At 44.4% G+C, this 69,889-nt stretch overlaps 5 protein-coding genes across 6 annotated transcripts; 4 read left to right on the forward strand and 1 right to left on the reverse strand.

The window, feature by feature from the left end:
• Positions 1-619: 619 nt before the first annotated feature.
• SULT4A1 (sulfotransferase family 4A member 1) lies at positions 620-6,499 on the reverse strand. Its single transcript, XM_053462230.1, has 7 exons — positions 6,212-6,499; positions 4,424-4,554; positions 3,531-3,611; positions 3,311-3,437; positions 3,136-3,230; positions 2,263-2,401; positions 620-1,215 (listed from the first exon to the last, which is right to left on the reverse strand). Exons 1-7 carry the CDS (start codon positions 6,378-6,380, stop codon positions 1,103-1,105), a joined length of 855 nt encoding a protein of 284 aa, XP_053318205.1. The 5' UTR covers positions 6,381-6,499; the 3' UTR covers positions 620-1,102.
• Positions 6,500-12,309: 5,810 nt separating this feature from the next.
• LOC128491070 (patatin-like phospholipase domain-containing protein 2) lies at positions 12,310-20,756 on the forward strand. The gene is made up of 9 exons (XM_053463240.1): positions 12,310-12,607; positions 16,811-17,043; positions 17,392-17,457; positions 17,639-17,848; positions 18,300-18,360; positions 19,179-19,385; positions 19,587-19,719; positions 19,976-20,089; positions 20,457-20,756. The coding sequence occupies exons 1-9, from the start codon at positions 12,421-12,423 to the stop codon at positions 20,737-20,739; spliced, it is 1,494 nt and encodes a 497-aa protein (XP_053319215.1). The 5' UTR covers positions 12,310-12,420; the 3' UTR covers positions 20,740-20,756.
• A 2,709-nt stretch (positions 20,757-23,465) lies between these two features.
• Positions 23,466-29,722, forward strand: SAMM50 (SAMM50 sorting and assembly machinery component). The gene is made up of 15 exons (XM_053462254.1): positions 23,466-23,631; positions 24,211-24,321; positions 24,632-24,733; positions 25,723-25,810; positions 25,930-26,036; positions 26,166-26,296; positions 26,753-26,840; positions 26,946-27,074; positions 27,213-27,284; positions 27,467-27,553; positions 27,796-27,866; positions 28,110-28,177; positions 28,503-28,649; positions 29,043-29,184; positions 29,434-29,722. Exons 1-15 carry the CDS (start codon positions 23,611-23,613, stop codon positions 29,477-29,479), a joined length of 1,410 nt encoding a protein of 469 aa, XP_053318229.1. The 5' UTR covers positions 23,466-23,610; the 3' UTR covers positions 29,480-29,722.
• A 1,045-nt stretch (positions 29,723-30,767) lies between these two features.
• On the forward strand, positions 30,768-43,850 carry PARVB (parvin beta). 2 transcript variants are annotated; one of them, XM_053462951.1, is made up of 13 exons: positions 30,768-30,952; positions 37,740-37,829; positions 38,619-38,689; positions 39,041-39,143; positions 39,448-39,588; positions 39,977-40,092; positions 40,924-40,982; positions 41,367-41,386; positions 41,763-41,824; positions 42,023-42,091; positions 42,349-42,450; positions 43,229-43,301; positions 43,736-43,850. In XM_053462951.1, the coding sequence occupies exons 1-13, from the start codon at positions 30,835-30,837 to the stop codon at positions 43,810-43,812; spliced, it is 1,101 nt and encodes a 366-aa protein (XP_053318926.1). In that variant the 5' UTR covers positions 30,768-30,834; the 3' UTR covers positions 43,813-43,850. The 2 variants fall into 2 exon arrangements, with proteins under 2 accessions (XP_053318926.1, XP_053318927.1); XM_053462952.1 differs by lacking the exon at positions 30,768-30,952 and adding an exon at positions 36,911-37,011.
• A 1,906-nt stretch (positions 43,851-45,756) lies between these two features.
• Positions 45,757-54,851, forward strand: LOC128490275 (gamma-parvin-like). The gene is made up of 12 exons (XM_053462097.1): positions 45,757-45,817; positions 46,174-46,238; positions 46,724-46,826; positions 47,191-47,331; positions 48,150-48,265; positions 50,067-50,122; positions 50,370-50,389; positions 51,418-51,479; positions 51,664-51,732; positions 52,436-52,537; positions 53,530-53,602; positions 54,528-54,851. The coding sequence occupies exons 1-12, from the start codon at positions 45,757-45,759 to the stop codon at positions 54,599-54,601; spliced, it is 942 nt and encodes a 313-aa protein (XP_053318072.1). The 3' UTR covers positions 54,602-54,851.
• Positions 54,852-69,889: the final 15,038 nt, after the last annotated feature.

Below are 69,889 nucleotides of genomic sequence, written 5' to 3' on the forward strand. Positions count from 1 at the left end.
TCCCACTCGCTTTACCAATGTCCCATCCACACTCAGGTCTGATCTCCAGCTGGGCTTCGCGAAAATCCGCCGATGTCCTTCAAATGCGACCCTTGCCAGGCTGGCCCCTCACTGTATTCGCCTCTACCACTTCTGCTGGGAGGCTGTTCCACTTATCTACCCTCCTCTCAGTAAAGTAAAACTGCCCTTCATTCCATCTCAGTCTCTGACTCTCTAGTGTTAGATTCCGGTCTCTTCTCCTCCTTTGAAATAAATTCCCTCCTGTCCTTTGTGAAATGTTTCTCTCCCATCCCCTCTCTCTCACTCTCTTCTCTCCTACGTCTCTCTCTCCCATCACCTATCTCTCTTCTTTCCCCCTTTTCCTCTCTCCCCGTCTCCCTCTTCCTACCACCCCCCCTCTCTTCTCTCCCATCCGTCTCTCTCTTCCCCCCCCCCTCTCCTCTCCCTGAAGCCGGACATATTGAATTATTTCTGTGGCAGAATGCGCTCCGATACGAAGTAGATTTTGGATCACTATTGAGATATTTTTCTGCTCCGTCACTTTAAGGCCGCAGTGAGGGCTGTAAACGTGCGGAATTCACCGCAGGAGGAACACAGACAGGTCGCGGCCGGGTTTTGACGTATAGAAGATTTTATTTATATTCATTTATAACACAAACCATACGGCCGACGTTACGACAAAGCCCTGAGATTCACACACACATAGTGCCCGGCGCGGGCCGGCCTCCTGCCCCCCGAACGCAGCGCCCGGCGCTCGCCAAACATTCATTCCGCCTCCAGTAATAAGCGCTAAAAAATACACAGAACGTTACCCCGGAAGAGACCGCGTCACACGTACCACATACAGCAGAATTCTTACGCTCCAACAGCTATTTCCCCCAAAAAGTTTTAACCCTTTTTGTGATGGAGCGGCGGGGTGCATTAAGTGCTCCGGCACTGCAGGAGTTAACTGCCATTAAATAAGGTGAATACAGAGAGAGGCGAGCAGCGGTCTGGGGTTCGGTGAGAATATTACGCGGGGTGATTACAGGATATCACGCGGCGGGTATGAGGCCGGAAGCTTCTCTACGTAGTACACGGCTGTCGCGCATGCATTGTCTTTTTATAAGCTGAAGTCGAACGTCAGATCGCATTTCCCCATCCGCTGCTTGTAAATCAGGTCGAATTTGTCGTTCATCGACACGGTGAATATATCCTTCCACAGTCCCACCCGGCCTGCGAAAAAGACAAATAGAGCGCGTTGGTGAGAAGGACCACAGGGGACGCAGAGCGAAAGGTGTGGAGGTTACATGCGCGGCGGGGTCTGCGGGATACAAATGATCAGGAAAGACGGAGGGATCTCAATGTGACCGGCTTGGGGTAGAGAAGAGAGAGGGGATGGGAAAGAGAGAGAGAGAGCGAGACAGACCGGAGAAGACAAAGAGAGGGGATGGGGAGAGACATTTCAATCCATAAAGCGGTTTAACAAAGGACAGGAGGGAATTTATTTCAAAGGAGGAGAAAAGTTACAACAAGAGACCGGAATCTAACACTAGAGGGTCAGAGACTGAGATGGAATGGAAGGAAGATTTACTTTAGTGAGAGGGTGGTGGATAAGTGGAACAGCCTCCCAGCAGAGGTGGTAGAGGGTAATACAGCGAGGGTATTAAACACGCATGGGATAGACATACGGCTCCTGAATCTAAGACGAGACCAACGACTGATTAAGGTTTGAGTCTTTACAGCGGGAGAAACCGGCGACTAGACGGGGGCCGCCGGGGGCCGATCTGCCGGCGGGTTCTATGATCCTCCTGAAGCTTTTCCGTGGTATATTTATATTTCTCTGCAGACGGGGTAAACGCGCTGCACTCCGCCGTCTGCACAGATATTATCGATCGGGTTACGATGCGCTTTTACTGGACGTTATGAACCTTCCCAGCACGGGAATCTTCTCATTAATAATAAATACCCCCCCTCCACCCCCCGCTTATATTTTATCCCCGAATTGGTGAAAGTGAATCACGAAACGCACGCCCGGATCAGTCCAAACACTCAATGAAAATGTAACTTTTATGGCGAGTCTCAGACAGCGACAAACCGGATTTTATGTCAAAATTAGAGATCTATAAAGGTTAAAGGTCAACTGGGGCCAAATCTGTTTTCTTCAGCCGTCTGGCAGTCAAAGAGTTAAAGTTAAATCTTTTTTAAATATATATATATGCAGGACCCCTGGTTCCCGAAGGCGAGTCAGATAGTCAGGAGGTGACAGTATTTGCCCCTTACCCCGGCCCACCGGTAGCGCCTCGGCGTTGCAGCACTGGTCAATGAGCTGGTGGCAGTGCTCCACCGTGGACTCCAGCTGTGCTTTGTCATAGGAGACCCCCAGAAACCTCACCAGCTGCTCCACCATCGTCCCCAGATCCTGCAAAGACACCAAGACGAGCTCAACGTGGGGGCCGAGGACGGCCGGACGCGGCGGGGGTAACATTACAACCAGTGACAGAGAGGGGATGGGAGAGATAGAGAGATGGGGAGAGAAGGGATGGTAGAGAGAGAGAGAGATATGGAGAGAAGAGAGGGGATGGCAGCGAGAGAGAGAGATGGGGAGAGAAGGGATGGTAGAGAGAGAGGTGGGGAGAGAAGAGAGAGGGGGATGGGAGAGATGGGGAGAGAAGAGTGAGAAGTGATGGCAGAGAGAGAAGGGGGAGAGAGTGAGAGAGAGAGAGAGAGGGGGAGAGAAGAGAGAGAGGGGATGGCAAAGAGAGAGAGAGATAATTGAGAAAGGGGATGGGAGAGAGATGAGGGGAGAAGAGAGGGGATGGGAAGTAGAGAGACGGAGAGAGAAAAAGAGAGAGGGGATGGGAGAAAGAAAGAGATGGGGAGAGAAAAGAGGGGATGGGAGAGAGTTATATGGGGAGAGACAAGAGAGAGAGGGGATGGGAGAGAGAGAGGGGTTGTGTGGGGTTAGGTTACACGCAGTATACAGTTTTTATTTATTTATATTTTTTATTTATTACAGAGTTTTTTGCGCATAAACTGTTGTTTTTCGAATTAGAAAAGTAAAGCTAAGAATTCCTGACTTGTGAGAAGACAAACGTTCTCCGCGTCTCTCGGAACCGCGTTTCCGTTTCTATGCGGTTCCCGAGCGTTCCTCACCTTATGCATATCTTCATACTTCAGGAAAAGGACGTTGGAGTCCATGTGATGGTCCCAGAACTCCAGCACGTGTTCAAACCACGAACCGTAGCCTACTGCGGGCAAAATTATTTCATTATTAGTATTTTGTTTTACATTTTTTTACATGGCAGGGAGACCAAAGTGGTTTTCTTACGCTTGTCGTTCATGAACCTCCGGCAGAACTCCTGGAAAGTTCCTCTGTAACTCATAGTCCTCAAGGAGCGATGGAACTGATAGTAAGAAACAACTAAATCTTTGGGGTTCCGGGCCATATATATCACCTAAAAACATAAAGAAAAAAATAAACATAAATAAAAAACCAGATTTACCACTTATAAGGGCTATTTCTGTCAAAACAACAAACAAAAGGTTACCTTGGACTTCCCGTTGTGTAAATCCGACGGCAGGAATCGGTACGGGAGGTGACTCTTTATAAGTCGGGGAGAGGTCAGCTCCTAAATTATAATAATAATCAGAAATATTGGTATAAATGTTCTGTAAATGATTTAGTTCTGCGCATGCTGAGAACATCAGTGATGATCGAGCTACCGGAACCATTTATATTAGGAAGTTATATCCAGATATCGAGATTTGAAAGTATATCCAGAAGAAGCAGCAAGTTATAACCTCAGGAGGCATCTCCTCCTTCCAGAGACACGGGTGAACCACAACCTTCTCCAAAGGTATCAGAAATATTTTTATATAATGCCCCCCCGAGAGCAGATCAGAAGATGGAGCTCTACCAGGAGCCACCAAGAGCAGATCTACTCCAGAAGATGGAGCTCTCCCAGGAGCCACCAAAGTGCATATGTGCTCCAGAAGATGGAGATCTACCAGGAGTCTCCACAGTGCAGATGTCATCAAGAAGATGAAGGTCTACCGACAGCCCCAAAGGGCAGGTGTACTCTAGTACACGGAGGTCTACCAGGAGCCCCCAATGTGCAGATGTTCTCTAGAAGATGGAGATCTACCAGGAGCCTGCAAAGTGTGCATGTGATCCAGAAGATGGCGGCCCAACCAGAAGCCTCCACAATGCAGATGTGCTCCAGAAGATGGAGGTCTACAAAGAGCTCCAGAGAGCAGATGTGCTCCAGAACAGGGATGTCTACCAGGAACCCAAAAAAGCAGATGTGCTACAGTAGGTGGATGTTTACCAGGGGCCCTCAAAGAGCAGATGTCCTCCAGAAGATGGAAGTTTACCAGAAAGCCCCATCCTATGGCTGAATAGACAAATCCATCCCTGCCATTCCATTAGCTATTCACTTACCTTAATAATATCGAGACCGGGCTGTGGATATTCTAGTACCGGGAGCTGCTCGTCAATGTTCATGAGACCAATCTCGTCTGGGTCTGCTCCCTGGCTGACTAGATACACCACCTCCTGCAGCAAACTCGTGCCTGTCGAGACATGGACCCCCATTACACTTCATGCCTGTTTCTAGCTACATATAACGCTTTCTTTGTAAATTGCATTTTTTATAAGAATGTTGCATTTTTGGGGGGGGGGTACAGCGCTACGGAATATGATGGCACCATACAAAACAACGATAAATAATAATAAGCTTATGCAACGCTGCAGCTCTTTCTAGGCTAGTCCAGTAAAAGGCACCAACTCCGGTGCGATTGAGTTTACAGAACTTGAAATTGAGGGACGGAGAGACCGATTGGCAGGAAATGATTAGAGCATTAATCCAATAAACGGATGGAATTTCATGGACATTATTGATTTACTGAAAGGATTGCTGGGAACATCTAAAAAAAAGCACAAACATTTTCTGTATTGTCCTAAAATTGTTTATTTTTATTTTTTTTTACAAAAATAGAAAAAAGAACTTTAGAAAAGAAATACTATTCTCTGTTTTACTTTTAGCAGAAAATGTAAAACTGATTTACTTAAAAATACAATATGAAGCCAATTTCAGAGGCCAGGTGCATCCTGGGAAGCATTTTCCTTTTAGACATAAAGAAAAATAATAAAAAAAATGAAACAGAGTAACCACGGAACATGGACAGAATTTTAAGTTCTATTGTTTAATGCCAGGTCCAAACCATCATAACCCAACACCTAACCAATAACCAATATCCCCTAAATCCACATACTAAACGATATAGCAGACTAAATGAATGCTATATTTATCCACTTAAATAAATAAATAATATAAAATAATAATAATAATAATAAATTAATAATGTAACAGTTTTATAGAAACGCAAAGATTCTAAACAAAGGAACCACATCACGTAAAAACATTCATTAATCATATACTATCTTAAATTAACTTTAACAGGGAAATCAGATTTTTTTTTATACTGAGAACTCCAAATTCTAATTCCATTAATGTGAGATTCTGGGGGCCAATAATACCCCTGTTTGTAATAATTTAGGGTTAGCAAATATTTTTCTGGCCAAAAACATTTTTGTGCCAATTTTTAGCATTTTTTTTAAATTCACCTTGGCTTTGTGGTAACGATAATGCTTTCAGAAAACATAAAAAATGTGAAATAATAGAAACAATTGTCATTATTTCTGTGTGCCCAGGTCTGCATTATTATTTACATACATTATTATTATTATTATTATTATTTTATTATTGTTATTATTATTATTATTATTATTATTTTTATTGTTGTTATTGTTTAGAATAATAATATACCATATGCTTGGATTCCATTCCAGCAGCACAGTGGTTAACACAAAATGCCCTGCTTGTTATTCACATGACGTCACTGTCTGGGGAGCCTGGTTGGTGGGTGATTACGTAATCCATATACCTCCACACCCAATCACCCCCCCCATGTTTTCATTCTGCTACATTTCATCTCTTTCTAAATCCAGATCAAATCACAGCTAATTCACCCCAAATAAAGGCCAGACAATTCTTAACAATCGGTGCATGATGCGCACATTCTAAATATCTACATCCATCACATATGATGCCAACATACATGCACATGTATATGAAGGGCACATATGCTGCAGATATGTACAGCACAGACATGTATACATCACACACACATGTATATACACACACATGATAAACAGGGGCAGATTTACCTGATTTGGGGTAGGTGACAATCCAGACATCACTGTTCCTGACTGAGAAATTAGAGATCTCCTCCATTTTGCCCCTGCAGAAGGGGGGCAGTCTGAGACCATTAAACTCAAAGTATTTGCTCTCAAACTCCCCCGGGGTGCTGGGGGTCTCTGCTTCACTCTCTGCCATACTCAGGGTCCCTGGGGGGCGGGAGGCAGAAGGATAGGGCTACAGGCGAGGGCCAGTGTGTGTGCTGGGAGTAGGGGTGATTGGGGGCAGATAAGGAGGCTGAAGGTATTTTAGGAGTCTGGGTGCCGGTTAGGAGTCTCCGGGCAGGTTAGGAGGCTGAGTGCAGGAGGTGAGGCAGCATGAGTCTGAGTGCGAGTGCAGGGATCTGGCTGTCACTGATGCTGAGTGCAGGGATCTGGCTGTCACTGATGCTGAGTGCGGGGATCTGGCTGTCACTGATGCTGAGTGCAGGGATCTGGCTGTCACTGATGCTGAGTGCAGGGATCTGGCTGTCACTGATGCTGAGTGCAGGGATCTGGCTGTTACTGATGCTGAGTGCGGGGATCTGACTGTCACTGATGCTGAGTGCAGGGATCTGGCTGTCACTGATGCTGAGTGCGGGGATCTGACTGTCACTGATGCTGAGTGCAGGGATCTGGCTGTCACTGATGCTGAGTGCAGGGATCTGGCTGTCACTGATGCTGAGTGCAGGGATCTGGCTGTCACTGATGCTGAGTGCAGGGATCTGGCTGTCACCGATGCTGAGTGCAGGGATCTGGCTGTCACTGATGCTGAGTGCAGGGATCTGGCTGTCACTGATGCTGAGTGCAGGGATCTGGCTGTCACTGATGCTGAGTGCAGGGATCTGGCTGTCACTGATGCTGAGTGCGGGGATCTGGCTGGCACTGATGCTGAGTGCAGGGATCTGGCTGTCACTGATGCTGAGTGCGGGGATCTGGCTGTCACTGATGCTGAGTGCGGGGATCTGGCTGTCACTGATGCTGAGTGCAGGGATCTGGCTGTCACTGATGCTGAGTGCGGGGATCTGGCTGTCACTGATGCTGAGTGCGGGGATCTGGCTGTCACTGATGCTGAGTGCAGGGATCTGGCTGTCACTGATGCTGAGTGCGGGGATCTGGCTGTCACTGATGCTGAGTGCGGGGATCTGGCTCGGTCCTCCGGCTGAGTCCTGATGCTGAGAGCAGGGAGCTGGGTGATGTAATGTGGTCCTGAGGATGCAGCAGAGGCGTCATCGCGCACCTAGCATCAGGGATGCACCACGCATGCGCACTCCCTCCCTCTCTCCATATTGTCCATCATTAACAGTCTGCCCTGAAGGAGGCAAATCGCTGTAGATCACACACAGGACTCCATGGCCACATCGACTGCTGGTTGGTGGGCTATATTATCAACAATGTTGTGGTTGTTTACATAACATATGGATTGTTTACCCAAAATGTATATATTTTTTACATTGTTATTTCATATTAAACATTTTTTTAAATTTTCAGTTCCGTTAGCAGAAAACTTTGGAATGTTAGAAAAAATAAGCAGAGTTTGTGTTGAGGGGGTTTGTAAAAAAAAACCAACAAAAAACAGGGTCAGTCCCAGCCAAAAATCATCCCAAAACACCTCCATCTAATGCCCCTGTATGTAAATTAGGCAGCCCATATGAACACTGAATTCCCTCTGGTGCCCTCCTCAGGGCAAAAGGACAGAGGGCAAAAAGAGAGATGTGGCTTTCTGTCTCCCCACAATCACCCCTTCTTTATTTCACCCAATTATATCACTATTCACTTTACCCTCCACACAATTACCCCAGAATGATTCTTACATTGGCTGTCATTGGAATAAATTACAGGGGGTAAATACCAAGTGCCCCCTGCTTGCCTAATGAGATGTTTTCTGTTACCCCAGGTCTGGCCCCTTTGTTTACTCAGTGAGCCCCACTTTGTTCCTAGGGACTTTTTAGGGACTGTGAAATGCAACTCCCATCATGCTTATTGATTTGCCTTACAAGGGAGGGCTGGGGGGGGCAATTTCCCTAAAGGCTGCAGTGATTGAAAAAAGTAAGTCCCACTATGTTTTATTCCTAGTTCATACTGCCTGTAGGGAGACAAAAGAATAGCTCAGTTTCAATCACCCAGCTGGACTCTCTGACTAATGAAAGTCTATGGAGGAACGGACTTCATTAGCATTGCCATAAAGCATCAGCTCAGTGTGGTGTTTGAGCCGGGAAAGTCACCCAAAATATAACATGGCCGCCAGCAACGGCGGCTCCAGGTCTGCAGATAAAGGGGGTTTATTGGGACAAACAGTAAATTAAAGATTGGGGTCACGTCCTGAAGCTTGTTTGCTTGTTTTATCTGCAATTGTCTGTATAACCCCCAGTGGAACACGGGATTTACATGACAACTGAATCCTTTCTGTGCTCCCTTACGTCTCTTTAAAACATGTAAGCTGCACATGAATGGATTTGCACTTTGACCCTGTTGTCGGTTAATTAGAAATTAAGAGGCTTTATTATTTGTGGCCGCTTGGCTGGATTTGCCCCCGGGCCTGAATTTTGCCAGCCCTCCCACAACTGCTGTTACCCTCCATGACAGCTAAAAGGGTTAACCTGCTGTGAAACACAACTCCTATCATGCCAATGAAACCAAATCCTCCCATTGCCTGCCTCTGACTGCCCATCTGGCACTGAAGGAGTGGAATGCATGGATAGGCATCCCCAAAAACCTAGTTACTGGGGAATACAACTCCCATGATGCCCAGCCACACAAACTTTTGTATTAGATAACCTCCAAAGAAACACTTTCTGGGAGATACTCCAATCATGCTAATCCAGCCATCATGCTGTGTGTTCAGGTGGCTCAGCACTTGCTGAAGTCATTAATTAATGCTGAATGTGATGGGAGTTGTGGTTCACCGCAGCAGGTGTGCCAAAGGCTTTGGATAAACAGTGGTGTGTTTCAGGAATGCCTCCTGGTTTCTAATAATAATATATATTATAAATATATATATATAAAATATGTAATATATAATATGTAATATATTACATATTATATATATAATATAATATATACGGTAATATGTAATATATATAATATGTAATATATAACATTTATAATATAATGATTTATAAACCAAGAAACATAACACTTCTGATCTCATGTCCTTAGATTCATTAAGGAGGAACTTGTGCCCCACTCCCCCACATTCTCTGAAGGTGCCCTTAGTATACCTCCCAAGTGTCCCGTTTCTCAGGACTGTCTCGATTTTCAGGCACTGTCCCCGGTAGCTGCCTCGCTTTCCCGCTTTTGATAAAATAATTACAATTGTATGACGCGCAAATAGCCGATTTGGGTTCTAATAATTTTATTGAAGTCATTACGTAATAGAAGGAGTCCGGCCAAAGCTCGGAATTACCCGATACTAATCTTTCTTAGTAAAAGTAATCCAGAGTCAGGCCACATGACGGTCCGGATTCATGGGAGTGGGCATTCCAGATGCAGATTACCTGAACTGGGACGGGGGAAAAAACTCTTTTCTTAGCAGATCCAGGGCCGGGCCGGTGACGGCTGATCTAGAATTAAAGAATGTTTCCTAAACAAAGGAACAAACACAATGTTACAAGAAATAGAATCACCGGCGAGGTCTTCATCCTCCAAACCGCGAGGCGCAGGAAGAACGCGACGCCATCGAACATTTTACTGAATCGGCCACACGTTCTAAAGAGCCGGCCAACCCCAACCATAAAGATTCTCCTGCCAGAAGCACACGCCCGGCAGACCAGGTCAGGGTGAAGACCAAGATACTCCTGCGCTGGGGGCCACCTCTCCATCCCAGGTCATATGAGGGAGGTCACCTGTCCATCCCAGGTCATATGAGGGAGGTCACCTGTCAGTCCCAGGTCATATGAGGGAGGTCACCTGTACATCCCAGGTCATATGAGGGAGGTCACCTGTCCATCCCAGGTCATATGAGGGAGGTCACCTGTCCATCCCAGGTCATATGTTAGAGCTCCTGTTTTTTGGGCCGTAACCCTCCCACTGTCTGGTTTAAGGGTCAGAGAGGAACTGGTCAGACTAAGCAGGGACAGTTAGCAGGTATGTTTGTGTGTACAGCACGTGTAGCGCCTGTGTAGCGTGTGTAAGGTATGTGTGTACAGCATGTGTAGCGTGTGTATAGCACGTGTAGCGTGTGTAAGGTATGTGTGTACAGCATGTGTAGCGTGTGTAACGTATGTGTGTACAGCATGTGTAGCATGTATAAGGTATGTGTGTGTAGCGTGTGTAGCGTGTGTAGCGTGTGTAAGGTATGTGCGTGTAGCATGTGTAGCGTGTGTAAGGTATATGCGTATAGCATGTGTAGCGTGTGTAAGGTATGTGTGTATAGCATGTGTAGCATGTGTAAGGTATGTGTGTACAGCATGTGTAGCGTGTGTAAGGTATGTGTGTGTAGCACGTGTAGCGTGTGTAAGGTATGTGTGTGTAGCACGTGTAGCGTGTGTAAGGTATGTGTGCATCGTGTTACGCTGAGGGTTGAGACAGCTGTTTCTGGATTTGGAACTTTGTCCCAGACCTCCCGATATTTCTTATAATTCACGATACGCAGCGGTTAAAAAAACAAGAGTAAAGTTCATCACGCCAGAAAACGCTGGTTATTGCCCCATTCTGATAACATAACATTATCGCGGTGATACCCGGGAGTAACACCCAACACGCAAAGATCCCGAGAAAAACACAAGTTACTGGGAGACATAGCAGGAAGAACAGAGCCGAGACTTCTGTGACCTGTCAGCGACCAAGAAGCTGCAGACCTCATATGTGATGCAACAAACATCACAATTACCTCATCGGGGGCTTCAACGGAACTGAACCCCAAGATTGTTTAATGTGATGAACTGACTAATGATGGCTCTAATATCAGTCGTTATGGAAACTGACTGGTTAGTAGTCTATAGGTGGCTGATGGGTTTGGGGTATAGTCTATAGGTGGCTGATGGGTTCGGGGTATAGTCTATAGGTGGCTGATGGGTTCAGTGTATAGTCTATAGGTGGCAAATGGGTTTGGGGTATAGTCTATAGGTGGCCGATGGGTTCAGTGTATAGTCTATAGGTGGCTGATGGGTTCAGTGTATAGTCTATAGGTGGCCGATGGGTTCAGTGTATAGTCTACAGGTGGCTGATGGGTTCAGTGTATAGTCTATAGGTGGCTGATGGGTTCAGTGTATAGTCTACAGGTGGCTGATGGGTTCAGTGTATAGTCTATAGGTGGCTGATGGGTTCAGTGTATAGTCTATAGGTGGCTGATGGGTTCAGGGTATAGTCTATAGGTGGCTGATGGGTTCAGGGTATAGTCTATAGGTGGCTGATGGGTTCAGGGTATAGTCTATAGGTGGCCGATGGGTTCAGTGTATAGTCTATAGGTGGCTGATGGGTTCAGTGTATAGTCTATAGGTGGCCGATGGGTTCAGTGTATAGTCTACAGGTGGCTGATGGGTTCACTGTATAGTCTATAGGTGGCTGATGGGTTCAGTGTACAGTCTATAGGTGGCTGATGGGTTCAGTGTATAGTCTATAGGTGGCTGATGGGTTCAGTGTATAGTCTATAGGTGGCTGATGGGTTCAGTGTATAGTCTACAGGTGGCTGATGGGTTCAGTGTATAGTCTATAGGTGGCTGATGGGTTCACTGTATAGTCTATAGGTGGCTGATGGGTTCAGGGTATAGTCTATAGGTGGCTGATGGGTTCAGGGTATACTCTATAGGTGGCTGATGGGTTCAGTGTATAGTCTATAGGTGGCTGATGGGTTCAGGGTATAGTCTATAGGTGACTGATGGGTTCAGGGTATAGTCTATAGGTGACTGATGGGTTCAGGGTATATAATAAGGGCGGCTGATGGGTTCAGTGCTCTATCTCGTATTATTTGCCCCAGCAGGGATCTGTCTGCCCCCCAGGGTGCAGTATGAATGATGCTTTGCACTGTTTTGGTGACAGGAGGCAGTGACGTCACTGCAAGATGCCCTGGCAGGCAGAGTTGGGGGCTGGTCTCTGCTCCCGCTCTGTGATTGGCTCCCCGGAGTCACACGTTACATGCCGGTTGGGCGGGTCCTGACAGTCCAGTTGCCGGCCCTTTAAATCCCCGGAGAGCTCTGTCTGCCGGGACTCCGCAGTCTGACCGCCCGGGCTCTCCGTCTCTCCGCCTCTCCGCCGCCGGGATGTTTGATCTGGATCGGACCTGGAACCTGTCCTTCGCCGGCTGCGGCTTCCTGGGGGTTTATCATGTCGGGGTGTCCAGCTGCCTGCAGGAGAAGGCCCCTCACCTCATCACAGGGGCCACCAGGATCTATGGGGCATCCGCAGGGGCCCTCAACGCTGCTGCCCTGGTGTGTGGCTGCTGCCTGGGTAAGTTACCTCCTATGCCCCAACCTGGGCACGATTACCCCTCTGTGCAGGAGCCCCCGCCTCTCCCCGTTAATGATTTATAGGGACCCCCATGCTATGTATCTCAAGAGACCCCCAGTGACTCAATGTGACTCCCACCCCAGGCAGAGATCATTTCATTGCCACAGACTCAGTGACTCTGATCAGCACCCTTTCACTGCCATAGACTGATCAATGCAAGTGCAAGAGCCGGGAGATTCCTGGAAAGCCCTAAAACTCACCCATAAAATAACCGACGGGGTTAAAGAAGGAGTTAAACCCAAATCCAAGGAAGAACCATTGTGCAGCGCTGCGGAATACGATGGCGCTATAGAAAGCGACAAATAATAACGCACAGATCCGGCACTGTGCCCATTTAATCGGATTTTAGGAATGATGCATAAAGTGTAATAAATAAATAATAACGCTCTGATATCCCGATGAATCGCAGACAACGATAATAATAATAATCTTCCCGATTCCCCGTCCGTGAATCATTCATAATTACCAGAATTTCAATGCCAGTGACAAGGATTACCCATCGAGAAAGGGTTAAGCCCTATATATATGTTTGTGGCCGTATACGCTTGCTATATCTCTCGTTTCACTTTAAACCCATACGACATTTTTAGCTTTTTTTCTCTCCTAAAATCCTCTATTTCCTGTTCTGAAGATATCAGGAATTTGGGCAAAGATCTCAAGTTCTTGGATATCGAATAAAAGGTCGTCCGAGTTCAACAAACTCCGCTAACAGCGCGTTCAAAGTCAACTTCCAACCAGTTGACCGTCGGCTTTTTGGGGACAGATGATGAGGAAACAGTAAATATGGTCTAGGTTGTTAATGTGGGACTTTCATACCTGGGAAAAATCAGGGTTTTGCCCCAATCTCAGGGTGAAGGGGCAGATTCTGGGGGTCACACAGTCTGACTCCTTCAACCCCCCCCCCTGCTGTGATCATATATTAGACCCCCAGTCGGTGTTTTTGCTCCCAGTATGTTATGGCTGATATCCCTGCTTGAATGCAGGTGACTCAATTAAGTGTAACTTTAAATAATGTCAAGGTTTCCATGACAACCGGTATTCGACCCATTTGGGTAACACATTTGGTGAGTCACTACATAGAATCTTCTTAAAGGGTTATAATTTAAAGAGTTTCGGGGGCAGCGCGTTTGGAAACTCCCCGGTTTTGGTGATTTTTGGCTAATTGTGTCGAAAATCTAAAAATAAATATTTGCAGGGTAATTCCTGTAATGCGCTAGATCTGTGAACAAAAAAGCATAAAACTGCACAATAAGAAAGCGGCACGTTGCATACATTAATACTTAATTTAAATAAATAATATTTAATAAAGTTTACCGCCCTGTCCGAAGCCACGGCAACGCATGCGCGACAGAAAATGTTGTTTTTTTTCGTTTTTAGACATTTTAGGAATTTATTCTAAATATTAATTAGATATTCTCTGCGAGTGCGATTTCACAATAATTTGTATAAATCGCTTGGATTTGATTATTATTTATTTGTTTTTGTTTGAGACAAAGTGTTCCAAAAATAAATAAATAAATAAATCTCAAAAATGACTTAAAAATATATAAAACGGCGTAAACGTCCCAGCTGTGATTCCAGATCGCGTCCCCAAATTATTATAAACGTATATTTTTAAATTTGGGATATTTTAAGATTTATAATATATTGTGGACGGAATCCCGCGGGATCCTTACTCGGGGATCGATATATATTTTTTTCATTTTATATATTAATGTTTTTTTTTTATTTTTTATTTAAATGGAGATTTATTGAAACGGACAGGGCTGCTAATTCTTCTGAAATCCTTTTGAATGGCGGGTCTTAGGAATGTGGCAAACATCTGATTCAGCAGCGATCTGATTGGACGAGAGCCGTGAGCTGACTTGTGGGCGGAGATTCTACCCCCCCAGGCTGGGGGTTATTGCCGGTTAATGCCCTAACCCCTGATGTCACCTTCCCTGCGCTGAAAACACTGTCCCCAGTTACAAAATAAGTGTACGTGTCCTGCTTTAACCCTTTGGTGTCTGCAGGCGCTATATATTTACGCAAAATGTTTAACCCTCCTTTCCAAATTCTACCTCTTTTTTGATGGGTTTTATTTCAGCGAATTTCCCTTTAAAATTAAATAAATAAATAATAATAAAAAAATATATAAAAAATACATTTGAAAAAATGTCGCCGTAGTGACTTGCTAATGGTGGCAGTCAAAAAGTTCCAATATAAGTGGAACAGCCTCCCAGCAGAAGTGGTAGAGGGTAATACAGTGAGGGTATTAAACATGCATGGGATAGACATACGGCTCCTGAATCTAAGACGAGACCAACGACTGATTAAGGTTTGAGTCTTTACAGCAGGAGAAACGGGCGACTAGACGGGGGCCGGATGGGGCCGATCTGGGTCTTTAGAGTTCCAATAAAAGAGAAGTTTAGTTAGAGGGTGGTAGATATATGGTACAGCCTCCCGGCAGAAGTGGTAGAGGCGTATGACTGTAATAAGGATCCTTCTATGTTGTAGCTTAAATCTCTTTAAAGCTGCTGTTCCACCTGCTCTGCTGAATTGAGATAGGCCGTCGCCGTAAAAAGTGAAAAGTTTTTTTTAAAAGTTAGTTTTTTCTGTGATCGAACCTCCAGAGGAAGGAATGGGGGGACAGATCTGCCCCCCGAGAGGGCAGTTAATGTTTGGTGGCTGTTTTAAGGATGTGTGTTGATGCTGATAACGTTTGGTTCCTTTAAGGACAGTAAACGAAGGCCATAAATCTAACCTTTATGTCGCGTTATCAGCTGCTGATTGTCTGCTTATCCCAAGAGGTAAATAAGACCATAAGCATATCGGACCCGCCCGGGGTAAAGGTGGGATTCATACCCCCCCCCGTATTCCCCGTCTGGTCACGCCGTCCGAATCCACCTCCTTCATATTCTCTTCTGATTTAATGATATATTGGTGCTTTTCTCCCTGCTTTACCACAGCAGGAATCCCTGCTTGAATACAGGTGCCTGCATTCAGAATATATTTACCATAGTTTCCATAACGACCGTTGTTAGAGCCGTTCGGCTGTGGCCATTGGTGATCTAGGTGATGGGTTATTCCAGGGTAACGCCCCCCCTCCATGGTAATACTGATGTGTGATTGGTTGACCTTGACCGGTTTTTGGCGCCGCGTGTAACGGAGACGATACGGAGACCATATCCAGAACGCCGGGGATCTTCCAAGAAACGCCTCGCTGTCTCTGCGTCCAAAGTTCATCCCGTTTCAGACGCGTCGGCCAATAATCTGCCGGAGTCTCGGTTCGTCCATGGAACGGAGTCGCTCTGCAGGGAGCCGATCCCAGAAATATCTTTATAGACGTCCATCGAGTGTAAATCTATTTCTGGATCAAACCAAGAAACAAAATCCTCGGACAGGACGTCGGCGGTCTTCTTGGTCTCTTTGGTCTTTTTGGTCTTCTTGGTCTCTTTTTGGTCTTTTTGGTCGATACGCCGTTCCTAGTAATTGTCATTTTCTTTCTCTTTGTGTCCTTTTATCACATAAATTCACATAACATTTAAAATTGGGCGATTTTTGTTGCGTGATTAAACGAGCAAGTGAAGTACGAGTCATTTGTCTTTTCCAGACCTGAAACCCACAGATCGGCCCCATCCGGCCCCCGTCTAGTCGCCCGTTTCTCCTGCTGTAGAGACTCAAACCTTAATCAGTCGTTGGTCTCGTCTTAGATTCAGGAGCCGTATGTCTATCCCATGCATGTTTAATCCCCTCACTGTATTGCCCTCTACCACCTCTGCTGGGAGGCTGTTCCATCTATCTACCACCCTCTAACTAGAGCTTCGGTGCCTGGGGAAGGGTCAGATGTCCTGGGGACATCACATCAGCTTCTGGAAGCAGAAGGGGCGAAGGGGCATTACCAGCTCAAGCTGTCATCCGCAAGACCTAAAGCGAGGGGGGCATCGTCTGCACCAAACTTTCCCATCCATAGTCAACATCTTACCTGGGCATTAATATACGTTTAACCCTTTACACACCTCCTGCCCCATGGGGAATTGTTTTGGCATTGGTTCGTGGGGCCGGATGTTGGGGTCTGAGTTGCCGCGGTGGCTGGATTGCGGATGTCGGTATCTTGGGGTTTGTAGTCTACACCCGTTTTTAACCCCTGAATGTTCTCTGCAGCTCAGTGCTGTTCCGACGTGATGGAGGTGGCCAAGGAGGCCAGGAAGAGAAACCTCGGCCCCCTGCACCCCTCGTTCAACTTGGTCAAGATCCTAAAAAACGGGCTGTACCGGAACCTGCCGGACAACGCGCATGAGCTGGCGTCGGGCAAGCTGTGCATCTCCCTGACCCGGGTGTCTGACGGGGAGAACGTGCTGGTGTCCGACTTCAGCTCCAAAGAAGAGCTGATCCAGGTGAGTCCTCCCCGAGAAGCCTCGAGACGACTACTTTATTTTAATAGAAACCCCGTAACTTTCCCATCGTTTAGTGTTTTTTCCGGGAACACTTAATTGCCATGTGACCCGAGAGTCAGCGGCTGATAGGCTGTTGCCGTACGCGCTGGAAAAACTTCTCAAATGTTCTCCGTGATTAAATATTTTGCTTTCCTAAAACTCAACTGGTGATTTTGTTTTTAATATTTTTTTTCAAAATATATAATTTTTTACGAATTTGCCCAAAAGTTATTGCTCTGCACCCAAAACCTGTTGCATCCTATCGGCTACCGAAGAGTTAATGTGTGACTGTCTCCTCTCCCCTCGCAGGCGTTAATCTGCAGCGCCTTCGTCCCCATATACTGCGGAATCATCCCCCCGTCCTTCCGAGGAGTGGTGAGTGTCCTGCGCCAGGCCGAGGGGCAGATAAGGGGCAGTTATTCTGGAAGCTCAATGCTTTTTCTGATTGTTTTATTGTTCCCGGGGTCCGGGGGGATGATGCGGGGTAAATAATGGCGCGTGGGGCTATTGCTGTCTATAAACCATGGCTTTTTGGTTATTCTGCGTATTTTTTCAGCGTTATGTAGATGGCGGAATCAGCAACAACTTGCCGGAGTACGAGCTGAAGAACACGATCACCGTCTCTCCCTTCTCCGGCGAGTCGGACATTTGCCCCCGAGACAATTCCACCAACTTCCACGAGCTGAGGGTGACCAACACCAGCATCCAGCTCAGCCTCCCCAACCTGTACCGCCTGACGCGGGCGCTCTTTCCACCCGAACCCAAAGTGAGCCCTTCGCTATTCTTAGAATTATTCCGGTTTAAGGTTTTCACAATCGTGCCCCTCCCCCGACACGGGCCACTGTCCGGTGGCGCCACATACCCCCCCCGATCTGCCTGTCCGGTGGCAGATTGAGTCCTGAGGTATACGGCCGCCATCGTGATATCGGGGCCTCATGCTCCAGTTTCTCAATGTTGACCCAGAGAATCCTCGCTCCTCCTGGGGGTTCCCGGGTGCGGTCAGTTGGCCGCTGGCCTTAAAGAGCCGGGGCCCTTCAGCCACCCCCTGTCCGTCCCTGGGCCGAAGAAGCCTTTAAAGCCGCTGCAATGCCTTTTTTTTCCTGTTTTTGCTGGCGCGTCCCGGATGCTTCCGTGTTCTGACTCTGATCGCGCATGGTTTCTGGCCGCCGCCGCCTTATGATTCATTTCATTTCACGGTCGCTGAATTGTTTCCGCAGGTTCTCGGGGAGATGTGTCAGCAGGGATACAACGATGCCCTTAGGTTCCTAAAAGACAACCGTATGTCCCGGCTCTCCTTACTTCTCTACAATGTCTCAATTCTCATCGCTTTATCAAACCTCTGAAACCTGATTTCTGTATGCGTGTGTGTGAAATATAATGTGTGTGTGTGTGTGTGTGTGTGTGTGTATATATATATATATATATATATATATATATATATATATATATATATATATATTGTGTGTGTGTATATATATATATAGTGTGTGTGTGTGTGTAGTGCACGGTGTGGGCTGCTAATTCTTTAACATCTAAAAACTGGCTCAAGTTTGGAATCCATGGATTTTGTTTTTCCCCTTAAAATTATTTATTCAATTATTCAAATTGGCTGTGAACGGCCACGCATTTAACTTTAAATATTCTTCTGATTACAGTATGTTTAAAAAATGATAAGTATTCCTTACGTTGAAACTAAATACGAGGTTTATTGTGGCCGTTTGGTCAAAGGATGAATAGAGGAGAGCCAGAGCTTCCATGCCTATAACATTATTATTATTATTATTATTATTAATAATAAAAAAAATCTCTCGAGTCTCCTTCTCCACATTTAAAGTGCCCTCGCTATGAAAAATGTCACACAGTGATGGATTAAAGGGAATTTTACTGATTTTGTGACGTTTCTGGTAAATAAAATATTTTATTGCGCAAACTCCACATACATAAATCCCCGACGCTGTGGACTGTATGCGAACCCGCGCATGGACAGCCCGCAGCCGCCGCCGCCGCTTCTGAGATACTGGGCTGCATCTGATCGAAAGGCTTTTGGAATTCAATTTCTTATTTTCTTGTGTTGTTTTTTTGCCCCTTTATTGCAGACCTTCTAAGCGCCCCCGCTCCTTCCACGGACCCGCTCCTGAAACCCGCGGAACCCTCGGCCGATTCACGCTGCGCAAGCGCGGAATGTCTGGTATCCGGCAGCCAAAAGGACGACAAAGCAGCTGAGTCCCAGCAGCCGCTGAAATTTCCTCCCTGGCCCCTGGATAAGCGGATTATGGAGAAGCTGCCCCCTGGACTGGTCACTGGTAAGTCGTGCCGCCCATAGCCTCCATCATTCTTTCGCTGAGCATGATGGGCGTTGCCTTTCATTCTTAGTCACCCAGTGAGCGCTAATTCTTGTACTCTTCTACTGATTCCTGCACCTTCACGTATGTTTCTATACACTATCCTCCGCGCGCCATTCAAACACTTCTAAAGGGTTAATCCCCGCTGTGCCTCTTCTCCAGCTCTGAAGGACGCGTGTAAGGAAAAAGATGGCCTCTATAACCAGATATCCGGCCTCCTGCCGCTGCGGGTCGCGTCCTACATGGTAATGCCGTACACGCTGCCCGTGGAGTCCGCCTATTCGTTCGCTTTACGGTAAGACCTTGGTGTTTTGTGTTACCATGGCAACAGCTAGGGTTTGAATGTCTGTCTCTATTCCTCGTTTGGGTTATTGGGGGGGCGTCAGCCGGTTACAGGGACGCTCCAGCCGTTGTATGCGTCTTTGGTGATCCATGGGGGGGGGGTTCTACTGAATCCCCCCATTTACTGCCCCCCCAGCTCCACACATCTCCCGTGGGTCAGGCATTGGGGTTCTCCCTCTTTTTAATAAACTTAACTCTTTGTCTTCCAGGTTAGTGGAATGGTTTCCCGACATTCCCGATGACGTGCGTTGGATGCAGGAACAGATGCGTTCGGTCGCCGGCGCGGTTTACTACCAGGCAAAAAAGCGCCTGCTCCCGGCGAGGTACGTCTTCCATTTTTTTTTTCGGCTCCCGCTTCCCCCCCCGCATTAATTAATGACTTGTGCGACTTGTAAACAGCGGTGAGATCATGCTGCTGCTGCGGGGCTTTCCATTGGCTGCAGCGATGTATGAAATCGCAGTGATGTCATCAATGTCAGCAGCCAATAGAAACTCTTAGTTCTTCAAAAACACAATAAGGGTCGGCCAGCTGGAATTCCTTGTATTAACGAACGAAATTATAAAACGAGTTACGAGAAGATCTGCATGCTGGGATTTTTTTTTTCTTTTTACGACACAAACAGCAGATAATTAAAATATTTGAATATTTTATTTTAATTTTATATATATTTTTTTTTATTATTTTTGCAGCCCGCCCGTCCGCAGCACCCTTCGGAAATGCCTGAGCCTCCCGCCTCGGATCCATCAGGCGTCCGCGTTTTTGCCGGCCAATAACTGCTCGTCGATGGACCTGGAGGGTTGGGTTTTTGACTTTTCCAGCCCCTCCTCGGGCGATATTCACGGGCGAGCCGTTCGCGGGGCGTTCCCTGCCTGCGAGACGTCCTCGCTCGGCTCGGAAGAAGACGACGACTCGGGGGTACAGATGAGCTTCTCCTGCGATGACCTGGACACCTCCTCGGAAATAAACTTCTAGCCAAATAATAAAATAAATAGCCGAGTGCTGGGACTTCCTCTGAAAGGACCGTGATCTACCGAAGCACTCGAAAAACTAGATCCACTCTCCGGAACTATACAGAATCAGCCTTTTTTCCCCCAAATATATATATATTTCTTAAAATTGGAAACAATCCACATGAACTGGAAACAAACAAAAACATTGTAGAACTTTCGTTTTTTGCCCCCCCCCCCCCCCCCCCGGTTTTATCACCAGAGTCCTGCTGTAGACTCCTCTGGTCCTTGATGGTCACAATCATGGACTAAATGAAAAAATGAAAAAAATTCTACAGCTACCGGTCTTCTGGGTGGATCTGAACTCCTTCGTGGGATCTGCTGCTTCCGATCTCCTGTGCTGTTCGTGGAATAGTTACGGGACCCGTGGGTTTCCCGCTACCAGCTGGGGGGGGCGCTATGTTTTTTTGGGGGGTTTTCCTGGTTCAGCATCATAGGCGACCTCGGTGCTTTTCACTTTTGGATGTTTTTCACATCGACGACGGGCACGTGTCTTGAATTTCACTTCTTGGGATCAGTCCTGACATAGATACCTCTTCACTTCTTCTTAAATTATATGTAAATAATGCAATAAATACAGATTGTGAATTTTATGACGGAATTTAACCAAAATAAGAGAGAATTGTTTTACATATTATATATTTTAATTACCAGCTGTGTGAATATTTCAGTCTAGCACTTCAATAATCTTTTTGGTTTTTTTAGGCACTGCATATCCCTTAAGTGTTTGTTTTTTCTCCCCATCTGTCCTCATTTTCTACCCTTGCTAAATATTAAGATATTTGGGAGCGGATTAAATGAAGGTTTTTGTTTTATGCATCTGTGGGGTGAATAACTTGAAATTTAATTTAAAGTGGCCTTTTTTGTCTATTTTTAATACTTTTTTTTTTTTGTACCGTGTGCAAACCTTAATCCCACTTTAGATTTTCTCTAAGGAGAGGATTTAATGTCTCTGCTTTTCCTTTCGTGTTTTGAAGATGTTTACATTTTTTTCCCCCTTTTTTTGTAAATTTAAATGTCTATTTTTTCCCCCCTGTCTTATTCTATAACTACCCTCCCCCTACGTGGGGTAACCTGTAACTTATGGAGTTCTGCCTTCTGTTGCATTAACCCGGTCTTAATGCTTCGAAACCCTTTATTTTCCCCATACGGAATGTTGCGTTTCAGATCAAAACTAACATTATTTTTATATTTAAGTATTCTTGTTAAATTACCTTATTTGGAAAAAAGTGTATTTGTTTTTTTTTTTCCCCCCGGTACAGATGTTTGTAAATGTATTCGCTCAATAATAACATATTATGTTTTTTACCTGATTATTCTTCCACCTCAAGACTTATGTTTGCGTTTTTCCCCTTAAAACATAGGAATTCTCACAAACAGAATAAAGGAACTCTACCGGACTAGCAGTGATTATAATTGTTGAATTGTCCAATGTGACTGAATAAAGAAGTATCATTTCATACCTGTGTTTGTGTGTGTGGGGGGCTCTCTGGGGGTCTTCTACAAATACTGTTATTATTAATGTATATGATATGCGCTCGCAATATTATTATTATTATTATTATTAGATCTTATTTATGTGGCACCAGCAGATTCCATAGCGCTGTTCTGGGTCTCTATATAACCCCCCCCAGGCACCTTGTTTGCCCAGGGGCTGTGATGGGCTCCGCGCTCAAATAAAACGCCCGTCCGCCGTACCACCCAATATCAAATCCCAGGAAAAATCTATGCAAGCGCCGACCAAAAGCAGGGACTGATTAAATGTTCGCATTTCCCAAACACGCCGGAGACCCCGTCTTCCAGGACAGAGCGATCCGGAACCTACGCCTGGAATTAGTCATAGAACCCAAGAAATGCCCCCGTGCGTGGCTGATTTACACCCCCCCCCCGGGGGGATATTTCTGCTACAAATGCCCTGCCTGCTGTGGTATATTTATTATATATATATAATAAATTTTGCATTAACCCATTCTGTGCCCTATTAGTAAGAAATGAATTTGAGGGTCCGGGTAACCTGGTCGCCTCTCATTGGGAGGATTTCTGGTTGAGGTTATTCCTAACAGGAAGACAACAATTCCTAGCAGTCACAACATGCTGTGTGTTTATTGGAGCTCATGCTTTTGTGGACTACCATTCCTATAATCCTCTGACATTCTGAGAGTGTGCGTCCCTGGGGAACTCCCGTGTCCCTCCTGCCTAGGCCTGTACATGTATAGGCGGCATTTAGAACGCAGGCTGTTGTGAACTATAAGTCCCATCATCCTCAGCCAGGCCCCTGATTGCCAGAAATGGGTTATCCCTAGGTGAAAAAGACATTATCCCTCCTACTATATCTATCAACACAACCAGGGAACGGGAGAGGCACAAGTAACCTCAAGCTGTCCGGCTGCTGCCGACTCCAACTCCCATTCCCCTCAGCCACCTATCCCAATCCCTAACCCTTGCAGCTCTTAATAGACAGAAGCAAATCTCTCCCTCCTTGGTCTGTTTATTTGTTAAGTGAGGAGGTAAAGGATCTCTGGCAATTGCTGTAGACTACAACTCCTATCATCCTCAGCCAGACAGCTGGTGACTGAGATAACCGCCCACATGCTGTCCCTCTAATATTATGCACTACCCCTGTTAGCCCTGTGAGGGACGCCCTGTCTCGCTGTGACTGACAGCTCAGCCAGCTCTGCGTCATCAGCAGGCGCGGCCGCTCAGCGTAGGTAGGCGGAGCTTTCTAGAGTGTCATGGCGGCGCCCATGTCTGTGTGACAGCGCCCTGTCAGGCCGGTCGGTAGAGGTGATTCCCGGGTGCGAGCGGCCTGTCCTCCCCGGACACAGACACGCAGGAGATGGGGACCGTGCACGCCCGGGTACGGCAGGGAGAGCCGCCTGGGAGACGGGGAGGCCGGCAGGAGGCAGTGACCTTCCCCTGGGGTTGGGAGGGAGAGAACAGGCCGGCGCTGCTGGGGGGACGGTTGGGGCAAATAGACGGGGCAGCTGGGAGAATGGGGGGCAGACAGTCGGGGCATGAGGGCTGCAGGGGAACGGATGCGAGGCACGTTTGGCAAAGTAACCACAGAGTATGGAGGGGGTATTTTCGGGGTGATTTGGGGTGTTTGTGGGGTGAGGCCCCAGTGACATATTTCTGAGGTCATTTTTGAATAAGGTCAAAATATAGGATTTGGTTTTTACCTTAATATATACATGATGGAAGAATTGTACTAAACAATGTCACCATAACCACCGATGGAATGACCCTTCTGATTGGTTGCAAGTCCAATGGTTGCTATGGTGATGGGCCACATTGAAAGCATCACAGTCTTTATAAACAAGCCCCGTTAACTGCAGAATTGGTCTCATTATTGTATTGTCCACCAAAAGTGCATCTGCTGACTATAACGCTTTGACTAAATATCAGACTAACCTTTTTATTTTTTTTTATTTTTTAGAGTTTGGACCCGCTGCCTATGAGTGGCCCCGACTTTGGACCATCAGGAGATGATGCAGACCTGGTCGAAGTGGAACCGCAGAAAAAGCAAGAAATTCTAGAAAACAGAGATGTGAGTAACCTAAAACTAAGAGTGTAGTATGTAAATGGAGCAGCCTCCCAGCAGAAGTGGTAGAGGGTAATACAGTGAGGGTATTAAACATGCATGGGGTAGACATACGGCTCCTGAATCTAAGACAAGACCAACGACTGATTAAGGTTTAAGTTCTTACAGCAGGAAGAACGGGCGACTGGGTTTCTAGTGCTGTTTTATCCCATAAAATGTATTTTTGTTTTCTTTTATTATTTTAAATATTGTTTTTAATTGTTTTTGTTTTAAAGCTAACATTCTAACCCTGAAAGTGTTTTTTTTTCTCCTTTAGGTGGTGGTTCAACACGTGCACTTTGATGGTCTTGGAAGGACAAAAGATGACCTCGTTATCTATGAAATTGCTGACGTCTTTAAGGCTAAAAATCTCATCGAAGTGAGTCAATCAATGCCGTGCGACGCTCACCTCTGCTTCATGGCATTGTTTTCTCTTTACTTCCATCCTCGGACATCATGGCCCTTTTTAATATTGATTGGGCCCTGGGCATGCGTTTCTTGGGCCCCCCGCGCTGTGTGTATGACTGGGGTCACTGCAGATTAGGAGGAGGCTGTCAGAGTCAGCGCGGTCTTCCCTCCTTCTGAAAAGAGACTGCAAGATGTAGGCAGAAAACAGAGAGTTCAGCAAGAGGAAGAAGGAGGATAGATAAAGGGGAGAGGGACTTAGATAAAGGCAGAAAAAAGAGGAAGAGAACTTATTAATAGAAATTTACAAACTGTACAAAAGTCAAAGAGACAGAAAAGGTACTGAATGAAGTGTCTTCCCTCTGATCTCTCTTTTTCTGTCTCTTGGAGTCCTGCATGAGAACAAAGCAAGACAAAGAGGATGGCAAGAGAGAGAGAAAGGGTGGAAAAATGGGAGACGGACTTGAAAACCACAGAAAAAAAGAGAAAAGTCATTAAAAGACATGCAAAAAGAGACACCTAGTAAAACAGATGCTTTGCTCCTCTTTTTAATGGCTTTTTTCTGCTTTCTAAGTCCCTCTCATTTTTCTCTTTTGTCTGCCCTTTTCCTTTCTTCTCTTCTCTACATTCTACTCTGATTCAATCTTAACAATTACTCCCCAGAAAAAGCAACCACCTCTACTTACTGCCTCTAAGGCAGGGGTGTCCAAACTGCGGCCCTCCAGCTGCTACAGGACTACATCTCCCATAATGCTCTTTCAGCTAAGGGGCTGGCTGAGAAGGATGGGAGATGTAGTCCTGCAGCAGCTGGAGGGCCGCAGTTTGGACACCCCTGCTCTAAGGTCCTCCCGCACGCTACTTGCGGCTTAGCGGTTGGCCCCACATTAAAGACGGCTGACGGATATCCTTTTTTTGTTTTTTTATCTGCTTATTCTGTTTTATCACGGAACTTTATATGTGCAGGTGATGAGGAAATCCCATGAAGCCAGGGAGCGACTACTCCGTATGGGAATATTCAGACAGGTGGAAGTCTTGATCGATACTTCTCAAGGTAACCAACAATATATATAACGGAGTATAATGTATTTTATGCGCTAGGCACCTGGGGATGACAGAGGGGGTTAGTTTTCCTCCTCTTCAGTTTGCTCCCCGATTTCTCTCTCTCTTCAGGCGAGGAAGCCCTTCCCAATGGCTTGGATGTCACCTTTGAGGTCACTGAGTTGCGGAGGTTGACAGGGAGTTATAATACAATGGTTGGCAATAATGAAGGCAGCATGGTACGCGCATAAGCTTCATAATGTTATTAGATTTGTTAGATCTCTGGTTGTTGTTGTTATCTTTAATTCAGTCTTTTGTACGGTTCAGTGTAAAGCCTTATCTCCTGTACCTACTCCTCTGTGTTCTAGGTTCTTGGGCTTAAATTTCCTAATCTCTTTGGACGCGCCGAGAAAACGACTTTCCAGTTCTCCTACGGGACAAAGGAAACCTCGTATGGCTTGTCCTTCTTCAAACCACAAGTTGGGAACTTTGACAGAAAGTAAGAACGTGGCGTAAATGCAATCTTTGCAGATGAAACGGTTCATACCCGATACTGAAGGGTAATATATAGAATAGTATAACAAGCAGAAAAAAGTGAATGTACCCCTTGGTGGCTAGTTCAAAGCAAGTGGGTGGCTTTCATGGATTACAGGGGTCTTTAGGTTTCTGAAGAACTACAGTATCAAACAGAGGAGACATCTCAAGTAATACAGAAAATGGGTAATGGGGAAGATAGATCTTGGTGTACGCCGTCTGAGATATATATATAATTAATAATATAATATACAGCTGCCAATATAATATATATATATAATATTGGCAGCCGCATGGGGGGGGCTGTTATTTGCCTGCATAGCTTTAAACCTAGAAACGAACATCTATTCTAGTTTGTGGAGAAACTGCTCTTTTCAGTCTATTGTAATTTGTGTGTGGGGTTTTTTTTGTTTTGTTATAGTTTTTCTGTCAACCTGTACAAAGTGACCGGTCAGTTCCCGTGGAGCTCGTTACGAGAGACGGATCGTGGAGTGTCCACCGAAGTCAACGTAATTATCCAGTACCGGGCTTTCTTAAATCAGTGAACCGTTTATATGCTAAAAAAGAGATCAGTCATTGAAAAGGCTCGCTCGCTGTGTGTTTGTTCTTTACAGTTCCCTATCTGGAAAACCAACCACACGTTGAAGTGGGAGGGTGTCTGGCGTGAGCTCGGGTGCCTGGCGAGGACGGCGTCTTTTGCCATTCGGGAGGAGAGCGGACATTCCCTCAAGTCATCTTTATCCGTAAGCTAGTGTGGAGTTCAGAAATGCCGCATCCAAAGGTGTATCACCGACTAGTAATGTTGTGCTGTGTATCGTTGTGTTATTTCTTATTGCGCTGACGATGTGCGCCTTCTCAGTAATGTTTCTGTTTGACTTCAGCACTCGATGGTTATCGATTCTCGGAATTCTTCAATCCTGCCGAAAAGAGGTGCCTTGCTGAAAGTCAATCAGGTATAATCCGCAGAGCCATTCCGGATGTATTCCGGTTACCGGGTACTGAAAAATTAAACGCTCTGAAAACTTTGGTGAAAGTTTGCAAATAGTAGGGGAAAATTAACCGCTTGTGAAATTTGGGTGCCTGGCGAAGCCGTGCCCGCTGGCCGGGGCAGTAACGCGGGGGTTCTTTGTTGCAGGAACTGGCTGGATATACCGGCGGAGATGTCAGCTTCCTGAAGGAGGACTTTGAGCTGCAACTGAACAAACAACTTTCATGGGACTCTGTGAGTTTGCAGTGCATGTTACAGCGCCTCGGAGTATGTTGGCGCTATAAATCTACGATAGGCCCATCCGTAGTGTGTGTTGGAATCTGGCCCATACAGTCAGATCTTTTCATTTCTCATTTTGTGTTACCTGTCCCTCTGGCGCTTAATAATAATAATAATATTAATTAGTGTCTAAATGGTTAATTCTTTGTATACTGTTCAGAGATTAATTACTTGAGGACTCCCAATTTTTGTGATAGGTGCTCTCGGCCTCTTTGTGGGGGGGGATGCTGGTGCCCATCGGAGAGAAACCCTCCAGTATCGCTGACCGGTGAGTATCGCCGATTCGCCTCCAAATAATAATAGCCGTCCTGGAAGAAAGTTCCGGTAAAGCAAGGTGACTGCTTTAGTCTTTTTCTGAGATTCTGCGGCTGAGAGTGCTGGGGATGCGGCTCCGGTTTCACGTATTTACACAGAGTACTGGTTGTTGTGCCCCGTGCCCTCTGTTTCTGTATGTCTGGTATATACGTTGCAGTTTTCACTCGCTGCTCATTTATTTATTTTTTTATTCCAGGTTTTATCTGGGTGGGCCGACGAGCGTGCGCGGCTTCAGCATGTACAGCATCGGCCCGCAGAGCGAGGGTTTGTATGTCCTCACTGCTTTCATATTAGCGTCTGTGTATGAACGCCTCTGTTATTGGGGGCACAGCAGGCTCGTTACCTTTAATTTAAAGTGATGCACTGCGCATGTTTGTGCCTTTCTTCATGGACAGTGTACAGCGCTACGGAATATGATGCCGCTATATAAATATAGGGCGTTATGCTTGAGCCAAAGACCTTTATACTCCGACCGTTAAATAATCTCTCTGGGTTTTTACAGGGGTTTGCGGTGAAACGCTTTGCTTGTAGTATTTCGTCCAGACTGGGAAACTAACCGGATCTTTTGCTTTTTAACCCCTTCTTACAGGTGATTATCTGGGAGGAGAGGCATATTGGGCGGGAGGCCTGCACCTCTACACCCCTCTGCCATTCCGTCCAGGACGGGGAGGTTTCGGGGACCTCTTCCGAACCCACTTCTTTCTGAATGCCGGCAATCTCTGCAATTTAAATTACGGTGAGTTGGATGCGCGTTGTCACCGAGGGGTCCGTTTTTCAATCTGTGGCCTGGCTTGCTGTTTGCACCCTGGCAGGGGCTGTGAGAGTGGGAGTCCACCTTTCTTTTAGTTCATGTAGTGCCCAAAGACGTAGCAGAGTGTATTGGTTAAAATGTTCAAATAATCAAATCCTTGTGGACTTCTTGGGGGTTTGTTTGAAGCCTCTCAACGCAAATTCGTATTGTGCAGGAACAGCCAGTTTACATTAATCTATAGCGTGCTAAATTTGTGGAAAGTGGTAAATAAATGGAACATCCTCCCAGCAGAGGTGGTCGATGTTAATATACACAGACCATACCCCATACATTTGGAATGGAATGTTTTTCTTCCGATAACCGTTCTTATAACCGCAGGGGAAGGACCCAAAGCTCACCTGCGCAAGCTGGCCGAGTGTATCCGCTGGTCGTACGGAGCCGGGATCGTCCTCCGCCTGGGAAACATCGCAAGACTGGAGCTCAACTACTGCATACCCATGGGGGTCCAAAGCGGAGACAGGTGGGCCGGCTTTGTATGTTGTATTAGGAGGGTGGCGTTTATTTCATATTTAAAGGTCATTTTAATTGGGGGTGCTTAAAAAAAAAAAACATAGCCTCGTATCTGGTTATAAAGCCTAAATTTTGTATTTTTTTAATAGAATTTGTAAGCGTATTAACCCAATCACACGTGAAAAGGGCAATATCACCTTAATGGCTGTGCAGCGATGAGATCATTTGATAACTGCGTTTATTTTCGTTTATATTTTAGGATATGCGACGGGGTGCAGTTCGGAGCTGGAATAAAATTCCTCTAAATCCCGGATAACAGCAGCGATTCCGAAATAACTCTCGGCACGCGGAGATTTGCCCCTTTTTGGCGGAGTATAATTTCCACGTTTATTCCGCCCCACCGCGTTGTCAAAAAACGGCAGTATTGCACTTTGGGTGATTTTGCAAAAAAAAAATACATTTGCCTTTTACCCTGACCTCTGACCTTTATTATTGTGTTTATTTACATCAAAAAGTGTTTAACGATAAACCCGTTCGCTTTCCTCTGACGCCGCAGCGTGACTCACAAGAATACATTTAAATAATAAATAAAAAAGTAACTTTAAACATTTCAATAACTTTGTACAGCGCTGCGGAATATGAGGGCGCTATAGAAAAACAATAAGTAGTAATAATAAACCGGTGAGTCCCGTCTCTGACCGGTGCTGCGTTTTATAAGCGGAAGGGTACGTTCTTTAAACGAGAAGTTAGGGTGCAAGAATATTGTGGGTGGGTGTGGTTATATGACTAACTCCTCCCCTTATCAAACTAACCACACCCATTTTCAATGGCAACCACGCCACCTCTTTGCGCCCCTAGCTTTACCAAGTAACATGCCACCAGCTTCCCACAATGCCAGTTTTACCCCCAAACAGCTTATCAGTGCCATCTTTGTACCTAGAGGTTGGAGGGAAAAAAAGTGGAACAGCCTCCCAGCAGAAGTGGTAGAGGGTAATAGAGTGAGGGTATTAAACATGCATGGGATAGACATACGGCTCCTGAATCTAAGACGAGACCAGCGACTCATTAAGGTTTGAGTCTTTACAGCGGGGGCCAGATGGGGCCGATCTACCGGCGGGTTGTGGGTTTCTGTTTAAATACCGGATGACAATAAAAACTACCTTCTTGGGGTTTTTGTTAGGGAGAGCTGCCGCGTTGAGCTGGACTCATGGGGTCCTTGCGGGGGGCCGAGTGCTGCCGGTTCTTCCCAAATTTTGCTGAAAACCCAAAGAACTACCAGCGCTGCCCAGACCGCCGCGGAGGGAGCGTCTCTACTACTGCGAAAAATTCTAATTTCTAATAAAAACTGTAAATCACTTCTTACTAAAAGAGCAAATTCTGAACTTTCCATAAAGAGTCTAACGATTAACCCTTTAAGAGCCAGAGCAGACATTAAAGGCTGCCAGTGACAGTGTGCCGGGGAATTTGTGTGAATGTTCAGGAAGAGAGACAGGGATCCGACACCCGGCGCACGCTCACAGGGGCAGTGATTATCCGGCACTCACCCCCCGGCCTCCCCTCCCCTCTCGCAGCCTCTCCTCCCTCCCTCCCCTCCTATCCTGCGCTCTCCAGCCTCTCCCTGCGCCGGTAGCCGGACTCGCTCGCTCTGCTCTCCCGGGAGATGATGTCGTCCACCCCGGGCAGATCCCCGACTCTACCGCGGCCGAAGATGCGGAAGGACGAGACTTTCCTGGGGAAGCTGGGGGGCACCCTGGTCAGGAAGAAGAAAGCCAAGGAGGGTGAGTGGGAGAGAGAGGGGGCTGGGAGAGCACCGGGCATGGGTGTGACCCCCCCCCCCGTGTACAGAGACCCCCACGGTGTGACCCCCCCCGTGTACTGAGACACCCACGGTGTGACCCCCCCCATCTCACCCTTAAATGTGTGGGGCAGCTTTGGGTTTTAGGACCCCTTGAAAAAACTGTGAACCCTCGGCGCAACAAATGGCTTAAAGCAGCAGCAGTGACCACGCCCACTATCTGGCTGAGGGTCGTGTGAGTTATAGCAGCCCTGCCTGCTGCATAATATCAGATTATCAGTAGTAATCAGAAGTCTCTGCTTGTGCACAGGTGTGTCCTCCCTGACATTACATGACGACTGTAGGGCTGAGAGTAGTTGGGAGTAGAGATCTCAAACTGCATTATTTCAGCTGTCACACTACAACTCCCATCATCCCAGCTGTTACAGAGGCACATTAGGCCTTCCTCCCCACCAGAGGTTGTCCTGCCCCTGAGCTGGGGGGGGGGGTAATCCTTTGCTGAGAGTCACAGGGATGGGGGCAGGAGGGTGTCATGTGACCCCTGCCCCCCCCCTGCTTGGATAGAGGGACATTCCTGAGATTTCTCTGCCTGCTGGGAGTTGCAAGGTCAGCTGAGTGAGAACCTGCTGCGTTTAACCGTCTGAGTGCCGGGGCGTGCGGCCTGCTGCCGGCACCTAAAGGGTTAACGCGGACTCGCCTCCTACAGAGCATGAAATTAAAAAAAAACGATTTAATTACGGATTGAATTAATTAAAGGATAATTTATATGGTTTGAGTCCCGAATTAGCGCCGTTAAAGCTTTTAAAGTCGCTTATTAAAGTGTCAGCTCTTGGGCCAAGCGGTGTTTTTAGTTAATTACCCAGTCACTCGCAACAGGCAGGCTGCAGCTTCCCAGCACCGGAAGTACAACCCCCATCATCCTCAGTCCTGTTGGTCACGCCTCGATGTTCCTGCGATTTATTTGTATAGAATTGTATAGAATCCTCTGATTTTCTTGCTGACAGAGCTTACAATCTAATGTGCGCGTGGATTCTGGAGCTCCCAGGGCAGGAATCCCAGCGTCTTCGGATCCCGCAGGCTCCTTTGTTCTGGGTTTTCCTGTTTTAATTGGTCGTTTTCCCAGATGCCTCTGACAATGGAGCAGGAAAAGCGTCCGGCGTTATATACCCCGGCCAATGAAAACAGCCGCTCCCCACAGGGAGACGATTCAAGCAGATCTCACACCGTTTTACTTCTATCCCATAATATATCATTCAAAATAAGTTTCAGAAAATACACCTTATTCTTTTTACCCCAGTTGCAGTTTTTGCCCCCATAATATAAAGTTTTCAGGCAGCTGCATATCAGCCGTTTGTATGATTCTCGCTCTGTTATCTGACCCCCGATCTACTAAACCCCCCGACTCCTTATCATACTGCCTGTGGGGAACAATAGAATGGCTCAGTCTTAATGACCCAGCCGGACTCTCTGACTAATGAAAGTCTATGGAGGAACGGACTTCATCAGCATCGCCATAAAGCATTAGCTCAGTGTGGTGTTTGAACCGGGAAAGTCACCCAAAATGACTGTATACAGCGCTGGGGGGTTATATTACTGTATACAGTGCTGGGGTTATATTACTGTATACAGCGCTGGGGGTTATATTACTGTATACAGCGCTGGGGGTTATATTACTTTATACAGTGCTGGGGGTTATATTACTTTATACAGCGCTGGGGGTTATATTACTGTATACAGCGCTGGGGGTTATATTACTGTATACAGCGCTGGGGGTTATATTACTGTATACAGCACTGGGGGTTATTACTGTATACAGCGCTGGGGGGTTATATTACTGTATACAGCACTGGGGGTTATATGACTGTATACAGCGCTGGGGGTTATATTACTGTATACAGCGCTGGGGGTTATATTATTGTATACAGCACTGGGGGTTATATTACTGTATACAGCGCTGGGGGTTATATTACTGTATACAGTGCTGGGGGTTATATTACTGTATACAGCGCTGGGGGGTTATATTACTGTATACAGCGCTGGGGGTTATATTACTGTATACAGCGCTGGGGGTTATATTACTGTATACAGCGCTGGGGGTTATATTACTGTATACAGCACTGGGGGTTATTACTGTATACAGCGCTGGGGGTTATATTACTGTATACAGCGCTGGGGGGTTATATTACTGTATACAGCGTCGGGGGTTATATTACTGTATACAGCGCTGGGGGTATATTACTGTATACAGCGCTGGGGGGTTATATTACTGTATACAGCGCTGGGGGTTATATTACTGTATACGGCGCTGGGGGTTATATTACTGTATACAGCGCTGGGGCGGGTTATATTACTGTATACAGCATCGGGGTTATGAATGTCTGCTCTTCTTGCTCGCTGTTTGATTCCTGATGGGATTTTATTCATTGTCTTGCATTCCCTTTTAGTTTAGACTGAAGGGCCGGAAAGGGCCGCGTTGTATCTGCTTTGTGACAGCTGTAGAATGTGACGCTTTGTGGTAACGCGAGTGGATCTGTTGTGACCGTTGCTGGGATAAAGCGGGAGGACGGAGACTCGTGCTTTAAAGCTGCAGTTCCACCTACTCTGCTGAATTTAACCCTTTAATGTGGGATTTGGTTATAAGACGCATCACTCCCAGTATATTCCATACTTTGTAATCAGCATTACATGGGTTAATTTACTGGAAAATGCAGGGATCCAGTGGATCCTAATGTATAGATTCTCATGGATTACGGGGGGGTTCAAGACACACGCGGTTCTAGGAATCCAGGGCTGAAGGATTTGGGTCGTAACAGGGAACACGCGGGAGGAGTATGTCTCCATTGTGTTAGTAACCGGCTCTCAAAGGGTTAATCGTGCTATATTCATGCGTTAACCCCTAAACCACCAGGTGCGTGCACTTTGTGTAGGACTTTATTCTGGCCCTCGAAGTGTTAACGTCTTCTCGCAGGGATCCGGCGGAGATCATTTTTTGAGAGTTTTTGACTATCTGCAGGAAACAGAACGCGCTGCTCCTCGCTGCTCCCTATATATATATATCCCTGTGTGCCGTATACACGCGCGTTATTGGTTTAAGTCACCGACGCACGACACGGAGCTTCTGGCCTCCTCACCATCCGCAGGTGACAAGTGAGTTTTTCTTCTAACCTTCTGGAGATGTTCAGTCCAGCGCTGGAGGTGTATTACCGATGATGTCATACCGTTACATGCTGCTATTACTGGTGATGTCATTGAGGAATATACAGGGATATAACGCGTTATAAGGACGGGATTAGTTATATGGCCGGAGAGTATATAATATATAATATGAGGAATATACAGGGATATATAACGGGTTATAAGGACGGGATTAGTTATACGGGGGGAGAGTATATAATATATAATATGAGGAATATACAGGATATAACGGGTTATAAGGATGGGATTAGTTATACGGCCGGAGAGTATATAATATATAATATGAGGAATATACAGGATATATAACGGGTTATAAGGACGGGATTAGTTTTACGGCCGGAGAGTATATAATATATAATATGAGGAATATACAGGATATAACGGGTTATAAGGACGGGATTAGTTATACGGCCGGAGAGTATATAATATATAATATGAGGAATATACAGGATATAACGGGTTATAAGGACGGGATTAGTTATACGGCCGGAGAGTATATAATATATAATATGAGGAATATACAGGATATAACGGGTTATTAGGACGGGATTAGTTATACGGGCCGGAGAGTATATAATATATAATATGAGGAATATACAGGATATAACGGGTTATAAGGACGGGATTAGTTATACGGCCGGAGAGTATATAATATATAATATGAGGAATATACAGGATATAACGGGTTATAAGGACGGGATTAGTTATACGGCCGGAGAGTATATAATATATAATATGAGGAATATACAGGGATATAACGGGTTATAAGGACGGGATTAGTTATACGGGGGGAGAGTATATAATATATAATATGAGGAAGATACAGGATATAACGGGTTATAAGGACGGGATTAGTTATACGGCCGGAGAGTATATAATATATAATATGAGGAATATACAGGATATAACGGGTTATAAGGACGGGATTAGTTATACGGCCGGAGAGTATATAATATATAATATGAGGAATGTACAGGGATATAACGGGTTATAAGGACGGGATTAGTTATACGGGGGAGAGTATATAATATATAATATGAGGAATATACAGGATATAACGGGTTATAAGGACGGGATTAGTTATACGGGGGAGAGTATATAATATATAATATGAGGAATATACAGGATATAACGGGTTATAAGGACGGGATTAGTTATACGGGGGGAGAGTATATAATATATAATATGAGGAATGTACAGGATATAACTGGTTATAAGGACGGGATTAGTTATACGGCCGGAGAGTATATAATATATAATATGAGGAATATACAGGATATAACGGGTTATAAGGACGGGATTAGTTATACGGGGGGAGAGTATATAATATATAATATGAGGAATGTACAGGATATAACTGGTTATAAGGACGGGATTAGTTATACGGGGGGAGAGTATATAATATATAATATGAGGAATATACAGGATATAACGGGTTATAAGGACAGGATTAGTTATACGGGGGGAGAGTATATAATATATAATATGAGGAATATACAGGGTATAACGGGTTATAAGGACGGGATTAGTTATACGGCCGGAGAGTATATAATATATAATATGAGGAGTATACAGGGATATAACGGGTTATAAGGACGGGATTAGTTATACGGGGGAGAGTATATAATATATAATATGAGGAGTATACAGGGGTATAACGGGTTATAAGCATGGGATTAGTTATACGGTGGGAGAGTATATAATATACAATATGAGGAATATACAGGGATATAACGGGTTATAAGGACGGGATTAGTTATACGGGGTGGAGAGTATATAATATATAATATGAGGAATATACAGGATATAACGGGTTATAAGGACGGGATTAGTTATACGGCCGGAGAGTATATAATATATAATATGAGGAATATACAGGATATAACGGGTTATAAGGACGGGATTAGTTATACGGCCGGAGAGTATATAATATATAATATGAGGAATATACAGGATATAACGGGTTATAAGGACGGGATTAGTTATACGGGGGGAGAGTATATAATATATAATATGAGGAATATACAGGATATAACGGGTTATAAGGACGGGATTAGTTATACGGGGGGAGAGTATATAATATATAATATGAGGAATATACAGGGATATAACGGGTTATAAGGACGGGATTAGTTATACGGCCGGAGAGTATATAATATATAATATGAGGAATAAACTTTTATTAGTCAGAGAGTCTGGCTGGGTGATTAAGACTGAGCCGTTCTATTGTTCCCCACAGGCAGTATGATAAGGAGTCGGGGGGTTTAGTAGATCGGGGGTCAGATAACAGAGCGAGAATCATACAAACGTCTGATATGCAGCTGCCTGAAAACTTTATATTATGGGGGCAAAAACTACAACTGAGGTAAAAAGAAAACAGAGCGATATTTAATAAAACGTGTTTTCTGATGGTGGGGGTTTGATCGATGCGGTGAATAATTGGACGCGCCGCCGTGATCTCCTGGGCTGTTGGCTGGCGTTTAATTAATTATACAGAAAAAAGCCTTTCATGGGGAAAAAAATGAAAATTTATAAAAAGATGCAAATCCAAAATTGTTAAAATCCCCCCCCAGCTTAGTGTTGGTAGTCGGCGGGGAGTTAAGGTGCACGGAGGGGATAGGGTAAATGGCTTAACCCTTTGCATGCTAGCCGGGTGGGGTCCGGTTTTCCCGGCAGCTAAAGTGTTAATTTGAAGTGACAGGCTTTCAGCTGTCCGCCCCGTCTGCCGGTGTCGTCACTCTGTCAGAAATAGCCGGGCTGCCATTACCAGCCCCCTGTAATAATCGCCAGGCGAGGGGGCAGCCATGTCGGGGCTCCTGTGCAGGAAACGCCGAAAGGAAGGGACGGGTAAGCGGGGAGCCGCGCCAAAATCCTGGGGGTGCATTCCAACGACGGGTTCTGCGCTACACGGGACACGTTCTGTCACGCTGATCCTGCAGCTTCTCTCAGATAGAAACCCAGAACCCGCCGGCAGATCGGCCCCATCCGGCCCCCGTCTAGTCTCCCCGTTTCTCCTGCTGTAACGACTCAAACCTTAATCAGTCGTTGGTCTCGTCTTAGATTCAGGAGCCGTATGTCTATCCCGCGCATGTTTAATATCCTCACTGTATTACCCTCTACCACTTCTGCTGGGAGGCTGTGCCTTTTATCTACCACTCTTTTTTCCCGGATTCTCCATCATGTGACGTTCTCGTCTGCCTTTTCTCCCATGTGATAATTTAGAGGATGAATGTGCTTTTTTTTTTTTATTGTTTGAATGGGATGCTGGGATGTGTCCGGGGCAGATTCACTAAGGTGGGATTTGTGGGGCTTCCAATAAAATAAAATGCATGGAATATTATTTTATTTGATTAAATCCAGATGCTGAAGTTGAGCGACTTTGCAGCCTCTGGGTCAGAAGTAGATTTCAGCCGATGATGAAATGAATGATCTCACCGCAGCGCATGTTATAAAGGATGTGCGTTTATTACATGTTGTGAACCCTTAACCCCCCCCCCCCCGCAGTAACTAACAGTTTCTATAAATTAAAACTCCTATTTTAGGATTAAATCTCTTCTGTTCTCTCCCCGACGCAGTGAACGATCTTCAGGAAGAGGGTAAAAATGCCATCAACGCGCCCATGTCTCCCACCCCGAACGACCTGCACCCGGAGGACACGCTGCTCGGTATGTAACACGCCAGGGCTGAGAACCCCCAAATCACTCATAACATAACTCATTACTGTATACAGCGCTGGGGGTTATATTACTGTATACAGCGCTGGGGGGTTATATTACTGTATGCAGCGCTGGGGGTTATATTACTGTATACAGTGCTGGGGGTTATATTACTGTATACAGCGCTGGGGGTTATATTACTGTATACAGCGCTGGGGGTTATATTATTGTATACAGCGCTGGGGGTTATATTACTGTATACAGCGCTGGGGGGTTATATTACTGTATACAGCGCTGGGGGTTATATTACTGTATACAGCGCTGGGGGGTTATTACTGTATACAGCGCTGGGGGTTATATTACTGTATACAGCACTGGGGGGTTATATTACTGTATACAGCGCGGGGGGTTATATTACTGTATACAGCGCGGGGGGTTATATTACTGTATACAGCACTGGGGGGGTTATATTACTGTATACAGCGCTGGGGGTTATATTACTGTATACAGCGCGGGGGGTTATATTACTGTATACAGCACTGGGGGGTTATATTACTGTATACAGCGCGGGGGGTTATATTACTGTATACAGCGCGGGGGGGGTATTCGGGTCAGTGTCGTCCTCCATTCTTCCTAAATATTATTTCCTTTTTTTTCTTTATCTCACTGATTAATAGTTTCCAGCGAGGGGAGGGTTTTTTCGGGGGGGGGATTATATTTCCTCTTTTGTTCAGTTCTCGGTCTGAGATCCGATCCCAGCGATGGCCGTAACCGGGGGCCTCTCTTATTGTCTTGCAGAGGAAAACGAGGAGAGAACCATGATTGATCCGGCGTCTAAAGAAGACCCGAAATTTAAGGAACTGTTAAAGGTGAGAGATAGAGAGACTTTATGGCTGTATAGTGCAGAGCGGGGGTGGGGTGGGGGGGAAATATGTATATTAAGGCAGAGTTTATCAGATTAGAGGCGTTTTGCCTTCCGTTTCTCTTTTCCTTTCTCCTTTTTCTTTTTTTCGTTTTTTTGTTTTTCGTTTTTTTTTGTGTTTCTTTACTTTATTTTTCCAAATAACAAAAATAAAAAAAAATAACCCAGAACTTTTTGGAAACGCGAAACGTTTTCTGTGTGAATGTAGCGGATTCGGACGATCTGATGATTCTTCTCCTTTATAATTTTTCCTCCCCTGATTTCTTGCTGTTTCTCCTTTTTTTTTCTTTTTCTCCAGGTTCTCATTGATTGGATAAACGAGGTTCTGGTGGAGGAGAGAATCATCGTAAAGGACTTAGAAGAAGACCTCTATGACGGACAGGTTCTGCAGAAGCTTATAGGTGAGGAGCCGAGGAGCGACCCGGATCTTTCCGGAAGGCTCGGCAGCCAATTCTGCTGTACAGCTCTGCAGACTATGATGGCGCTATAAAAATCCATGAGTAATAACTCAGGAGGAAGCCCCTATGGATTCCTGATTCACAGACGTTGGGTTACGTCAATCTGGACACCACTAAAGATAACATTTTTATATAAGAAAATGATATTTTTAACACAAAATAAAGGTTTTAGATTTTTTATTTTTTTTTTACTAAAATTCATCATTTTTACGTTCTGCTCTTTGATTTTTCTAATTTTATGGATTAGAGACGTTGGCCAGTTGTAAGATGAACGTGGCCGAGGTGACGCAGTCCGAAATTGGACAGAAGCAGAAGCTGCAGACGGTCCTGGAAGCTGTGCATGATCTCCTGAGACCTCAAGGGTGGCCCATTCGATGGAATGTGGATTGTAAGTTCACTAAATATATTTTCTGGCTCTTTAATAACTGGCCCAGAAAATGTTAAAAATTGGGGTTTCCTGCCTCGTCTGCATTATTATTATTATTATTATTATTATTATTATTATTATTATTATTTTATTATTTATTTAACTATTATTATTATTTAAATATTTTTTTTTACTATTATTATTATTTAAATATTGTTTAACTATTATTATTATTTTATTTATTATTTATTTAACTATTATTATTTATTATTATTTAACTATTATTATTATTTATTATTTAAATATTATTTTTTTAACTTATTATTATTTAATTTCCATGCCTGAAAGAACCAGAATTTCCACTTTTTTCTCAAATCTTCTCCGTATTTTGTCTTTTTCTCCTCTGAAGCGATTCACGGAAAGAACTTGGTGGCCATTCTGCATCTCCTGGTGTCCCTGGCTATGCATTTCCGGGCCCCGATCCGGCTCCCCGAACACGTGTGCGTGCAGGTCGTGGTGGTTAAGGTAATAACCGCTCGCTGGCTGAAATTTTGGGTGGAAAACTGTTTAGTTTAGAATTTTTCTTTAGCATCTTATTGTATCGGAGCCTGAATGCCGGCCTCGTTTTTCCATGGATTCGTCTATTACAAAAAAATGCTATAAGTAGAAGTAAAATGAAAACTTTGCCAAAAATCAAAAAGTTACCGGCTATGATAGTAAGACCTTTTTTTTTTCTTCTTGGCCTTAACTCCGTCCGCTAACTTCTGTCCCCCGCTAATTGCTGAAGCCGTTCTCCGCGGAAAATATCCCCCCTGCTATATCCCAATATTCCACGAGGTGTCAGCAGAGACCCAATCAGTCACTGGGGCAACAACAAGCGCCTCCCCCGTCACAAAATCAGCTGGTTTTATAGTTTATTCCAAGAATAAAATACTTCCAGCACAAAGGAGAACCAACTAATAATTTATATATGTATATATAATAAAAAATTAAAAAATATATATATAATATGTTTTCTGTTTGCAAGAATCTTGTTTATTTGCAGAAAAACCGAGCAGAGACTTAAAAAAAAAAAAAAAAAAAGTATTTCCAGTTTCTCTGACATCAACCTATCAGAGGCTGCCTTTGTGTCGCATGCCCATTAAGCATTCCCTGAAATAAATTTTTTTTTACATAATTAAAGAATTTTTTTTTTTTTTTTTTTGGAAGGGTTTATTTACAAAAAGTGTTCAATTTTTAAACAGGTGGGACTGCACCCTTAACGTGGCTACCGTCGGCTATTTTCCCCTAAATAATAATTATAGAAATAATATATATTTATTAATTGGGCCCCAATTATTATGACTTCTTTTCCAGAAACGGGAAGGACTTCTTCAGACGACTCATGTGACCGAAGAGCTTACAACCACTACCGAGTAAGAACTAAACGAAAAAAATCACTTCGTTACCTAAAACAGATTTTTAAACAATTCCGTGTTCTCTGGATACACAAAACTAATTCAAAAAAAAATAAAAAAAAATCAGTGCTGGTGACATTTATGCCTTTCCTCTGTAATTCTGTAATTTTTAGGCATAACCCCCAAAGTTTCATTCATTTTATTATTTTTTTTTAAGAAGGGAGAGTTTTGTATATATTTTTAGTTTAGAAGCGAACTTTTCATTAATTCTTAGAATAGCTCTGTACGGTTCCAGGTTCTTATCTTTTTTTTTTTTTTTTGGCACATTATTCCAAAAACCACACATTACCAAACCGCCATAAAACGGAAAATAACTAAAAATATTTTATTTTTATTTTGTAGGCTAATGATGGGGAAATTTGGTGAGTAAACCTTAAACCTTAAATAATGCAAAGAATCGCCGCGCTTCTAGTGTTATCCTCAGATACAGTTAGAGGGTCTTAGACTGTAAGGAAGTTTTACTTTACTGAGAGGGTGGTGGATAAGTGGAACAGCGTCCCAGCAGAAGTGGTAGAGGGTAATACAGCGAGGGTATTAAACATGCATGGGATAGACATACGGCTCCTGAATCTAAGACGAGACCAACGACTGATTAAGGTTTGAGTCGTTACAGCAGGAGAAACTGGGGCCGCTGGGGGCCGATCTGCCGGCGGGTTCTGGGTTTCCGTGTTTTGTTATAATGCACTCGATGTTTGTGGAGATTTCGTCGTCTCCGTAACTTTTCTGTTTCCGCCCCAGAGCGGGATGCGTTTGACACTCTGTTCGATCACGCTCCGGATAAGCTGAGTGTGGTGAAGAAGGTGAGACTTTTCTTTCTTTATCGTCGGAACCCAAAATAATTAAAGATTTTAAATATATGACAGATTAAAAAAAAGAAAGAAAAAGACACATTGATGACCAGCTACAGTTTTCCACCTACTGATGTAGATTGCAAGCTCAGTGGGTCACCTGCTTATTCTGTATCTAATGATTTGCGCCCCTCTTTCTCCCCTTTCCAGTCTCTGATCACCTTTGTGAATAAGCATCTGAACAAGTTGAACCTGGAAGTGACGGAGCTGGAGGCTCAGGTGGGTGGAAGGAACCATCGTGCAAAACTCGGGTCCCGCTGTGCTTGCTGAATGGTTTGCTCCATCTCTAAGAATGCCCCGAGTGCCCACGCATTTGCCCCTGGCATTGAACAGGTTAAATCTATGGCCATCCTCTTATCCAGAAATAAGGATAAGAGAAACACTACCAGACTCGATGATTACCTGCAGGTTTAGATTGCAAGCTTAGCGGGTCACTAGCTGTATCTAATGACGTCCGTCGCTCTTTTTGCCCTCAGTTTGCGGACGGAGTTTACTTGGTGCTTCTGATGGGGCTGCTGGAAAATTACTTTATCCCTCTGCACCATTTCTTCCTGACGCCCGAGGACTTCGATCAGAAGGTAGGTTCTGTGTTTTCTCCGTAAACCGACTGCGGGAGCGTCTGACGCGCCTTTTTCCCAAAACTGCCCCAAAAACGGATTCAGAGTTCAGAGTTCTTTGTCGACTTCCCTTCCGCCTTAGACTGGTGGTTATTATATGGAACCGGCCAGGCTGTATCACCATCAATATCTGGCTCAGTGTATAGTGATGGGAGTTGCGCTGTATCACCATCAATATCTGGCTCAGTGTATAGTGATGGGAGTTGCGCTGTATCACCATCAATGTCTGGCTCAGTATACAGTGATAGGAGTTATGCTGTACCACATCTGTTTAGTAAAATTTGTGACATAAATATTCTTGCCGCCATTCCTTTTTGTGGGGGGGGGGTTGCCACATACAGGATCCGCCCCGGGTGCCAAATACTTTAGGTACGCCCCTGGATAAAAATGTATCGAATTCCAACATTTCCAAAACAAGACCTTTTCATACCATAACTTAAAGCCCAAATCCGCACAAAGACATAAAATATCATTTTTTTAACGCGCAGAACTTCTAGAATCCAATAAATGTCTCTCGGAATGCGCTGGGGACCGAGGCCCCGCCTTCCGATAATTAAGGTCGCTGATACGTTATCGCTGAGAGGGTTTGTTCTCCGCTATCGATGAGTCGTTATTTACCGTGTCGAGACTGAAAGTGCTACATTTGGAGCAGTTACCATAGAAACTGTCTTTTCTTCATAGTTTTAAATAACATTTTATCTAAAATAACAGAATTTGATTAATTTCCCGTTTGACGCAGGTTCATAATATCTCATTTGCCTTCGAGTTGATGCAGGACGGGGGACTCAAGAAACCCAAAGCCCGACCCGAAGGTAAAAAAAAAAAAGTATTTCGATAGTGAATCTAACCTTTCGTGTTTTTAGATTTATTTGTATTTTTATATTTAAAGGTTATTTGGTGATATTTGGCAATTCCCACAGATGGTTATTAGTAAACTTGCGCGTACGGATTTATACAAAATGTAATTAATTTTGTGAAAATTTCTGCTAAAATCCGAAAACAAAGAGGGAGCCCCAATTAAAATGGAGAAAAAAAATATCTGAATTTATCGTTTTTGTTTTTTTTCTTCCTTCTCCGACCACCCCCCAAAAAAAAAATAATTGTCAGAATCTTAAATTAAAGTATTTTAAAAATATTTGTCTCAGAAAAATCAGCTCTTGATAAATAAATTATTTTAAAATGTATCTTTTTATTTATTTATCTTTTTATTTATTTCTTTATCTTTTTATTTGTTTATTTTTTGCAGATATTGTTAATCTGGATCTGAAGTCCACCCTGAGGGTCTTATACAACCTGTTTACAAAATACAAGAATGTTGACTAAGGGGCGCTCCCTGCGGACCCCGACCCATCGCCCCGATGCGCCTTATACCGTTTATTCAACGATGCCCCCCCCCGAGGCCGGAATGTTCCAAACGTTCGCTTAATGCCAAGAACCTCAAGGGTTCTTTCCTACAGAACAAGGACCTTCTGTAAAATCGAGAAAGTTTGGATTTTTATTCTTTCGCCATCAAAATAGACAGTCGGAGATTGATAAATCATACGTAATGTGACTTACCCTGCCGCATGGGTGACAGTTGGCACGTACTCTTTGATGTCGGAATTCTGTTGATGAATCCTTATTTAAAAAAAAAAAAAAGAGATTCAAAAACAGAATTTTGTGCAAACCGACCCAACATGCTGCAATTTAAAATATCTTTTTTTTATTTTTCCTCTTGGTAGCGTGGCTAGTCCCGCCCTCTGCGCAGCCCCGCCTCTGTGCTATTAGCCACGCCCCCTGCGCTGTTACATTGTTACAACTACTGATAGAATCGATTCTCAAACTTTAACTGAAAACCAAATAAGTGTTTTGTGTGATATTTAGCTATTTTTTTTTTTTTTTTTTAAAAACTTGAATTTCTATTATCTGACAGCAATATTTTGTATGTAACGTGTTCGGTTTCCGATTGATGCGCACACGCGTGTAATAACGTCCCTCTCGCGGGTTTTTGGGGGGAAATGTGAAAATTCCCTGAGTGTTTATAATAAAAAGTAAATGCATTTTCATAGATTTAAAAAAAAATGATCTTCTACCAAAGAAAATTACGAAGAAGTGACTGAATCGCGTTTCTGACCCCGCGTTTTGTTTCATTTTTCTTGTAACTTCGTGTTTTTGAACTTTGTTTAAAAAAAAAATGACAATTTATTAAAAATGCAATATATCTATATTTTTCATTTTTGAAGATCTGCGAGTGTTTCTTAAATAAATATCGGGGATCCTGCTCTGGGCGGGGGTGGAAAAATGATTTTTATATATATATAGCTGGCCTACAACCCACATCATCCTCAGCCGGCGTGAATTCCATTATTTTTTTTATTTTATTTACTTATTTTTTTATCTAGAAGGAAAATCAGCCGATGATTAAATGCTGGGTTAAAATTTTCTTAATTAGTGTTTATAGAATTTTTGACAAAAAATTCACTTAAAAGCTGAAATTGGTGACAATAATTTGTAGAAAATGCACAAAAAGATATTTTTCTCGTGAAATGGTTAAAGGGCTCTTTTAGAGAAATAAGTTGGTTTCATCATTAAGTTCACGTCGACTAAATGGGGAAGTTTTTCTATTATTTCAACCGCAGCTTGAGTCACTCGCCCGGCGACAGGATGCGGATGTGACGGGGCGCGCGTTTTTTGTGCGTTTTACGTGAATTCAGTCATTCTAGAATTGTTACAAAAAATAGAAGAGGTTTTTTACGCTGAAGATTTTTTCCGGATTTTCATCGATTTGTAAGTTAATCATCTGTTTTTTGGGGGATCGTTTCTGGGGGAAAATGATTGCATTTGGCTCTTTCGCTTTCTTTTTTTTAACCCCTTCTGGTTCGTATTCACAGCGATGTTGTTTAATTAATCAGCAGAGCGTAAAAACTGTGTAAATGTCAGAAGTTGTAAAAAATTTAATAGAAACCCAGAACCTGCCGGCAGATCGGCCCCCGCCGGCCCCCGTCTGGTCGCCGTTTCTCCTGCTGTAAAGACTCAAACCTTAATCAGTCGTTGGTCTCGTCTTAGATTCAGGAGCCGTATGTCTATCCCATGCATGTTTAATCCCCTCGCTGTATTACCCTCTACCACCTCTGCTGGGAGGCTGTTCCACTTACCTACCACCATCTACGGGGTCCTACAGTCCTAATGTGGGAAGTGATCGTGGATGTTCCGTGTGGCCCTACATGGGTTGGGTCTTTGGGGCAGTTTTCGTATATTTGCTGACTGTGTTATCGCTGACAGGAGGCGATGGAGATACCGCAGCTCAGCGACGTTCCTCTTATCGGAGGAGAAGCCGCTGGTCCTTCAGGTATAAAGATTCTTCCAAGGTCGATGAGGTTTGGTTGGGAAGTTATGATGGGAAGGATGATGGGAGTTGCAGTCCCTTACAGCTTGGCGCTAACGGTAGGGAAGAGGAGACTCGCAGGCCTTTAGTTTGTGGCCGGTGACTCAGTAAGGATGATGGGAATGGTAGTCTGACAGCCACAAGCACTCCTCGAGGTATCAGCGCGGGTCTCCGGAAGATCCTTTGAGTCGTAGATTTTGGGGTTTAAGTGAGAAGAGCGGCCCGAGGAGGCCCCGCGGGATGCGTTTTTCCGCCGTGTTGGTTTCGGACGCGATGAACGTTAACCGGAAACGTCTGAATTTTGTCTTTTATTTTTTAAGGCGAAAGGAGAAAGATTTTACAGCCGAGCGCTAAGAGCGACCCCAAGTTCCAGGACCTGAAGACGGTGAGGCGGGAAATGTTCGCTTTCTGTGATGGGGCTCCCCGGGGGGGGGGGGACGTTTTATCCAGTAAATCCTCGTTGGTCCCTGTGGCCCCTGGAGTCTATGGGGCCCCTGACTGTGGCTAATCCCCCCCCCAAGGATATCCGCTCATAACGGCTGGGAGTGATGCCTCTCGGATTACAAAACTTCCTCCAACGACGTCTGAGAGACGGGGAACAAAAATCCTTAATCAGTTGTTGGTCACTGTATTACCCTCTACCACCTCTGCTGGGAGGCTGTTCCACTTATCTACCACCCTCTCTGAATAATAAAACGTCCGTACTTTACCGCTAAATGTAATTCTATCCCTGATTTTCCATTAACCTGTTTTTGTGTTTTCTTTGGCCCCCGTTGTATCCATTACTGTGAACTTGATTGAAAATTTGATGCCTGCGACTCCGAGTGTGAAAATAGGATTTCTTTCCCCCCCTTTTTAATTTTTTTTTAGTTCTTGATTGAATGGATCAACGACGAGTTAAGACACGAGCACATCGTGGTGAAGAGCTTGGAGGACGATCTGTACGATGGCCTCGTCCTCCACCATCTCTTCGGTACGAACCGGATCGCTGCCAGGGAGCAGCTTATCGCGCGCCGTGAAGTCGATCAGCGCCTCGAAGCGGCTCAGGTCCTGTCATTCCGCTATTTCCACCTGATAGACGTTCCGAGCTCACCCACTGTACAGCGCCACGGAATATGAAGCCGCTATATGAAGCAATAAATAAGAATAAAGCTCATATAATGGATGGCGGCATTTAGTTAATATATCCCCAAATTACCGTAAAAAGAGGCACGTCAATCAAAATGATACAAAGTTACCGTTTGCCCAAAGTTTGACCCCGATACGGGTTCTTCGGATTCTCCGGACCCCCAGCGAGGGTTTATTCTTTGTAGATAAAGTTTTTTTTTCGTCCGCAGAGAAGATCAGCGGAAATAAGGTGGACGTGGAGGAAATGACGCTGTCGGCCGTCAAGCAGCGGGCGAAGCTGGGGGTCCTGCTGGACGCCGTATCCCAACATCTAGGAGCGGCGGAGGAGCAGGAGAAGTGGGACGCGAATCGTACGTATCATTCCACGGATCGGTCTACCAGGGAGGGGGCTTTTACCCCAGATTCAAGATCTAAGGGTGAATTGGGGGATTTTGAGGGTTTTTACCCCAATCTCAGGGTCTTCGGGTGAATGGGCAGGTTCTCAGGGTACCCCAGTCTCAAGGTGAATGGGCAGATTCTAAAAGTTTTTAGCCCAGTTGGAATCCCTGCTTGAATACAGGTGACTCCATTCAGAACATCTTTACCTCCAGACCAGTCACGGTTTCCATAACGACCTTTATTAGAACCATTTGGTTGCCGTAATGAGCGAGTCCCTCCAATAGGATCTGTGTGATGGGCTATTAAAGGGTTAATATTTGGGGGGGTCTCGGGTTCAGCTCATTGAGAAAGCTCGCAGGTATGAAAACCACTGGGGGGCTTTTGTTTGACTCCCCCTTTGGCTGTTATATGGCTATTTGCCCCTGTCTCGGGGCTTTACTTGCGTGCTGGGGGGGGTGAGACGGGGAGCGCGGCCGCCACGACGCGACGCGAGATTCAGATGAACGGACATCTCGCTGCTACGAGCGGCAAAAACACCGCGGCGGGAAAAAAGCAACCGGGTGTCGTACAGCGGAGCCGGGGAATTAGGGTTTCCCTGACAACCGTTCCATCTTTACGTCGCCCCCGAGCAAAACTCCAAAATATCAGCGAACTAAACAAATAACGCAGGCCGGTGCGCGGATAGAAGTGTAATCATTCATAATTATCTATAATGTATATTTCCGTATATTTCTGTATAATGTATATTTTTGTATATTTCCGTATAATTTATTCCCGTCCCCCCCCCCAGTGATCTTCGCCAAGGATTTGCTGGCCACCTTACACCTTCTCGTCTCCTTGGCCCAGCGCTTCAGGCCGGATCTCGCTCTTCCCGCTGAGGTTTGCGTCGACGTCGTCATCGTCGAGGTAATAATTATCAAAAATCACTAAATGAAAAAAATCCAAACTCCCAACTATCTTCTCCTGGTCAACGGAACTCAGAGACGGCCAAAGTTCCGTGCAACATAGAAACCCAGAACCTGCCGGCAGATCGGCCCCCATCCGGCCCCCGTCTAGTCGCCCGTTTCTCCTGCTGTAACGACTCAAACCTTAATCAGTCGTTGGTCTCGTCTTAGATTCAGGAGCCGTATGTCTATCCCGTGCATGTTTAATCCCCGCACTGTATTACCCTCTACCACATCTGCTGGGAAGCTGCTCCACTTATCCACTACCCTCTCAGTAAACCTAGGGAGATTAACTGCCTGAACACAGGTGGATCAGTGTCCTGATTGATGAGCACCAATGTAAGATCCGTACAACCACGATGATGTTTTTATCAACGCAAATCAAGTTAAATGGAAACATTGTATGAAATTATAAAGGGTTTGGTTACAAAGCGATCCGGTTTCAGTTTAGATAATCGTCGTTATTCGGTTCAAACCACGGTGATCAAAAAAATATCTGGATCCTACATAAAAAAACACCTTGGGCTTTCTCTGGATGTTTTCCTGATCACGGCAGAGCTCTCGCTATGTTTCCTAATCACGCAGCAGCCGGATTAATAAAGATTAAATAATGTGAGAATCTGCTTGGGTTCTCTGCAAACTTTCAGAGGTTTTTGAGTTGAGAAAATATTTTATTTATTTATTTATTTTTAGGAAATAAATGTAGCATTTTGATTTAAATGATTTTTTTTCTAAATTGTGTTATTTTGTTATACATTTTAAGTAAAAGGAAGATATTTAACGATGTCAGAAAATCTTTCATCCTTCAGACTCCTTCCTTCTTGGTTGCTGCGCATGTCCTTGATAATACTCATTAAAGTAACATTAAAAAAAAGGGAAAAATCCACTAAATTGGAATAATTGAAATAAAATGTAGCATTATGACCATAAAAATGTGAAACTTTGTGACATTTTGATGATGCGCTGAGAACGGTAATTAGGTGATACGGGTGCCTTTTGTTCTTTCTAAAATATAAAAGAATCTGACTTTTTATTTAAGGAGAAAAAGTGACATTTTCTTATTTCCTATTAAATGTGATATTTAATGCTTAATGGCATTTTTTTTATTTTAAAAATCTCTTAATAAACGTCATAAAGAAGATGTCCTGCTGAATCTGTTTGGGGTTATAAAATGGGAAATGACGGGATTTGTTAGGTTTTTGTTTGCGGCGGCTTAAAGTATCTGGTGCCGGGAGAGGCATTGAGAGGGTTAAATAATCAATATGTATCAGATTAAAAATATATATTTTTTACCCCAGTTGCAGTTTTTGCCCCCATAATATAAAGTTTTCAGGCAGCTGCATATCAGCCGTTTGTATGATTCTCGCTCTGTTATCTGACCCCCGATCTACTAAACACTGCGACTCCTTATCATACTGCCTGTGGGGAACAATAGAATGGCTCAGTCTTAATCACCCAGCCGAACTCTCTGACTAATGAAAGTCTATGGAGGAACGGACTTCATTAGCATTGCCATAAAGAATCAACTTTAATGCTAATGAAGTCCGTCCCTCCATAGACTTTTATTAGTCAGAGAGTCTGATTGAGTGATTTAGACTGAGCTATTCTATTATTTCTCAGGCAGTTTGATTAGGAGTCGGGGTGTATTAATATAAATATTTAATCATCCCTTTTTCTCATTTTCTGAGCTCATTATGTGTGGCATTTGTTTGGCTTTTTTTTTTCTAATGAACATTTTTGGTGTTTTCTGCTGAATATTACAGCCGACCAAAACCGGGATGAAAACCGAGAAAGCTACCGAATTTATCACTGGCAGCAGGTGAGAGAAAATCCCAGATTCACAGCAGGAATAAGCAAATCCTGCCCCCCCCCCCGCTGCTTTGGACTACAACTCCCATGGACCCAAGGGGCTGTCTGATCATCATGGGACTTGTAGTCCAAAGCAGCCGTCTCCTGCTGTTTCTATACACATTATCGGGGCTTTTAGGGCTGTAGAACCCTGCGATACCCTCATACCCTTACTGACCACTCTCCGTGTGTTTTTTCCTCCCCGCGGTTCTCGGCAGAGACGGAGACGCTTCGGCCAGTAAGTGACCTCACGTTTTATTCATTTCGGGGGAATAGTTTCCGTTAGTGGTAGTTTTTTTACTTTTTTGGCAGAACTAAATGTACTGACCCTCGGAAAGAAACCAGGTATGACTGGGAGATGCTGGTCCAGCGACGGTTGCCCTGGCAACGGAGAATATCTCGGGGGGGGGAAGAATTCTCCGAGGCCGGATAGAGAGAATGTGGATTCCAGGAGATGTTCTTCCGTTACCCGACACATTTTATATTCCTAAACTTCCAAATCATCTCTCACCTCGCCACAAATATTTGTAATTCTCCTGTCACCGCGGTTACTACCCCTTCAGCGATGAAAATATAGTTTACTGGCAGATCGGCCCCCATCCGGCCCCCGTCTAGTCGCACGTTTCTCCTGCTGTAAAGACTCAAACCTTAATCAGTCGTTGGTCTCGTCTTAGATTCAGGAGCCGGATGTCTATCCCATGCATGTTTAATCCCCTCACTGTATTACCCTCTACCACCTCTGCTGGGAGGCTGTTCCACTTATCTACCACCCTCTCAGTAAAGTAAAACTCCCTTCTGTTCCATCTCAGCCTCTGAGCCTCTAGTGTTAGATTCGGGGCTCTCGTTGTAACGTTTCTCCTCCAGGAGCTGAGATGTGAACTCACTGTGATTCCATTAACATACCTGCCAACTATCCCGAGTGCCCCTCTATCCTGCTTTTGTGGGGATCATTGGGCTAGTTGGAATATCCTCTGATTGGCCCAGAGACGGGAATAAATCTGTGCTGTTGCAGGAAAGTCCTCCATTGCAGCTCTTAGCATAGCGACGTGGCTATTCGGGTAAAGCGGGGTAGGTGGCCACACCCCCAACCCCACCCAATAATGGGTCCCACCTCCACAATTCCCGCCTCTTGCCCCACCCCTGTACACAGGTGCCCTGATTTGACCCCCTGGGCTAGAACCATATTGTCTGCAGAATGTTTTTATTTTTGTGGAATGTTTGTTTTTTGTGGAATGTTTGTTTTTCTGAACGTTTTTGTTTCCATAGAAACTGATGCGTTCGACCAACTTTTTGCCCTGAACCCGGACAAAGTGAAAGACGTAAAACAGGTAAATTAATAAAATGTGGCAATGACGTCATCAACCGCGTGATATTTAAAGAAAGAAACTTCGTAAAAGGTTAACGTCAGAAAATCACCGGCCCGGAAACGCAGCGAGAATTCATGTTTTTTTTGTAATTTTATAATATCTTTTCATTTAGTTCATTTTATTTATTTATTTATTACCCCCCCAGGCAATCGTGAATTTTGTAAATAAGCACCTGGCGGACCTGTGTCTGACCGTGACAGATCTGGACTCCCAGGTAGAGAATGTCCCCCCCCGCCCCCCCCGTGTGCGATAATTTACAGGTGAACAAAAAAAAGCCGTAATTTCCCCTCAAATCATTTTGAGAAATTCTAGGAGAGGCAAAGAAAACGACCGCGAAGCTCTTTATGCAGCGATTTCTCTTCAGATAAACCAGGTGTGCGGTTAGGAAAATAAACATCAAAGGAGCGGGGAGGAATAATTGCCCCACAGCTGGGTACTTCAAGGGGAAATCGCTGCAACCGCTAAAGAGACTCCTAAAGTACAACGAGAATAGAGACAAAAGGGAGGAGGAGACGAGGGCCCCGCTCCTAGGAGCTCGCATAGAAACCCAGACCCCGCCGGCAGATCGGCCCCCGGCGGCCCCCATCTAGTCACCCGTTTCTCCTGCTGTAAAGACTCAAACCTTAATCAGTCGTTGGTCTCGTCTTAGATTCAGGAGCCGTATGTCTATCCCGCGCATGTTTAATACCCTCACTGTATTACTCTCTACCACTTCTGCTGGGAGGCTGTTCCACTTAGCTACCACCCTTGCAACCTAGAGGAGGCATTGAGCAGTTTGTGCGCCGGCTCTCATAAAACCGTTTACTGGTCTAGAACCTTCTTTGATACATTAAGAACATCACCATATATAATACTCGCCATTAACCCTTCTTTATCTGCATGGACCCGTCCGCTGTTGTCTGACCTGATTTCTGTAGTTTGCAGACGGGGTAATATTACTGCTCCTGATTGGACAGCTCGAGGGCTACTTCATCAATTTAAGCAGCTTCTTCCTGACCCCAACAACACACGAGGAGAAGGTACGAAACCGAGCGCGCTACATACCCGAGACGTGAACCTTCAAGCAGGACTGTCACTGGAACCATTGATCTCTTGTCATTAGCATACCCGGGAACTCTCAGGGGTTTTGCCCCAGTCTCAGGGTGAAGGGGCAGATTCTGGGGGTCACACAGTCTGACTCCTTCCTATTCTCCCTCCGCTGTGATCATATAAAAGACTCCCAGTTGTTGCTTTTGCTCCCAGTATGTTATGGCCGATATCCCTGCTTGAATGCAGGTGACTCAATTAAGCGTATCATTAAATAATGGTGGGGCTCATTTTCTCATTGGACGTCGTGTTTTTTGGGGTATTCCCCCCCCGCGTTCTGTACCTTTAAGCGCGGAGTCCTTTGTATCCCATCACGGCTTCATCCTGTAACTAAATATTTGCTCGGTGCCGAGGGCTCGTTTGGGGAGAATTTGCATAAATTACAGATATTCACCTGTTTTATAAAAGATTCATGAGTCTCCGGCGGGAGTAATGATTCTCCCGCCGCCTCCTCCGCCAGTAAATATTTTATTTATACTGCTGTTCAAATCAAAACATTCGCTGAGATTTGCATTCCCCCCCCAATCCCCCCCCCATCCCTCCTGTCTATTAGCAAATGGGAAAAACACTAAATCCTCGAAGCGGATCTTTTCCCAAATCCTACATTTAACAATTAATAATAATCCCAGATTACCGTAATATATATATATAATTAGCCCCCCCCCATTTGTGTGCACAATGGTAGCAGCCGTCTCAACTTCCTGTTCTCAGGATCAGCACAGGATCTCTGTCCTGTTGCCAAGTAGCTGATCGCTGCTGATTGGTTCAGACATCCTTTGTAAGGGTGGAAGAGAGAACTTCAGGATAGGAAATTGATTGGATAATGGGTGGGGCTAAATCTAAGCCACGCCCTCCTAGTGTAAAGAAGAATCGGATTATTGCGTTTCAGCCTCATTCATTTATTACCTACGTTTTTTATTGACAGATTCACAACGTCTCCTTCGCTTTGGAGCTTCTTGTGGATGGGGGAGTTTTGCAGATTCCTATCAACCCTGCAGGTCAGCCTTACGGGACCGCCGCCGGGGGGCGGGGGGGTGATTGCAAAGGGGGGTTAATTGCAAAAGAGGCCAGGGGTAGCCTGCTTTACCCTGCCCTCTGGGCCAGAAGATACAGTAACATAGTGAGGTCGAAAAATATATAAATCTATAAAGTAAAATTTCCCTCAATATCTTTAATTGCTTCGACCAAAGGGAAAACAAAATAATAATAATAACAATTAATTATTATTATTATTAATAATCTCTGTTATAATAATAATAATAATAATTATTGCACGGATGGTATTGTTATTATTATTATTATTATCATTATTATTTGCAGGAATATTATGATTTATAATTATTATTATTATTGTTATTATTTATTATTGTTATTATTATTATTATTTATTATTGTTATTATTATTGTTATTATTATTATTGTTATTATTTATTGTTATTATTATTATTATTATTTATGTATATGATTCCTTGGAAGGGCAGAATAATCTATGGGTTAATAATAATAATTTCTAAATGACCACACGTGACCCCTGAATTCCGTTTCTTAACACAGTTCATTCAGAGAAGCCGGCGTAGACTCTGCGGTCACCACCTCCATACAGCGCGGAATCTTAAGCTTCGCAGCCCTTATTGTATAGAACGTCCTTCTTTGTTTAAGGTGGAATCGTCGCTCCTCCAGTCCTAATAATTGCCCCTCGATGATGCGTCATGACCACATTTCCTCTGAATGGGTCTCATAAATTGGGCTTAACCGGGTGTTTGGTCCGAGACCGCATCAAGGCAAAGCCGGTTTAACTTTGTAAGCCTGACTTAATAAAGAGGGAGATGACTGGATAGCTGCTCAGCCAATGAGATTTTAGTATCGTAGACGAGGCTTTATTTAATCTCTCCTCCGTATCGCTTCTTGTTTTTATATCTCCAGACGTTGTGAGCAGAGATATTAAGACGACTCTCCGGGTTTTGTACAGCCTGTTCCTCAAATACAAATGCAGCTGAGAAAAGAAGCCGCCGCCGCCGAGTGATCCAACGCCGAAGGAGCCGCCGCCGCCGAGTGATCCAACGCCGAAGGAGCCGCCGCCGCCGAGTGATCCAACGCCGAAGGAGCCGCCGCCGCCGGGTGATCCAACGCTGAAGGAGCTGCCGCCGCCGAGCGTGAAAATACATTTCTGGGATGAAAATACAAATCCTGGAAGCAATTCAAATATCTATTTTTGTAAAACCCAAAATAAACCGATTGTATGCATCGCCGGGGCTCGTTTCATTTATACCGCAGGAAAAGGCTTTTCTTGGAAATGCCGAGGATAGAATGATGGAAAAGATCTCGCCGGCGGCACGGTGCACAGAACAGATCAACGGGAGGTCGACCTCCAGGCCAATATCAGGGGGGTACAGCCAATAGACAGAGAGGTGTGCGAAGAGGGGGTTTAAACATGCATGGGATAAAGAAGGGTTAATGCCGAGTATTATATATGGTGGCGTTCTTAATGTATCAAAGAAGCACCCGGAACAAGAGGTTCTAGACCAGTAAAGAGCTGGGTGCACAAACTGCTCAATGCCTCCTCTAGGTTGTAAGGGTGGTAGCTAAGTGGAACAGCCTCCCAGCAGAAGTGGTAGAGGGTAATACGGTGAGGGGATTAAACATGCATGGGATAGACATACGGCTCCTGAATCTAAGACGAGACCAACGACTGATTAAGGTTTGAGTCTTTCCAGCAGGAGAAATGAATATTTTATATATTAGCTCCAGAATTCACTGAGTAGATTTACTTTACTATTGTAGGAAAACAAAAACAATAATGTAGCAAAAAGTAACAAAAGCGACTGCCACAAAGTATCCCCGCCGTGCGGTAAACACCGGATCAGAGCATTAATGCGCAGCGAGAGAGTAAAAACGAGTAGATTGTTACAAAGATTGCATCAAAGGGCAGTAGCTCGTGATGGAAGTGGTGTTTTATAATCTGGGAGAAAAACATCTTTTTAATGATTTCCAAGCGGGCTTCATGCTTCCAGAACACGTCGGTGCCAAGTAAAACCCCCGGTCCCAGAATCCGGCTTTGTTTTTCATGGAGCGGGATCCTCCGCAGCCTCCGACCGCGCGTCTGGTCGTTTTTCAGGGACGCCGTCCAGGTTTGTGTTACGCGGGAGATCCAGAATCAACACTTGGCTGCCGTGGATGGGATTTTTGGACGCTCTGTAAAAGGTTTTTTTTTTTTTGAAAAAACCCTGTGAAATTAGCACAGGGTTACATGTGGTTGTTGGGGAGATAATTGCCTGAAAGGGTTAATTGTAAGGGGTCAAATAAAGGACACCTTGTATAATCAGTGGTTGCGCTCGCGCCGCTTAATTTTACCGCCTTTTTGGTTTGTTTTGCGCTCGTGGCAAGCTCGCGCTGCTTAGTGCGCATGCGCCTTTTCGCTAACTTTGCGCTCGAGGACGGCTCGCGCTGGCTTTGGGCGGGAATTTAAACTATAAAAGGAGGGCTCCTGAGGCGTTTATTCACTTACCCTGGCTGCGTTAATCGACCGCACTGACCTCAGAGTCTGGTGAGCGGCGGTTTTCAGCGAGAGCCACGGGAGCAGCATGGAAGAGCTGCTGAATTGTCTTCAAGAGCGAGCCGGACGAAGAGGATTTGATGACTGGCTGAAGAATTGTCTGGCGACCGCTCCGGTTCCCGAAGAGATGGATGCTTCCATTGAAGTTGGCGACGCTGCTGAAGTGGCGGAAGACGTTTCAACTGCTGGCGAAGATGGCGTTCCGGCTTTTAATATGTTGCAGTTATCGCGAGACGTGGCTTCATCGTCACGGGTTCATGACGGTGTCACGGCTACGTCGGCGGTATGCCCGGAACGCGGAAGAAGATCCGGGAGGTCGTCGTCAACACAACGGTCTCAAGCTTCTAGGGCTGTTCGGGGAAAACAGCCCTGCAAGAAGCGAAAATACCGGCAAACGGAAGAATTAGAAGAGGATGCTGCTCCTCCTGTAGCAACTTGCAGGCGTCTATCTCTGGCTGCATCTGCTCCTGTGCTGCAGGAGGATTCTGAACAGCCTGGACCTTCTTCTGGACACAGCAGTGCGGGTACTACTATGGGTGAGTGCCCCAAAACTAATTTGGACAAACTTAGTGAGGTTGTGGGATCGTTGGTGGATTTAATGAAGGAATGGCAGAGCCCTAATCCAGCTCAGGCTTGGGGGGGTTCTAATGTTGCTCAAAGGAATTTGGTTAATGAAGTGAATATGAAGGAGGCACTGTCATGTGAGATGTCTCCACTGGGTTTTCACTTATCTAAAGTTTTGAAGGAAAAAATATGGAATAATGAATACATTGACATTCTTTCTTTACTCCCGGCTTCCAAAGAATTTTTAGTTAAACAGGACAAAGATGAGGATAGGAGGAGACCAGTCCCTAGGTCTTTTAATAACTGGCTGCAAGCCTTTTGCATTTATTCAAGTGTTTACTGCGAGAGGCATAGCAATAGCAGCTCAGGTTTGTTCCAGCACCTAGAATCTGTTCTGGAAGCGTATAAGAATTTTGGGGGTATGTCGTGGTTTAATTACGACGAGATATTTCGTCAAAAGCTTGCTGTACATAAAAATTTAAGGTTTGGTATGAAGGACGTAGGTGCATGGGTAAGCGTTATGTTGCCACAACGTTACAATTCTTCTAACAGATTTCAACATTCTAATGTTCAACAAGTAAGACAAAAGGGAGTCTGCTGGGCTTTTAATGAGGCTCAGTGCAAGTTTCTCAATTCTTGCAAATTTAAACACGAGTGTACTTTTTGTGGAGCCAATCACCCAGGTTCCAGATGTTTTCGCAGAAGTGGTTCAACCACCGTCAGTAGGGAACCCATTTCAAAAAGCAGTGACGCCGGTGAAAGTGTCAAGACTGCTCCTTTGTTTAAAAACTTACCCAGACAGGCAGAAGGCTGAGTTACTAGCTTCTGGTTTTGCACATGGGTTTAAGGTTCCGATGTATAATGTAAATGGCTGCATTTGGGTTGATAACTTGAAATCTGTTGTGGACAATTGTCAGGTGGTCCGTGACAAAATTGAGAAAGAGCTGCGATTGGGGCGGTTTGAGGGTCCTTTCTCTTTTCCGCCATTTGAGAAGTTTAGGCTATCTCCGTTGGGTTTAGTGCCAAAAAAGGACCAGGGTACTTTTAGACTGATTCACCATTTATCGTACCCAAAAGGTGGGTCTCTTAATGACCAACTTAGTACGGATGATTTTCCGGTCAAATATGCTTCATTTGAGGATGCTTTGTTTTGGGTTAGGTTGTTTGGTAAGGATGCTTTATTAGCTAAGGTAGATATAGAATCCGCTTTCCGTTTGTTACCCATACATCCTGACTGTTTTCATTCTTTAGGTTTTCAATTTGATAATCAATTTTATTTTGACAAATGCTTACCAATGGGTTGTTCAATTTCATGTTTTTATTTTGAGGCATTTTCCAGTTTTTTAGAGTGGTTAATTAAGGATGTGGTAGGTTGTTTTTCAGTAGTGCATTATTTAGATGATTTTCTGTTTATAGGTAAAAAAGGTTCAGAGGATTGTAAGTTATTGTTGGATTCTTTTCTTCAATTGGCTGAGTTTTTAGGTATTCCATTGGCAAAAGATAAAACTGTTTTTCCAACTACATCCCTTCAATTCTTAGGTATTGTTATTGATACGGTTAAAATGGAGTTTCGCCTACCTTTTGAAAAAATTCATAAATTACGAGTTATCATTAATGAAGTGTTATTGGCTAAGAAAGTAACAGTTAAGAAGTTTCAATCATTGTTAGGTCAACTTAATTTTGCGGGTAGAGTTATGCCAATGGGCAGGGTTTTTTCTAGACATATGGCTAAGAGTATAGCGGGCAAGAAGGTAGGTTATCACAGGGTGAGGGTTAGTAAACAAGTGAAAGAAGACTTGAAAGTTTGGAGTTTGTTTCTGGCGAATTTTAATGGCAGTACGGTTTGGCAAAGTGAGTTTATCGATGCGAATGATTTTGAGTTTTATACTGACGCTGCTGGTTCGGTGGGTTTTGGCATTTATTGGCAGGGTAAATGGGCGGCTGCAAAATGGCCTGCTGCATGGTTTTCAGCTGGATGGACAAGAAATTTGGTGTTATTGGAACTCTTCCCTGTTGTGGTGGCTATTTACTTATGGGGAAAGGCGTGGGCTAACAAAAGAATTTTATTAAATTGCGATAACATGGGTGTTGTCTGGGTTATAAATACGCTTAGGGCCAAATCAATTCCGGTTATTAATTTGTTAAGGCATTTGGTTTTCTTGTGTTTACGGTATAATATTTGGTTGAAAGCTTCACATATTGAGGGTAAGAAGAATGGGATTGCTGATGCCTTGTCTCGATTTGATTTTAAGATTTTCAGACATCTGGCTCCGTTGGCAGACAAGGAGGGCTTGGCAGTCCCGGGGGATGTTTGGCAGCTAACATCGCCGAGTTAAGTCATTATTTGTATAATTCTATCTCCAAGGCTAGTTGGCTTAACTATTCTAAGGCTTGGAGGGAATGGGTGACTTTTATGCATAAAGGTGGTTTGAATGAGTTTGATCATACAGTTGACAAAACATTGGAATTTGTTTTCATGTTAATACGTAAGGGTTTTTCCCGCAGTCGAATTGATTGCTATTTGTTGGGAGTGTCATTTTTTATGAAATTGGCGGGTAAACAACCTGTGAATAAAGATTTCTTAGTTAAGCAAATTTTGAAGGGTTTTGGGAAGCAGCATAAATTGTTGGATGATAGAAGGCCAATTTCATTTAAGTTGTTGCAAGATCTAGTGGGGAGTGTACAAAAAGTTTGCTGGGATGAGTATGAAGCTAGATTGTTTGCAACGGCCTTCATTATAGCATTTTTTGGCGCCTTTCGTGTAAGCGAATTGGTGGCAACTAACAAAAAAGGAGGTTCAGGGATCAAGTTTGAGGATGTTTTGTGTAATGATCAACTGTGGATTTATTTGAGATCTTCAAAAACTGATACATCTGGTAAAGGTTGTTGGGTTAAACTGAACAAGGTTTCTAATTGCGGGATTTGCCCTGTGCAAACAGCAACAATTTTCAATCAATACAGACCGGATTATAGGGGTCATTGGTTAATACATAAATCTGGTCTACCCTTAACGCAGTTTCAATTTCGTAGGATTTTGCAACTGTGTTTAATAAGTCTAGGTCTGGGCAATGAGAAGATATCCTCGCATTCTTTTAGAATAGGTGCAGCAACGGAAGCAGCACTTCTGGGTCTTGATGATTCTATTATTAAAAGATTGGGTCGTTGGGATTCGAATCGATTTAAATTGTACATAAGACCTCATTTGTTGTAATTACTTAATGCTATGTTAATGTCAATTTTTCATTTCAGGCACTCGTCCTATAGTGGTTTGGATAGTAGGACATTCTTATATTTTCTGGGCGCATCGCAGAGCGGCAGAAAGGTGTTACGGAGAGAATCTCGGTTTCAGTCCAGAAAAAGTCGTTATTTATTGGTTGGGTATTAGAGGTTTAAGCATTTTTCAGTTAATAGCTAACGTGTTAGATTTCATGTCTTTTTTCCCTTATCCAGATATTATGATTTTACACTGTGGGGGTAATGATGTTGGTAAGATCCAATCTGTTCAATTATTGCTGGCTTTTAAAGAAGTTTTGGAACATCTTAAAACTGTTTTTGCTGGTACAATATTTATATGGTCGGAAATTGTTCCTCGTTTGATTTGGTTACAACGTCAAGGTTTCAAAGCCTTGGAGAGGGTAAGGCGCAAATTGAACAGATCCATCGAAAAATTCATGATTTTAGAGGGGGGTTTGAGTTTTCGACATGTTGATTTGGAAGGTGGCTGCGAAGGGCTTTACAGGAAAGATGGCATTCATTTATCTGAGATTGGGTGTGACATTTTTAATGCGGATTTGCAGTGTATGGTGGATAAGGCCGTGGTTTTGGTGGAAGGGGCCACTAATGGATAATAAATATCCATTTGTGGCGGTTGGGGGTTTATGTAAGTGTAAGGCTAACCGGCTTTGGGGCAGTTGGCCTTGTTAAAGTATTGGTTTGCTCTGTGGTTCAGGCCAAGAGCTTTTGGTTTGGGTTTGTTACGTATGGTTACAAAGTGTTTAAATGGTATTTGGTTATAAGCTAAATAAAAGACCACGGCCTTTTCATCCAAAGAATGTGTCAGTTGTCATTTATTATTTAGTAAGTTTTGGTTACAACATTGCACCATACAACCACATGAAAAAACCCTGTGAAATTAGCACAGGGTTACATGTGGTTGTTGGGGAGATAATTGCCTGAAAGGGTTAATTGTAAGGGGTCAAATAAAGGACACCTTGTATAATCAGTGGTTGCGCTCGCGCCGCTTAATTTTACCGCCTTTTTGGTTTGTTTTGCGCTCGTGGCAAGCTCGCGCTGCTTAGTGCGCATGCGCCTTTTCGCTAACTTTGCGCTCGAGGACGGCTCGCGCTGGCTTTGGGCGGGAATTTAAACTATAAAAGGAGGGCTCCTGAGGCGTTTATTCACTTACCCTGGCTGCGTTAATCGACCGCACTGACCTCAGAGTCTGGTGAGCGGCGGTTTTCAGCGAGAGCCACGGGAGCAGCATGGAAGAGCTGCTGAATTGTCGCCCACCCTCCCTCCCCAAGTTTATTGATATGTATAGTTTTTTGAATAAAAAAAAAAAAAAAAAAAGAGAAAAGAAAAAAGTATATTTTAAAAAAAAAAAAAATAAATAAAAATAAAAAATGATTGATTTTGTCTATTTGTCGTGGCTTTTATTGGGGTTAAGTTGCTCTCTGCAAAGGGAGTGAACGGATGGGGGTTTATGTAAGTGTAAGGCTAACCGGCTTTGGGGCAGTTGGCCTTGTTAAAGTATTGGTTTGCTCTGTGGTTCAGGCCAAGAGCTTTTGGTTTGGGTTTGTTACGTATGGTTACAAAGTGTTTAAATGGTATTTGGTTATAAGCTAAATAAAAGACCACGGCCTTTTCATCCAAAGAATGTGTCAGTTGTCATTTATTATTTAGTAAGTTTTGGTTACAACATTGCACCATACAACCACATGGCGATCCCATTAATAAAACCCAGAGCTCCTGGCGCTCGCGTCAAATATCGCTCTTGGAACCCGAAAGCCGATCCGTCTACAGCTGATATAAATGATAATCATAGAACGTGTTCTCTGCACCGCCAAAGCCCCCGTGTCAGGGTGCAGCCCAACTTTCTAAGGGCTTTTGATGGCTGGAGGGGCTCCTTAAAGCGGAAATTAAATATTAAAGTTATGGACTTAAAAATAGATGCAACATTTCACTTCAGAGGCCAATTATTATTACTATTATTACTATTGTTATTTTTATTATTATTATTATTATTATTATTATTATTGTTATTATTAATATTATTATTGTTGTTATTATTATTATTGTTATTATTATTGTTGTTATTATTATTATTGTTATTATTATTGTTGTTGTTATTCTTATTGTTATTATTATTGTTTATTATTATTATTGTTTGTTGTTGTTGTTGTTATTATTGTTATTATTGTTATTGTCATTGTTATTATTATTATTGTTATTACTATTATTATTATCACTGTTATTATTGTTATTATTATTATTGTTATCATTGTTATTATTATTGTTATTATTGTTGTTATTATTATTATTGTTATTATTATTATTATTGTTTGTTGTTGTTGTTGTTATTATTGTTATTGTTATTGTTATTATTGTTTATTATTCAGGGGTATTAGATGAGAGCGAAGAGCAAAGTTCTGTTTTTCTATCACAGATACAAAGAATTTAATTTTCATCTTTCTAATAGAAAAAAGGATTCATCGGTTGTGATTTACGCTTTCTATCCAGCCGCTCCGACCTTCTATTGTTATTTTGCGGTTTATGTGTATTTCGGGGGAGATTCTCACAAACTGAGAGTTTATAATCCAAGGAGATCTTACGCAGACACCAAAATACAGTCATTTGTATCTTACCCACCTGAAGCCCCTCTTTCCTCTGCCTGATATGCTTCTTTCTTCCACCTGAAGCCCCTCTTTCTTCCCGGATGCCCCGTTTTGAGCGCAGAATGTTTGAAAAACAGTGATGTCATGAAATGACTTATTTTAATTCTAGACTCTGCTGGATTTTCTTGTTTTTTTTTTTTGTTTGCCCTTTTTCACATATTTCACACCAATTTACACTTAGATACGAAAGCTGCAGAGACTCGTTTACTGAGCGGGAAAGAGCGGGGAAAGGATTGGGGGAGAAAACATATTTCCAAAACATCACTTTTTTCTTAAACACAATTCCGATTATCAAAAAAAATCACCCTCGGGGGTCTGACATCATCAACCCCATCCATCCTAGCCTTAAAAGAAGAGAGAGAAAACTGATTAAGGTTTGAGTCTTTGCAGGAGAAACGGGCGACTAGACGGGGGCCGACGAGGGCCGAGCTGCTGGCGGGTTCTGGGTTTGAGTAAAGATGTTACAGACGCTCGCAGACAGAGCACTTAGCCTTATAACTCCTTGGAACAGAAGACGTGGCTCTTAATCCCATAAAAATATCTCTCACACCCCGAGTGGCTGCTCTGCCTCCTCCTGCTAAGAAAGTAATAATTCCCTTAAACCCCCATTTTTCCCCCTAAATATCATAGCGAGGCATCTTCTGGAGCCCGTTCCGCGCCATCGAGGTGACGGACACCTTCCTAGTAGAGAGGGATCAGACGGAGAGCTTGCATAATGATGATTGCTGGAGATTAAGGCTTTGGAGGGGATGAGTGGATTAAAGAGGGATTTATGAGCGAAAAAGGTACGTCTCGCGCTGATTCCTCCGATTCTCCGACAGGACAAAGGAGGCGAAGATCTAAACGGCTCGAGAAGGAAAGAAAATGACCGGAGATTATCCGAGTTTAATGTTTGCGGCGGAGGCTGAGCGCTGGAAGCTTCTAGATTAAAAGGATTCTAATACATTTAAAAGATACGGGGGGGGGCTTTAATATTTAAAGGCACAGAAACATCTCAAATGCAATATTAGAAAACAAAATCATCTCTGATGCCTACAAGATGTGCCAAGAAAGTGCGACAGATCTGCGTGATTTTTCCTCCCCGTGAAGTTATCTCCCCCTAGTGTAAAGTTGCTGATTGTTGTTGATTGGTAGCCTTTGCGAGGGTATAGGAGAGAGAACGTCGGGACAAAAAAATCGATCAGATAGATGCTGCCTCTGCCACGGGCGGCCATCGATCTCAGCTTCTCCTCGTGGTCCTTTATTTTTCAGATAAATATCTCAGAAACAATTATACTGAGAGACGAACAAGGAGTGCAGGGTACAGGGGGGGGTCCAATAAATACATTCACTAAAAGCTGTGACGGCTTCCCTGTGAGAGGCGACACGACGGACCGAATCGTTGAAACGGGCAGTTCTCTGGTTGGCCTGTAGATGGCAGCAGCGCCCTCACTAACCTCGCCGCTCTGTCCTGGTTAGTTACTTGTTGGTCCTAGAAGGAGACCAACAGATTTCCATGGAAATAACATAATCATTGCCCTTCCAGCTGTGTTAAAATACATTTTTCTAAAAAAACCCCCATTAAATTGATGCTTATTTAATTATTTTTAGACCCCCCTCCCCCCAATCTACTGAGAAACCCTGGACACCATTCCCTCCCATCAGTGCCGCTGAGTGCTGTCAGCTTTGAGTATTTTTAATGTTTCCACTAAGAGTTTTTTCGCACCGCGAGAAATTTGGTAGAGCGAATGGAAAATTTGTCTCTGACCCCAATTTCGTGTGGGTTTTTTTTCTTATTTTTTTAGTCATCTACATTTATTGGGGTAATTTGACACGTGGACCTCCCAGATGTCTGCCGCTCTCCTCTGCAGCTGTTGGGGGATTTATTAACTCAGACAGAAATATTCAGATGTTAATTGACTCCGTTATTGCACCGGGGGTCGTTTTAGTTCCCGGTGATGTATTAGCGCCTCTAGGACCCCTGCTGTCCGTGGCATCGCTTCACGGTGACATCATCAGAAATACGTCCAGATCTCGGATGGTTGTATGAAGCCTCGGATAGCCCAGCGTGTTCTGATCACATTAGCAAACTGGAACATCACGGCATAAATGGGTACCATCGGGCTTCCCGGCGTCCCATTAATCTTGGGGCGATAAATATTGTCTCTCCGACGAGCCAGAAGATGTGGGAATTATTTAAGAGTCGGAATCACTTGCCGGGTATTTATAAAAAGAAGCACAGTTTAAGAGCCTTGTTTTTCGGCGGGCGCTGCAAATCAATAGAACTTTACAACTGCTCGTAAGAGAATTCCATGCCGTGAATCTGAGCAGGAACCTCTTAAAATACAACAGGAAGTGAAGCGTGCAGCTGAAAATGGCTTCCCCCTGGCATTTGCTCAAATATTTTAGCTTCTGCAAAGGTCGCAAAGTAATTGTACCCATTGGTTGGAACTGATCTGGGGGGGGGATAAATCAGCTGACATATCTGTTATATAATAAAAAGGTTGCTAGTAAAAATTGAGATATTTGATACATTTTTGAGTGTTTTATTCCATGGAACCCACAGTCCGATCCCGGATTCAAACTCACATGTTTTTTAATGGCGTTTTTTTCATTAACTCGGTTCTTAAGAGCTTAAAAAAACTTGCACTTTTTAATCTCAAATTACCTTGAACGTAATATGCGCTCCGAATAGGATTTGAATCTTTAATGAGTTTCCTTTGTGCTCGCGAAGCATTTCATGTAATCCCTTTTATTGTCTTCTGTTGAAACACAGCTTGCCGCCGGAACAAATGGATGTTTGACTGTTGTAGCTTCGATTCTCCGGGCTAGGCTTAACTCCCCATTCAAACCCCCCAATAAAGACACCACACCAAAAATATGGATGAGAAAAGGCCACAGCCAATTTTATTTATTAGAGTCATTGTCACGCCAAAACCTGAAACAATAAACATAGGTGCGTTAACAAGGACAATGACTCAAACACCAACATGTAAATATATACAATAAACACCCAAGCTTGCCAAGCAATCCAGGTACCATAACCAAATGCCACTTAAGGAAGGGACATACCGAGATGCCCCCACCCTGACCTGAGGTTCCAGCACTGACAGCCAAGAACCTCCCACCAGATGTTACCAACCATTCACTTACCACCACATTAACCCCCTGGATACCTGGCAAGCTGCCGCCCCACAGACTGTGACAAACGACACAAACCAACAAACAAAAGAAAAAGGGAGGGAGGGTGGGACACGCAACCAGGTAAGCTAACCACAAAAATGGTTCCTGAGCCCGGGAAAGCAACCACTTATATAATCTACCCCCAACTCCACCCCCAAAATTCCCGCCAAAAAGCCTACCCCTCCTCCGCACAACAGTCAAGGCCCACTATAGCCCATGCTGGCCCCCCCGTGGGCATCATTACCGCCGACGAGCGATTTGTTGAGCGGCAGACCGGCGAGCGCCGTGTGATAATGGAGGGCTGATTGCGCCTTTAATCCAAATTAAACAAAACGCAGCTCAGCCTCGTGTATCCGTCTCCCCGGCAACCCAACCGGTAACCGGTAAAAAGCATATTACATTGGAGGTGATCTGGTACCTACTACCCCATGAAAGCCTTCTAATTAATACTCAGTTACATAGCTATTTAAAATCAATTAAACGTAAAGCCCCACCCCCAGCCACACCTCTAACCACACCCCTAAAAAAAGTGCCCCTCTTTTGCCATTGGGGGGTATAGATAAATACCCTTACCCTTTATTCTTACTGTAAAACAGAGATGCCTCTTGCCAGGGCTCTAAGGAGTGACCGTGGCTGGGGTGCCGATGAAGTGGGTGAACGGCACCCGGTAAAAGCGTGACCCAGTGGGGTCACGTAACACATGTAGCGTGATCCTGTGGTAGTAGCAGCAGTAGCTCACCCATAGAGCGTGAGGTGAGGGGGAGAGAGGGTAGAGAGGGTAAGGAGAGGGTAAGAGGGAGAGAGTAAGCGTGTGTGTGTGTGTATGTATGAGTGTACTGTATTAGTGTGTGTTAGAGGAAGGTGTTAAGTATGAGTGTGTCAGTGTATGGTGTCAGAGGTGAGCACAGGGTTTGTGGCACTTGGGAGAGGGGAGAGAGTGTGAGTGTGGATGGATAAATGTATGAGATTAGAGTGAGTGTGTGTGAGTGTATGGTGTTAGAGTGAGGGTATGTATTACTATGTGTGTTATTTAAGGAGCACCACTAACCCCAGGCTCACCCCTGTACTATGGTGCTGATACCCCAATGCCCCAAACGGGCTGACGGGGGCCAGATTTGAGGTTTCTATGAATGCTTTTCGGTCTGGCTTTTAGTAACTAATCCCGTCCCCCGTACGCTGACGATGCCCGACATCCTGAAATACGAGCAGCATTTCTGCGAAGCGGGTGAGACGGCGCGTGAATCGATCAGACGCAGGCGGGTAATCAGCACGGGGCGGCTCAATCCATCAAACGAAAGGCCTCGCAGCGGGAAGACGTCGGCGTTTCAGGCCATTTCACGAGATCAGAAACTTACTTTCGTAAAACTTTCGAAATAATCGTTTGCGTTTGAAATCGCTTCTTTTTTTAACGGGAAACCCGAGAACTGGAAGAAAAAAAATAAATAAAAATAGAACGCGTGCTCCTTGCTACATAATTCATTATAAAACAAAAAAAAGGGGACCAACTAGTTTTACAGACGGGGAAGGAGAACGCTGAAACAATTAGGGGCCTGGAACCCAAGAGCTTACAGTCTAAACGGGTGAGATGTTGGGCTTTTGGTGTAAAAGCAAAACATTTGAATACTGGCCTCACTTTAAAAAATCTGCGTTTCTCTTCTTTAAGATCATTTAATGAATTGCAAAAGCAGAGGGAGAAATAAAAGTCGTCTTCCAGCTGCTTTTATTCCCCCACCTTCTCCTCCAGGCGTCGGATGAGATCGAATTTATTCAAGCATTTGCTTGCGTGCGGCTCGTTTCATTTCTCCCTCTCTATTTGTGGAGACGAGGCGTCCCTGGAACGTTTACAGCTCATTTCCAGCGCGTTAGAAAGTAAATAACCTAAAAACCCAACTCAGTCCCCAAATTTTGGGCGAATAATTCATGTATCCCATTGTACAGCGCTCCGGAATATGATGGCGCTACACAAAACAATAAGTAATAATCATAATGAATACCTCCTTTCCTGGAGGACCAGTCCTTGTACGTGTTAAATATTACCTTGCCTTATATATTGGAGTTCCCTATACCTCCCAAGTGTCCCTGTTTAATTTATCCAGTCCCTTTCCCAAACCCAAGTGTCCCCCTTTCTTCCCTTCGTGCCCCTCTTTCCTCCCTTGATTCCCCTCTCTCCTCCCCTTATTCCCCTCTCTCTTCCCCTCATCCCCCCTCTCTCCTCCCTTGATTCCCCTCTCTCCTCTCCTCATTCCCCTCTCTCCTCCCCCTCATGCCCCCTCACCGCTCCTCTAATGCCCCTCTCTCCTCCCCCTGATGCCCCTCTCTCCTCCCCCTGATGCCCCTCTCTCCCCCCCTGATGCCCCTCTCTCCCCCCCTGATGCCCCTCTTTTCTAGGAGGTCAGAATGTTTGCTGGGTATGAGGGGATCGCAGGGTTCTACAGCCCTAAAAGCCCCGATAATGTGTATAGAAACAGCAGGGAATGGCTTTATAAATTAACCCTTTGTAACATTGTAACAGCGCTACAGAATATGTTAGAGCTATTTATTTATGATATCGCAGAGGCTCCAGAGCCTGGAACATTTATGTAAATTATTCACCTATTTTTTTCCCTAGAAACTCATTAACCATTTCACGCGGCAAACAATCTCATTTTTCATCGCACTGTAACTTCAGCTTTTTATAGAAAGAAAGAAAAAAATCTTCCAAGTGGAATATCGGAGGAGGAATTAATTTCACTTTATTCAGATTGCAATCAAACAGAACAAAATTAATCATTAGAAATAATGTGAGGGTACATGACGGCAGAAAGACACTCATCTTAACGGGCCACACAGCGTAAAAGAAGAAGAAGAAGAAGAAAGAGGAAAATAGAAGAAGAAAAACGTAGAAGAAGAAAGAAAAAGAAGAAAGAGGAAAATTGAAGAAAAGGGAAAATAGAGGAAGAAAAAAAAGAAGAAAAAGGAAAATAGAAGAAGAAAAAGAAGAAAAAGGAAAATAGAAAAAAAGGAAAATAGAAGAAAAAGGAAAATAGAAGAAGAAAAAGCAGGGTGGGGGGTTGGGTTGGGGGGGGTGTATTATTTTCCAAGAAAAAAAAATGTATTTTAAAATCTGTCCCAGATTGGGAGGAAGCGGCCGGAAACTTTCACTCAGCCGTCTCGTATTTATTGAAAGGAGGGGAATAAAAGAACGTCTGGAAACCTCCGATCACCCAGAAAGCTGGCCGGGGGCTTCTGTTACCGGATCCCACCGGATCCGTCACGCTATCCATGCGCGATGCTGGGAGCAGTAAGCGAAGGTCATTTCAAGAACACCAGGAGGGGCCGAACCTTTTATTGCTCGATGATTCTGCGGAATGTCTTCCAAACCTGCGATGATCAGAAATTCTCCGGGACACAAAGAGCCTTAACGTCGGCCACCGGGTTTTATTAAAAATCGCAAATATGAACAACATTCCTTTGCCAAATAAGGACATGTTTATTTTAGGGGGTGTGGTTATAGGTCTGGTTGGGGTGGGGCTTTATCCAGACATTTTATGTGACTTTGTGCCCTATTTCTGGGTATTTGTGTAACTGGGTGGGGTATTTAGAAGAAGAAGAATGGGGTTTTATTTACCTCGTTTAATTTATAAAGACATTGCCTGCATTAAGGAGCATTAAGGGAAGAAAGAGGGGGCATCAAAGGGGGGACGATAGGCCAAGGGATTTCAGAGACGCAACAGGGAGGCCTCTGTTTTTTGGCAAAGGGTTTGGGATTTTACTGCCCCATAAACAGCAGAGAATCATCGCGCGGGGGTCCGATGGCTTTTACCTCCGCTCTGTTTGGGAAATCCTTAAAATCTGGCAGGTCGGAGAGGTTTAAGAACCAAGATTTCCGATCCGCGTCTTAACAGATTTCATGCTGGATGCGGTATTTTCTTTTCTCATTTAACTTCATCTCAGCTGCCCAGACATGCGCCACGTCTTTACTGCCTTTTTGGGGCACTGGGGGGTTATTACTGTATACAGCGCCGGGGGTTATATTACTGTATACAGCGCTGGGGGTTATATTACTGTATACAGTGCTGGGGGTTATATTACTGTATACAGCGCTGGGGGTTATATTACTGTATACAGCGCTG

Source organism: Spea bombifrons, chromosome 4, assembly GCF_027358695.1.
Source record: "Spea bombifrons isolate aSpeBom1 chromosome 4, aSpeBom1.2.pri, whole genome shotgun sequence".
Lineage (NCBI taxonomy): Eukaryota > Metazoa > Chordata > Amphibia > Anura > Pelobatidae > Spea > Spea bombifrons.

What these genes read in the sequence shown, in the direction of transcription:
- SULT4A1 (XM_053462230.1), bottom strand. Translation starts at nt 6,380, where the DNA reads ATGGCAGAGAGTGAAGCAGAGACCCCCAGCACCCCGGGGGAGTTTGAG. An exon ending in CCGGTCTCGATATTATTAAG is followed by an intron (nt 3,612 to 4,423) that starts GTAAGTGAATAG and finishes ATTATAATTTAG; the next exon opens with GAGCTGACCTCTCCCCGACT. An exon ending in GAGGTTCATGAACGACAAGC is followed by an intron (nt 3,231 to 3,310) that starts GTAAGAAAACCA and finishes TTTTGCCCGCAG; the next exon opens with TAGGCTACGGTTCGTGGTTT.
- LOC128490275 (XM_053462097.1), top strand. Translation starts at nt 45,757, where the DNA reads ATGGAGATACCGCAGCTCAGCGACGTTCCTCTTATCGGAGGAGAAGCC. An exon ending in GAATTTATCACTGGCAGCAG is followed by an intron (nt 50,123 to 50,369) that starts GTGAGAGAAAAT and finishes GGTTCTCGGCAG; the next exon opens with AGACGGAGACGCTTCGGCCA. An exon ending in AGACGGAGACGCTTCGGCCA is followed by an intron (nt 50,390 to 51,417) that starts GTAAGTGACCTC and finishes TTGTTTCCATAG; the next exon opens with AAACTGATGCGTTCGACCAA.
- SAMM50 (XM_053462254.1), top strand. Translation starts at nt 23,611, where the DNA reads ATGGGGACCGTGCACGCCCGG. An exon ending in CTTGATCGATACTTCTCAAG is followed by an intron (nt 25,811 to 25,929) that starts GTAACCAACAAT and finishes CTCTCTCTTCAG; the next exon opens with GCGAGGAAGCCCTTCCCAAT. An exon ending in CCTTGCTGAAAGTCAATCAG is followed by an intron (nt 27,285 to 27,466) that starts GTATAATCCGCA and finishes TCTTTGTTGCAG; the next exon opens with GAACTGGCTGGATATACCGG.
- LOC128491070 (XM_053463240.1), top strand. Translation starts at nt 12,421, where the DNA reads ATGTTTGATCTGGATCGGACCTGGAACCTGTCCTTCGCCGGCTGCGGC. An exon ending in TCTTTCCACCCGAACCCAAA is followed by an intron (nt 17,849 to 18,299) that starts GTGAGCCCTTCG and finishes TTGTTTCCGCAG; the next exon opens with GTTCTCGGGGAGATGTGTCA. An exon ending in AAGCGCCTGCTCCCGGCGAG is followed by an intron (nt 20,090 to 20,456) that starts GTACGTCTTCCA and finishes TTATTTTTGCAG; the next exon opens with CCCGCCCGTCCGCAGCACCC.
- PARVB (XM_053462951.1), top strand. Translation starts at nt 30,835, where the DNA reads ATGATGTCGTCCACCCCGGGCAGATCCCCGACTCTACCGCGGCCGAAG. An exon ending in TGCAGGTCGTGGTGGTTAAG is followed by an intron (nt 40,093 to 40,923) that starts GTAATAACCGCT and finishes CTTCTTTTCCAG; the next exon opens with AAACGGGAAGGACTTCTTCA. An exon ending in ACCCAAAGCCCGACCCGAAG is followed by an intron (nt 43,302 to 43,735) that starts GTAAAAAAAAAA and finishes TATTTTTTGCAG; the next exon opens with ATATTGTTAATCTGGATCTG.